Source organism: Carassius gibelio, chromosome B18 (assembly GCF_023724105.1).
Source record: "Carassius gibelio isolate Cgi1373 ecotype wild population from Czech Republic chromosome B18, carGib1.2-hapl.c, whole genome shotgun sequence".
In the NCBI taxonomy this organism is placed as follows: domain Eukaryota; kingdom Metazoa; phylum Chordata; class Actinopteri; order Cypriniformes; family Cyprinidae; genus Carassius; species Carassius gibelio.
In genome coordinates this window covers 27970930-28043018 of record NC_068413.1, presented here as the reverse complement: position 1 = coordinate 28043018, position 72089 = coordinate 27970930, and the positions used below count along the sequence as shown (strand labels likewise).

General features: G+C 40.2%; 3 protein-coding genes across 3 annotated transcripts; 2 read left to right on the top strand and 1 right to left on the bottom strand.

Moving 5' to 3' along the window:
- The first annotated feature begins 27920 nt into the window (after positions 1 to 27920).
- Positions 27921 to 31569, top strand: LOC127977349 (extracellular calcium-sensing receptor-like). Its single transcript, XM_052582224.1, has 6 exons — positions 27921 to 28167; positions 28394 to 28679; positions 28772 to 29590; positions 29760 to 29981; positions 30132 to 30255; positions 30444 to 31569. The coding sequence occupies exons 1-6, from the start codon at positions 27947 to 27949 to the stop codon at positions 31358 to 31360; spliced, it is 2589 nt and encodes an 862-aa protein (XP_052438184.1). The 5' UTR covers positions 27921 to 27946; the 3' UTR covers positions 31361 to 31569.
- Positions 31570 to 36120: 4551 nt separating this feature from the next.
- Positions 36121 to 40212, top strand: LOC127977384 (extracellular calcium-sensing receptor). The gene is made up of 6 exons (XM_052582263.1): positions 36121 to 36212; positions 36355 to 36643; positions 36767 to 37606; positions 37807 to 38037; positions 38448 to 38571; positions 39314 to 40212. The coding sequence occupies exons 1-6, from the start codon at positions 36136 to 36138 to the stop codon at positions 40210 to 40212; spliced, it is 2460 nt and encodes an 819-aa protein (XP_052438223.1). The 5' UTR covers positions 36121 to 36135.
- A 7635-nt stretch (positions 40213 to 47847) lies between these two features.
- Positions 47848 to 52494, bottom strand: LOC127977353 (extracellular calcium-sensing receptor-like). The gene is made up of 6 exons (XM_052582226.1): positions 52277 to 52494; positions 51721 to 52012; positions 50173 to 50991; positions 49782 to 50012; positions 48856 to 48979; positions 47848 to 48746 (listed from the first exon to the last, which is right to left on the bottom strand). Exons 1-6 carry the CDS (start codon positions 52492 to 52494, stop codon positions 47848 to 47850), a joined length of 2583 nt encoding a protein of 860 aa, XP_052438186.1.
- Between the last annotated feature and the right edge of the window lie 19595 nt (positions 52495 to 72089).

Sequence of the window (72089 nt, the reverse complement as noted above, 5' to 3'; positions counted from 1 at the left end):
TTTTTTCTCCATTCTGTCACCGATGGAGTTTCGGTTTCTTGCCGCTGTCGCCTCTTGCTTGCTTAGTTGGGGTCACTTCATCTACAGCGATATCATTGACTTGATTGCAAATAAATGCACAGACACTATTTAAACTGAACAGAGATGACATCACTGAATTCAACGATGAACTGCCTTTAACTGTCATTTTACATTATTGACACACTGTTTTCCTAATGAATGTTGTTCAGTTGCTTTGACGCAATGTATTTTGTTTAAATCACTATATAAATAAAGGTGACTTGACTTGACTTGATTCCAGTTCTAAGTGAAATTATATGTTCCATACAAAGTGCATTGAAGTGTGCGAGATCTGAATTAAAATTATATTTATTTATAGCGGCAGTGGTGGACGAAGTACACAAATCAAGTACTTGAGTAAAAGTACAGATAAATATAATAAAGTATTACTCCAGTAAGAGTAAAAGTACTCCTTTTTCAATTTTACTCAAGAGAAAGTACAAAAGTACTTGATTTTTTATGTACTTAAATAAAAAAGTACTGAAAGATAGATGTTTGCAATTTTATATAGGCTACTTCATTTAATTTTATATTAGCACATATATTTTTATAATCCTACTGCTCAAAATACCTGGGATTTTTTTCCAAAATAACCACTATATGGAGTCAAGATATATTTTTGTTGTTGATATGGACTACGCTGATGAGAGTGATGTTAACTGTGATGCTTACACTGTGATGTACCTGAGAGAAAACAGAGATGACCATCTGATTTTCACCAGTAAGAACAAAGTATTTTAAAGTTTGTGGTTTTACAGAACATCACAGTTATATATGACCTGATAATAAGGCCTGAAGTTAGGAATTTATGTACTTAAGTAAAAAAGTACTGAAAGATAGATGTTTGCAATTTTATATAGGCTACTTCATTTAATTTTATATTAGCACATATTTTTTTATAATCCTACTGCTCAAAATACCTGGGATTTTTTTTACAAAATAACCACTATATGGAGTCAAGATATATTTTTGTTGTTGATATGGACTACGCTGATGAGAGTGATGTTAACTGTGATGCTTACACTGTGATGTACCTGAGAGAAAACAGAGATGACCATCTGATTTTCACCAGTAAGAACAAATTATTTTAAAGTTTGTGGTTTTACAGAACATCACAGTTATATATGACCTGATAATAAGGCCTGAAGTTAGGAAGAACATTTTAAGGAAAATATAATTCTATAATATATATATATATTAAGTAAATCACTAACCTAACCCTAACCCTAATCCAAAATTTCAACATTAATAACTTACTTTTAGCAACATCAGACGCACGCGTGCTCATAAGATCTCCCAATTCTTACTTCTGGAGACTCGCACTAAACAGTTCATTTGAATCAGTGAGTGGTCGACTCCAGAACAGCTACAATCCATAAACAGTAGGCTGCAATCGCATAATTCTAATTCGTAACCGAATCGTTTGGTGCGATTTGCGATCCGATTTAAAAGTATATTTTGAAAAGACTCAGTTCGTTCATGATGAATCAGACACCCCTTCTGCGTCTCGGAGCACGTGATATATTATAGGGAGTAACGATATGTTTTATGAAATGTAGTGAAGTTAAAAGTACAATTTTATGCTTTGGAATGTAGTGAAGTAAAAGTAAAAGTTACTCAAAATAAAACTACTCCAGTAAAATACAGATACTTGAAAAATGTACTTAAGTACAGTAACGAAGTAAAGCTACACCTTTACTGTCCACCACTATACAGACTATGATGTCACATTTGTTCTCCCATGAAGACGCTGCGCAGTGCAAATCCATGAATGAATGTTCTGAAGTGAGGTAAACTTCAAAAGATTTCCCCTACTCAGAGAGTAAGAAGCAATGAACACTGTGTAGAGACCATGACAATCGGAACACATTTCATGCACGCAGCTCACTTCTAACAAGCTGATTATCTTAAAGGGGGGGGGGGGGGGGTGAAATGAGGAAAAAAACATCATCCAAAGCAAACCATGGCTAACAGTCAGATTCAGCGTATATCTATGATCCAGAATCAGATCCAGAGGCTGAAATTTAACAAGAGCAGCATCAGCAACGACATCTCTATGTGGTATGTATTGAAACTGTATATATTTGCTTAGCGGTTTTGGAAAATGACTAAGTTCCACTTTATGTCGTCTTTTTTTTTTTTTTTTTTTTTTTAAGCTGTACATGTGGAAAGTGCAGTTTGATGACAACATCGCATGTTGTTTACTTTATGTGCTTACGCGCGATTGCTAAGTTAACAACACAGAGATACTTGAAGCAGTTTTACTCACCGCCTGCAGTTCCAACACACGATCATGACCCTTTTTCGTTGGGACTGCATTATCCTTAAGAAATAAAAGATATGCAAATCAGGCGTCAAACTGGGCCTTGTTTGTAAAACAAGCATCTCCGAAATGCAGGGAACAAACAAAAACACTTGCACAACTCCATTGATGCTCTGTAAAAATAAACTCCATCCACTTGTTCCTTAATGCTGTTTTTTTTTTTTTTTTTTTGGTAATCTTTGCAGGGTTGTCTTGCCCTGGCAACCAAAAACACACTTCTTTTGTGACAATTCGCTCTCGCTCTGATCAGTGAATGTCTCTCGCTCTGATCAGTGAATGTCTCTGCTGTGCTCTGCTATATGGGAGCGCGCGCTCTTCCGGGAGAAGTGCCCTTTGGACCCATATAAGGAAATTCCGCTCCAACTAACGTCACACAGACCCATACTCAATAAAAACTTTCCGAAACTTGTGACAAACCGGAAGAGGTATTTTTGGAACAAAAATACTCCTTCAAACGTACAACTTAATTTTTGAAACTTTGTCCATGTTTAGCATGGGAATCCAACTCTTTAACAGTGTAAAAACTCAGTATGCATGAAATAGCATTTCACCCCCCCCCCCCCCCTTTAATCAGGTGTGTTAACAAAGAGAGACATGCAAAATATACAGAGCTGGGGGGTGCGAGGATTGGAATTGAGAACTGCTGGGCTAGGTGTAGATATATTTTTGTTGTTGATATGGACTACGCTGATGAGAGTGATGTTAACTGTGATGCTTACACTGTGATGTACCTGAGATTAGGTGTACATATTAAAGGGGGGGGGGGGGGTGAAATGCTCGTTTTCACTCAATATCCTGTTAACCCTTTAGGGTTACCTTTTCCTAAAACCTTTGATTTTGACATCTTAATTTCAAAAGGCTATATCTTAAAATTTATAAAAGATAGAGACTTTCTGTCAATTATAAAAATATTAAGGATGACCCAATGTTTATGTAGGGATTTTACTTTCCCATCTAATTTGCATATTATGACGTCATATGGGGGTGGCCATCTTGAATTATAGAATTTTCAATAATAAAATAAAAAGCAGCACTTCTTTCCCCAAAAAAATGTCCCTCACCTTCTGTGTGCTATATTGCACAATACTGAATGCTTAGGTAAATAGTAAGTAGTAAACAAATTGTGTAAATCATTACTAATATATGGTAGAAACAAACCGAATGCATGTAGCAGTTGGGATTTTCAATTTACTACATACAGAAGGCACTCTGATTCCATGTATGGGACACATATATTTTATTCATATGACACACAAACACAAGTAGACAAGAACTGTTTAGTTCAAAAGCTTTGCCCCGTGTCACATCGCCTCTGCTTCTGCTATGAGCAGCGCGGCCAGATCTGCCTCGCGCACGCGCCGAGTGTGCACAGCTCGGACTACTGTCAGTGTCATTGCTACTCCCCACCTTGCCTCCTAACTGTCCAATGAATACTTCGACCTCGTCTAACATACCCAGTGGCTTTAGACAAAGTCTCCACTACAATACTGTCATCGCGATTGCGGAGAGGTGCGGTCAGAAGATAAGTATACATGTCTAGTGCGGTAAAAATCTCCTGCCTCGTCCCCGCAACAATAACACGCCTGCTAATTTCGCGATGAACACTCTGACCCAAGCAAACATTGTTCACACCTCTGACATTTGGCAAAGGACCATTTACATTGGGCACAGGATTCACCGTTTGTGCTTGGTGTAGGGCTATACTTTCACTTTCAGTATCACCGTCATCTTCTGAATGCAGATATTCCCCTTCAGAATCAGTGTCCGCGAATAGAAGTCCCAACACCTCATTGCAGCTTTATTGAAGCTTTATTGATGCCATTAGATAATAATAATAATGATAATAATAATAATCTAATGCCAATACTTGCTGACGTTGACAATATTGGTCAGATAAAATGGCTCACTCTCACACTAGCTCCGCTTTTTTTCCGCACTGATTCAATGCGCTCTAGCTCGAAGATTTTGTATAGAAGCATGACGTTTTTTTGAGTCAGAGATTAAGTATTACATGTCTGCTATCTGGTGCAGGGGAGGCTGCATGAAATTTGACACCCTATTTGACAAAATCGGCCGTTTTATTCAGTGCCGTATCTTGTTGAGTAAACTTGACCGTGGTGCCAAGAGGGTTAATCTTGAGTACCTATAGAGTAGTACTGCATCCTTCATAACTCCAAAAAGTCTTTAGTTTTATTATATTCATAAGAGAAAGATAGTCTGTACCGATTTTTCCCGGAAAAACACGACTGGCTGGAGGCGTGACGTGTGGGCGGAGCTAAAGAATCACGAGCGCGAGTAAGCTTTTGCGTTGAGAGCGCTAGAAACTGTGACATTACCGTGAGAAAAAAAAACCATCATCCAAAACAAACCATGGCTAACAGTCAGATTCAGCCATTTATTTATGATCCAGAATCAGATCCCGAGGCTGAAACTGAACGAGAGCAGAGGGGGGCTCGAACCCGGGTTTCCGGCATGGGAGGCGGATGCACTAACAAGGAGTCAGAGATATTTTAAGCAGTATTACTCACCGCCTGCGGTTCCAACACACGATCGTGAAACTTTTTCGTTGGGATTGCATCATCCTTAAGAAATAAACGATACGCAAATCCGTCGTCAAACTGGGCCTTGTTTGTAAAACAAGCATCTTCGAAATGCAGGGAACAAACAAAAACACTTGCACAACTCCGTTGATGCTCTGTAAAAATAAACTCCATCCACTAGTCCCTTAATGCTGTTTTTTTTTTTTGTAATCTTTGCAGGGTTGTCTTGCCCTGGCAACCAAAAACACACTTCTTTTGTGACTTTTCGCGACGCTCTCGCTCTGATCAGTGAATGAATGTCTGTGCTCAGCCTCTCAGTGCTCTGCTATACGGGAGCGCGCGCTCTTCCGGCAGACGTGCCCTTAGGACCCATATAAGGAAATTCCGCTCCATACTCGAAAAAAAACTTTCCGAAACTTGTGACAAACCGAAAGGAGTATTTTGGGAACAAAAATACTCCTTCAAACATACAACTTAATTTTTGAAACTCTGTCCATGTTTAGCATGGGAATCCAACACTTTAACAGTATAAAAAACTCAGTATGCATGAAATAGCATTTCACCCCCCCTTTAATAAACTGAAACTGAACTGAAAGGACATTGCTTATGAAGACAGGATAATGTGGGAACTAAGGAGACACACCTGGGAACTAATCAAAAATCAAGGAGACAGAAACACACACAGACAAATCCAATGTCCTGACATTGCCCCCTCCCGGAAGGTGCGTCCTCGCACCGTAGGCAACAACAGGAAGAGGCGTGAGTGGGAACTTGGGAGGAGGCTCCAGTGGAGAATGGACACCCAGGATGGGGCCGGAAGACAGAGACCATGGAGGGAGGAACCAGGGAGGAGACAGGAGGAGCTTGGAGAAGGAGGAGTCCAGCTGGACCCAGGCTACAGCAATAATGATGGCCAAAGGTGGAGCCGATGGTGGGAGGAGCCATGAAGGAGGAATGGCTGCCAACTCCAGGGGGCCGTACAACGGCGGTGGAGCAGGTGGAGGAGGGGCCTGAGACGGAGACGGAGAACAAATGAGCCAGGGGGATGCTGAGGATACGGGGGGCCAGGGTGGAGCCAAGGGCTCTGGCAACCAAGGCGGAGAACCAGAGATCTGCAGCGGAGCCAGAGTGACTGAGGACCAAGACGGAGCCGAGGGGATGAAGGAGACTGACGGAGGATGATTGATGCCAGACCAAGGTGGAGCCGGAGGGACGAGGGAGCCAAGCACAGCTGATGGATCGATGGTTGATGGTGGAAGCAAGGGAGCTAGGAGCCGAGGTGGAGCCATTGGGACCACGGGCCAAGGCAGAGTCCGGGCCTCGGAGGCTGGAGGCGAAGGTGATTGAAACTCTGACCACAATGACGGTGGAGGATGGCAGTCCTACGGGGTTCACAATGCATACTCACACGCACACTGTCCGCAGCTCTCTCCTTTGCGGTGGGCCCTGTAGCTAGCTCTCACACCTGGTCTGACGTGTTGGGCTCTGGCTCTCCATCATCGGTGGGCTCGGGCTTATACTCCGTACCGTGGGGAGATGGTGGGCTGGGCTCTGGGTCGGGAGTGACAATGGTGATTAATCCCACTCCCACTCCCACTCCATCAATGTCCACTCCACAAATGCGGCAAATTCTGATAGAGGGCCATCTTCATATGATGGAGCTCTGCATGCGGTGTTGAGACTGGCGTCATAGAACGTGTCATCCAGATAGGTGGTGAGATGGGCCACTTAATGTAAATTTGAATATTTGGGTTGAACTGTTTTAGAACAGTGTTTTAAATACAACTTAACCACTAATTTCTAGTTGTATCCTCTTCTGGAAGGCCAAACTAAGTATTTTCACTTTTGCAAGGGAACACACAACCTCTCCACAACATCGTGGTGGTGGAAGCAACAATAAAGTTACACCTTCTTTCTTCGTATGAACATTCAGGCAGCTTTATGAAAATCTTCCCAGATTGTGACACAGACTTTTTGGGGCGTTTAGAAGGTTAGAAGGTATGTTATCTAAAATTATACATAAAGCTCAGGGACGGTATCTTTAAAGGGTTCATATAATGCTACTTGCACTTTTACAAGTTGTTTGGACTGAAATGTGTGTTGGCAGTGTGTGTACACAACCACCCTATAATGATAAAAAAAGTGTTTTATTTTTAATCTCGTTAAATGTTTTCCCCTTTCTCAAATCGTGCCGTTTGACCATGTGAAGTCACACGGTCGGAGGCCCCTCCCATGATTGTTTGATTTACAGCAGTGTTTCAGCACAGACTGGACTGGTGAGCCATCATCAGTCCGAGATGCAGACAAGCATGACTCCTAAATGATAGAGGTGTTTTGTTGTTGGATGTAATAATGAACATAGCAGTAGTCATTTACTCCCGACATCTGCAGATTTGTAGAGTTTTTGGCCAGGCTCAGGTGGACCTGTTCGTGACTCGAGAGACATTGCACTGTCCCCTCTGGATCTCTCTGACTCATCCAGTTCCACTGGGACTGGACGCCATGGTACAGATATGGCCAAGGTTTCGTCTGTGCACTTTTCCCCTGATTGCTATGCTCCCGGGAGTTCTGGAGAGAGTGCCCTGGGACTGAGTCCAGATGCTGTTTGTAGCCCCATTCTGGCTGGGCCGAGTATGGTTCTCAGACATGATTTCCCTCCTAGATGGCTCTCCCTTGAAGGTCTATGTGGCAGCCATTGAGGCTGAACACCCCCTTGTTACATGTTTCCTCTGCAGTGCGCTGAGGCTGAGGCCTCCGGTACATTCTCGTGTCCCCACATGAGACCTGGCTGTGGTGTTAGATGCTCTCTGTAGGCCTCCTTTCAAGCCTATCAAGGAGATCTCCGATTGCCTTCTCCCTATAAAGACTGTTTTCCTCTTGGCAATATCTTCTCTAAAGAAAGTTGGGGACCTACTCTCCGTGGCTCTGTTCTATTTAGATTCTGCGCCCGCTCTGGCCACAGATTTCCTCTATGTTCTATGTCCCTAAGGTCCCCCCTTCTACACCATGGCCTATTGTACTCCAGGCCTTCAGTCCTCCTCCCTTCAGGGAGCCAGACCAGAATAAGCTTAATTGTATGTATCCAGTGTGAGCACTGGACACATATGTCCACAGAGCTGCCCGGTGGAGAAGGGCAGACCAGTTATTCATTTGTTTTGGTCCCCCTAAGAGAGGTCTCCCTGCTACCAAACCGACCCTCAGACGGTGGATAGTAGATGCCATGTCATTAGCTTATGACTCCTCTGGCCTACCCTCTCCCCTGAGGGTCAATGCTAACTCCACTAGAGGTGTGGTGGCCTCAAAGGCCTTCCTAGCAGGTGTCTCTATGCCTAACATCTGTGATGCTGTGGGGTGGTCCATGCCCTTGACCTTTGTGAGATTTTACGGTCTAGATTTATGAGCCACTCCAGGCTACTCTGTTCTCTCGCCCTAAGTGTGCAGTTTCCCACACTAGGCAGAAATTTGTAATTCTGGCGGCGTGGGCATTCTCATTGCCCAAAGCGTTCTCCGACGCAGCTCGAGTTCCATAAGAAGAACGTCTCAAGTTACATTTAGATTGTGCAGAAGAATCATCTATTTTTTGTAGTCTTGTCCCGGTGTTCATCTGAGACAAGGTCTTTACAGGGGATTTGTATCTTGGGCTCTAGTTGTCCTGGTCTCTGCTGTCTTTCTTTAGAGGTTCTGTAGAGGTCCTATCTAGGTGCTTATCCACCATCTGATCTGGATACGTACTGGATCCGGGTGACTGTAGTGACCCTCTGAGCTGGATAAAGACTGGATATGGTTGCTGCTGTCACGGAGACGTCACCTGAATACTGACACGCATCCACTCATTCATCTACACTGACTACACTACATTTCCCACAAGCCCCGTCCTTGGACTCTGATCACCGTCACAGGTGCTCATCATCAGGACTTGTATTTAAGCTGGACTATCACTATAGCTCAACGCGAAGTCTTGATTTGCTGTGTCTGTCATTTCTGAGCATTATTACCCATGTTTGATTTCCTGTTACAGATCCTGTTTGATATCCTTTACATACCTTTGCTGTCTACCTACCGACCCTTGCTTGTTACTGGATTTTGATTCTCTGTTCTTCCCACGTTGCTGATATTGCTGGTATTGACCATTGCCTGTATGACTACGAGTCTCTGCAATAAAGCCTGCATATGGATCCCATGTCGAGTTCTGGTTCATTACAGAAGACTTCGCCAACACGAGATCCAGTGGCTTATGAAGGTCTTCATACCACCATGGCGGCCCAAGCCAGTCAGATAGCTGCTAACCAGTTTCAGCTGAATCGACTGACGTCTATCACGGAGGAACTCGTCAAGGCCATTCAGAGTCTCCATACAGTTCCCACGTCCACACCAACGCCAGAAGCGTCCGCCATTGCCTACGTGGCAGGGACGCCGTCCCAGGCTAATTCCCGTCTCGCTTTCCTGGAGAAATACAACGATGACGCCAGCAAGTGTAAAGGATTTCTAATACAATGCTCTCTGTTTGTCGAACAGCAACCTACGCTGTATACTACTGATACTGGGAAGATCGCCTTTGTTTGTTCACTGCTGACTGAGAAAGCATTGGAATGGATTACTGCTGTATGGTGCTCCGATGGATCTGCATTCACCTCCTTTCAGGATTTCCTACAACAGTTCAGGGCAGTATTCGATCATCCTAAGGAGGGAAAGGGAGCTGGAGATCGCTTATTGGAGTTATCGCAAGGCAGAATGACGGCGGTTGATTATGCCCTAAGATTTCGCACTCTGGCAGCACAAACTAATGGGATGAGCGACACGTTAAAGGTACTCTTTCGCAAGAATCTGAATTATGATCTTCAAGCTGAGCTAGCATGCAGAGACGAGGGCAGAGATCTTAACAGCTTCATCTCCATTGACAATCTACAACGTGCCCGACGATCCAGCTCTCGTCGCAGTGATCACCCAGTCTTCTTGCCGTCTCATAAACCTACTGAGCCCATGCAGATCAACACGTACCACCTGTCTATGGAGGAGAGAGATCGACGTATCTCTAACAGGCTATGCATGTATTGTGGATTACCTGGCCATCAACGTAACAACTGCCCCACTCGTGCATCTACCTCCTCACAACGCTCGGTGAGTACTCCTCTCACTTCCATGTGTGATACCCAGTGTGTAAGCATTTCCATTGAGTTATGGATAAACGACAAACAAGTTACTACCTCTGCTTTTCTAGACACTCAAAGCGCTTACATAGTCAGGGGGTATCTCCTCATCCACCACCAGTGTGCAGCATCCACCTGGATGATGCGACGGCAGCCATATTGCGCCAGAACGCCCACCACACACCAGCTTACTGGTGGAGAGGAGACAGAGTGATGAAGCCGATCAGCAGATATGGGGATTGTTAGGAGGCCATGATGGTCAGAGGCCACTGGGAGAATTTAGCCAGGATGCCGAGGTCACATCTTTACTCTTTTCGAAACACATCCTGGGATTTTTAATGACCACAGAGAGTCAGGACCTCGGTTTAATGTCTCATCCGAAGGACTGACATTCATATATTCATATTATAACATTCAACTGATTCCATGCTCTACCTCTCTCTCAGTGGAGATAATAGATGGTCGACCACTGGGTTCTGGATCCATTACTAACCTCACTCGCAAAATCTTGATGGCAGCTGGTTTACTTCACAAGGAGAGGATTCAATTCTACATTCTCCCCACGTCTCAGACACCCGTGATTCTTGTATTACCCTGGCTACGTCTGCATAACCCCCAGATTTCCTGGAGAGAGGGTCAAGTTGTGAAGTGGAGCAACTATTGTCAACAGAACTGTCTTTCGCTGGTCAAACCCATTCCTGTCTGTTCCGTGTCATTCGCTCCAGCACAAGAGTCCATTCCCGATCTGCCAGAGGAATATGCTGATCTTGTGGAAGCCTTCAGTAAGGAACAAGCCAACACCTTACCTCCTCACCGTAAATATGACTGTGCCATCAATCTTTTGCCAGGGCATTCTCCCCCAAAGGGTCGCATCTTACCATTGTCTCAACCTGAGTCCGAAGCCATGAAGGATTATATCAAGGAAGAACTCCAGAAGGGTTTCATCAGACCATCCACATCCCCTACTTCGTCCGGGTTCTTCTTCGTGAAAAAGAAGGATGGTGGTCTTCGTCCTTGCATTGATTATCGTGGACTAAACGAGATGACGGTGAAATTCTGATACCCACTTCAGTTGGTTCCTTCAACCCTCGAACAGCTTCGCACTGCCCAGTACTACACCAAACTGGATCTGAGGTGCGCATACAATCTCATTCGCATTCGGGAGGGAGATGAATGGAAGACCGCCTTCTCCACCACCACTGGACACTATGAATATCTGGTGATGCCGTTTGGACTGGTCAATAGCCCATCTGTGTTTCAGTCATTTATTAACGAGGTCTTCAGAGAAATGCTGAACAAATCTGTGATCGTGTACATTGATGATATCCTGATCTACTCAAACACACTTCCTGAACATGTACAACACGTCCGAGCAGTTCTTCAATGCCTCATTAAGTACCAGTTATATGCCAAGGTGGAGAAATGCGAATTCCACACAACCTCCACCACATACCTAAGATACATAATCAGTCCCGGAGGGGTGGCCATGGACGAGAAGAAGGTCAACGCAGTTCTGAACTGGCCGGAACCCTCAAGGAATTACAGCGATTTCTAGGATTCGCTAACTTCTACAGGAGATTCATTAGGAACTTCAGTACGGTTGTCACCCCACTTACCTCAATGGTCAAGAAAGGAACTCACCGACTACAATGGTCAGAAGCCACTCACCAAGCATTTCAGACCCTGAAGCAGCGATTCAGCAACGAGCCCATCCTCTGCCACCCTGACCCTTCATTACCCTTCATTGTCGAGGTTGACGCATCTAACACAGGTATCGGCGCTATCCTGTCCCAACGTCCAGATCCCGCCACTAAACTTCATCCTTGTGCCTTTTATTCTAGGAAGATCAACTCAGCAGAACGCAACTACAGTGTCGGGGACCGGGAACTCCTTGCCATGAAGGCAGCATTCGAGGAGTGGAGGCACTGGCTAGAGGGAGCCACACACCCGTTTACAGTACTAACAGATCACAAGAACCTGGAATACTTACGCACCGCCAAACGCCTTAATCCTCGTCAAGCTAGATGGTCTCTGTTCTTCACTCGATTCGACTTCTCAGTAACTTATCGACCCGGCTCCAAGAACATCAAGGCTTTCACGCCAATTTGAGCTGGAGGATATTCCAGTAGACCCAGTGGCCTGCCCAGACGACAGAATCTTCGTCCCTGAACATCTTTGTGATCAGGTCATCAGTCAAGTTCACTGCCATCCATCTTCCGGTCACCCAGGTATCACAGCCACCATTAATCAGCTGGAGAACCGCTTCTGGTGGGAATCACTGCACAAGGACACAGCCAACTACATACAGCAATGCAATAACTGTATCATTAACAAATCATCCAAACAATCTCCTGCCGGTCTCCTTCAACCACTTCCCATTCCACAACGACCATGGTCTCACATTGCAATAGACTTTATTATGGCCACACTACCATACTTACCATCATAGATCGATTCTCCAAGGCTTGTAGACTCATTCCACTACCCAAACTACCCACAGCTCCTCAGACTGCAGAACACCTCTGCAATTGGGTCTTTCGATTGTATGGCTTACCCGAAGACATTGTGTCAGACCGAGGACCTCAATTCACCTCTCAATTATGGTCAGCCTTATTCAAAGCTCTGAACGTCAATGTCAGCTTCACCTCTGGTTATCATCCCCAGGCAAACGGACAAGTAGAGAGGCTCAAACAAGAACTGAATCGCTTCCTCAGGACATACTGTAACCAGAATCAGGACGATTGGGCTCGATACTTACTATGTGCAGAATATGCGCGAAACTCCCTTCTCAAACCCTCAACTGGTCTGACTCCCTTTAAGTGTGTACTGGGGTTCCAACCACCTATGTTCCCATGGTCAGGGGATCCAACGGACGTACCGGCTGTGAACGATTGGATGGCACACAGTGAAGAGGTTTGGAATCGGGCTCATGTTCACCTTCAACACGCTGTTCAAAGGCAAAAGGAGCAAGCGGACCGCAGAAGGCGCCCCGGTCCCAGATACCAGCTGGGTCAATGGGTGTGGCTATCAACACCGGATCTCCATCTCCGGCTTCCTTGCCACAAACTGAGTCCAAGGTACTTGGGTTCATTCCAAATCACTAGACAGATAACCCTAGTTTCCTTCCATTTGGCACTTCCTAACACATACCGTATTTCTCCCACCTTTCATGTATCCCTGCTCAAGCCTGCTGCTGGTCCCAAAGACGAGGGAGAGGGGAGGTCCTGTGCACAGGCCCCTCAACCCATCACCATAGAGGGCGAGGAGGCTTACCAAGTCCAGGAATTACTCGATTCCAGACGTCGGGGAAGAATCTTACAGTATCTAGTCGACAGGGAGGGGTACGGTCCAGAGGAACGCTCTTGGGTAAATTCTGAGGATATTCTAGACCCCAACCTCATCGAAGAATTTCATCGCTTACATCCTGAAAGACCGGCCCCTCAACCCCGTGGTAGACCCCGACGTCGTTTGCCTCCTCGCGCCAGGAGTCACTCACAGGGAGGGGGGGGTGGCTCTGTCACAGAGTTTTGAGTTTTGAGAACACAGCGGACCAAGGTTGTTATAATTTAACAAAAGCTCATTCAAATCCTGAGGTGCTAAACCATTCAGGGCTTTAAAGTAATAAGCAATATTTGAAAATCTATACGATGTTTGATAGGGAGCCAGTGAAGTGTTTACAAGACCGGGCTAATATGGTCACACTTCCAGCATCTCTGCTGGCACTTGAACATTTGAGGCTAAATGCTGGATTTGCCGCTCGTGCTTTTAAGGTTCCTGGTCTCTGATGTCACCCGCCTATGACGTCTCACCCATCCATGGGACTGATTACACACATGATTCAGAGCTGTCACGCTGGAGGCATTCCCCAAATGGTTCTCCAACGCAGGCTCTCATTCCCTTGAGGAAATATGGTTACATACCTAACCTGAGAGTTTTTTTTATTTTTTTATTAGGACTGGTTTTGTATTTAATTTTGATACTGACTGATTGTAGGCCTTATTGATCTTAGCTTTATTGGTCAAACATTACCATCCATTGAAAATGAATGGGAGAGACTGGAAATCTGAGAAATATTTAGTTTCCATAAGCATGTTGATAATGTTCATGTTCACATATGTATTTGTGCCTGCAAATACACTGTTAAAAAAATAAGGGAACAGATTGGATTGGCAAATGCCAATCAAGAAGCATGGTGCCGAGCTGTGAGCACAGTCTATGTCACCCTAAAAAAGTCTGATTCTGATAGTTTGGTCCTGAACATGCACACCTATAGCCTGCTGGAGTTCATTTTGTAGAGCTCTGCCAGTGCTCCTCATATTTCTCACCGTACAAAGAAGCAGAAATGGTCCTGCTGTTGGGTTGTTGCCCTTCTACATCCCTGTCCAGCTGTCCTCGTGTAATGTGCCATCCTACAGGAGCTGGACTTCCTATGCAACATGACTGGGTTACAGGTACTGCCTAATGCTACAGACAGGGAGAAGAACCCCTAACCCTAGGCTGAGATCAATGAGGCCTACAAATGAATCAGTTCCAAAAATAAATACAAAAATGGTCCTAATTGAAAGAAAACAATCTGACAAAAATATTGATACCAATATTTGGTGATAATATTGCATAACAAGAGATTTTATTTTGTGTAGACCAGATTTTGACACAAAGTAACAGAGAGCTGTTGGCAGTCAAGCTCGCTTTGGAAGAGTGGCGTCATTGGTTGGAAGGTTCAGGGGTTCCTTTTATTGTTTGGACCGATCACAAAAAATCTTAAATACAACAAGTCTGCTAATAGATTTAAACTCTAGGCAGGCTCGGTGGGCTCTATTTTCGGTTGTTTTGATTTTTTCAATTTCTTATCATCCAATTCTATTTCTTTATTATCAAACCAGACGCATTATCACGTATTTTTGATGTTTCGGATCACCCATCTTTTTCCAAACCCATTGTACTGCAGAAAGTCTTTATTTCTGCATTCACGTGGGACATTGAGTCGAAGGTTTGCACAGCCACGCAAGGGGTAACTCCCACGCCCGGATGCCCACTGGGTCGGTTGTTTGTGCCAGAGGTTTTAAGGTCCGAAGTCATCAGACGGGATCATTATTTCAAGCTAGCTTGCCATCTTGAGGTTAATCATACCATGTTTCCCGTTAAACAGCGGTTTTGGTGGCCAGCCATGGCTTGTGACATTCATCTTTTTGTTTTGGCTTGCTCTGTCTGTGCTGTTTCGAAGTCTTCCAATCGACACACTGCTGGACTCCTTCAGCCGTTGTTAGTTCCTTCGAGACCCTGGTCCCACATTTTGCTAGATTTCGTTTTGGGTTCCCTCCCTCACAGGGAAACACGTTGGTTTTGACCGTGGTGGACCGGTTCTCAAAGGCAACTCATTTCATTCCTTTGCCTTAATTACCTTCAGCCAGAGAAACAGCGGTTGCTGTCATAGATCACATTTATCGCTTAAATGGCCTCCTGATGGACGTGGTCTCTGACAGGTGGCCTCAGTTTGTTTCCAAATTTTGGAGAGAATTTTGTAAATTATTGGGGGCGACTGTTAGTCTTTCTTCTGGATTTCATCCTCAAAGTAATGGTCAGATGGAGAGGGCCAATCAAGTGTTGCGATGTTTGGTTTCTCAGAACCCCTCCTCTTGGAGCCAGCAGCTCTCATGGGTTGAGTATGCACATAACTCGTTACCAGTTTCAGCTACGGGCCTATCGCCTTTTCAGTGTAGTTTAGGGTACCAGCCACCACTTTTTCCAGAATTGGAATCCGAAGTCACGGTTCTCTCTGCCCACACATTTATCCAATGGTGCCGATGCACCTGGACCAGGGCCAGATTGACTCTGCTCCGGGTGGGGCGTGCACCATGGTTCAGGCCGATCGCCACCGGTCGAAACCTCCCGTCTACGTCGTTGGTCAAAAAGTGTGGTTTTCATCAAAGAATATTCCTCTCCGATCCGTCAGTAATAAGCTTGCGCCCAAATTTATTGGCCCATTTACTGTCACCATGATTATTAGTCCGGTGGCAGTCCGCCTCAAACTCCCTCCGGCGTTTAGGAGAATTAATCCGGTATTTCATGTATCTAAATTGAAGCCCGTTTTTCATTCACCCATTAATCCGCCAGTTCTGGTCCCTCAAAACTAGCCCAATCGAATTTCCAGGAAGTTCCCCGATGTAGAATTGCGTCCCGGGATTAAAATACATGTTTTTTGGCAGGGTTGCCTTGGTAAAGTTTTAGGGGCTAAACATCACATTATTGGTATTGGGGTTGCTTCGACCTGCGGACATGAAAAACAACAGCGGACTTGGCAACAATGATTAGGTGGAAACCTCTCGCATAGCAGTCTCCTATGCAAGACCTATAATGTTTTTATGGTTCTATGTTCATAGCAACCACCTGACTGATAGTCCTGACTAAAAGCGGGGCTCCATCGCAGGAGGGTGGGTGTGTAAATGTAACCCTCTCTGTATATACTTACAGTATGTGTATTTAATTGCTGGTGGTTACGTGTCTACTAATAAACTCTGTGAGTTTCCTTTGCAGAGCTCAGTTACAGTGTTTACTAAACACTCGCTAGCACCGGCCATCCGGCTTCATGTTCCAGTATTAGGCGGCTGAGATCACAGGATTCTGAGGGAGCCTCCTTGATCATCAGGCCTGTCACAGCATTGCAGGGAATTTCATGGATGTCCAGCCAGGTCACCCCGAGGGGTCTCCTGGCCACTTAGGGGTGCTGTCACATCTAGCGGGAAGTGGAGGTGGCAGTTACAGAAGTCTTCTTGTATATGTTGCCTCAGGTGATGCTCCCCTCACCCCAGGTTTGTAAAATTGAGCTTGCCTAGGAACCTTTAAGTACACACGCTAAGCTTTGTGTACTTTCTCAAAACCACATGGTGGTCAGTGTGCACGTGAACACTTTGCACACTTTCTAAAAATCCACAAGTGATAAGTTTGCATGCAAGACTCTGCAAACTTTCTGAAATCTTGTACGATAAGGGTTACGCGCTCTGCTTCGTTTCCTTTCTTGAGATGATTAGACCTTGGTTCCTTGGGCTCCATTCAGCCAGTGTGCATTTGTTTACACACCTCAAGCAACGCTTCCCTCAATATGAGGGGCTATTTGGGTGATTCTCGTGGTAACTTTTTCCAAAAAATAAAAAGGGTCTCCTATGAGCGCGCTACTTTGAGCTCGGAGTTCTCCTTTCATATGAGACTGAGTTCTCAGTTTTTTCCCCAGAGTGCTCCAGTATTGTTTCCATAGATCGAGTTGATGACTCTCAATCAGTTTTGAGATGCAATATTCCATATATGAGTAAGTAAGTAAAATTTATTTTTATAGTACATTTATCACAGCAAAGCTGACCAAAGCGCTGAACATAGTCAAAGATAAACATAAAATAAACAGAACAAAACAGATTATACAGTAAAACAATGGAACATAGATAAAATTCAGTTTAAAAATGCCTGGGAATGAAGATATGTTTTCAACTTCATTTTAAAAGTTGTGATAGATGGTGCAAGGCGAATGTCCAGTGGAAGTTGGTTCCAGAGACAAGGGGCCGCAATAGAAAAAGCCCTATCACCCCCTTCATTTTTAAGCGTGATCGAGGGACAACTAAAAGAGCTCTATCAGAAGATCTTAGAGATCTGGAGGATGAAACAACAATAAGATGATCTGAAAGATAAGATGGGGCTTGACCATTAAGAGCTTTAAAAACAAACAACAAAATTTTAAATTGAATTCTAAAATAGACAGGAAGCCATTGAAGAGAGGCTAAAACTGGTATAATGTGATCTGTTTTCTTTGCCCCGGTCAACAGCCTTGCAGCAGCATTGTGTACCATCTGCAAGCGTGCAATGGAACACTGAGGAAGACCCAAATATAATGAATTACAGTAGTGTTTTTCAAATGTTTGATTCAGATAGGTCACGATGAGCTGTTCCCCCAAAGCGCCCCCTAGAGGACGCAGTGTCTCATTCCCTACTCAGGAAACTATGGTTACATACATAACCTGAGACAGTTTTTCATGTCTGCGGGTCGAAGCGACCCCAATACAAATGACGTGATGTTTAGCCCCTAAAATGCAAATTTTATCAAGGGAACCCCACCAATTTTTTTTCTTTTATAACCCGGAAGGAAATGCGATTGAGCTAGTTTTGAGAAGTAATTGGGCAGGTTTTGTTTTGAAAAACTGGCAATCCTGATCTGAACGCACATGCTGGAGATATACTACTAATCACCTTTACTAACAAGATGTGCATGAAAATCGCATTTGATTTTTTGCACAGCCCTAAAAACAAACATACATATATACAATCACCCATATAGGGGAAAGGGCAAGTGAGATTTGATGGATAACATCATCAGGAAAACCAGAGAATGAATCCATGAAAAAAGTAAATGAACCACCTGAGTAAACCCATCAGTGCCATTTACAGTTGCAATCAAAATTACTCAACCCCCTAGAGACTGCAGTACAAATACAAGCTTTTCTGAAGATCCAGGATAAAATAAAAATTGTATCTATAACAGTTCACTGGCATATTAAAAGTGATATTGCCAATTTATAATTTAATACTTTTGAGTTATAAGATTTTTTAATAATACTGCTATGTCATAAATATTCAACCCCTATTCAACATTACTGTTTTTAAATCACTTATTTGCATGGTGGGGAATAAAACAGTCTCAAAACACAATTAAGCTTTTAGAAACTCTATTAAAAACAGAATTAGCTTGAGCCGTTACACATACAGTTAGCCCAAGCATGTGTTGAAGTTGAGTAGCAAAAATGTCAACAGAGATCTCACAAAAGCTAAAGAGAATAAATATCGTAGTACTTTAGAAAAGCTAAGACTATATGAAGATTTCCAAGACATTGAAAGTTCCTAGAGACAAAGCTCTCAGCCTTATTCCTTAGCTTAAAGTGTGTTTTACCAGAAAATATTTTAGGTTGTGGAAGAAAAAGCACAATATCATAAAATGTTTAATCAGAGCAACGGAGAAAAATCTGCAATGTTAAGCCAAAGACTTGAAGATCACTAGACAAGTGTTGCCTTTATTTTGAGACATCTGGTAGAATACCACTCTTGATCAAGAAGAACAAAGGACAACTTGAACTTGATCAAATTCAATTGTGTAGACTTGTGGAGCTCTGGAGGAATGTTATATGGAGTGATGTGAACAAACTGGGACTTTTTGGACCCATGGATCAGCGGTATGTCTGCTGCAAAAAAGGCAAAGCTCATGAGCAGAACAACACCATCTCCATCCTCAAACTTGGTGGTGGATCAGTCCTGTTATGGGGTTTCTTTACTGTAGAAGGAAGTGGAAATCATGACTGTAAGAAGGACATCATGGATTCTTTAAAGTGTCAGGCCATTTTGACAAGAATTGTGATGCCTTTAGTGCAAAAACTGAAGCTGATCATCAATGGACTTTCCTGCAGGCCAGTCATACCAAAGTACACATTCAAATCTACTTCTGCTTGGTTCAGGGATCAGTCAGAGAATGTACTTGAGTGACCTGTTCAGTCTCCAGGCTTAATTCTCATTTCAAATATCTGGTTGAATTTGAAGAAAGCAGTGGCAATGTGAAAACCAAAGATTATCAGTGATCTGGAATCTTTTTCATGCGAGGAATGGGTCAAGACTGTAGTAGAGAGGTGACAGAAGCTTCTAAACACTTACAGACAGCGTTTATTGGATATTTTAAAGAATAAAAGATTCTGCACAATAATTTTGAACATGAATGTTTAGAGCCAATTCGAATTTTGTCATGATTCATCAATGTTCCATTCTCAGAATCACTCAAAAGTGTACTAACAAACTTTCCCTAATACTGTACTGATGCCTTTGTTAAATTGATTTCATAAAATGTTATCCTTCACAGCAAATTGTCTTGCAAGTCAAGGGGGTTGAATAATTTTGATTGCAACTGTATAACAGGGTTTATAGCTTATACTAAACCTCTGTTTCGTCTAGTTTAATGTATGATACATTTCCTTGGCTTTGGCCTTGGTTTTGAAGAGTGATGAATTCCAAAGATGTCCGGACTTGATGGTGATTGGGAGTTTCTTTCCAGTGAAAAATGTGAAAAGAGCTAAGAGAGACATCAGCTGAGATCCTAAGATCTTTGGTGAATGGAAAGTCAAGGCACAAGGCCTGGCGCAGACTTAGGGGTCTAAGAGTTCTAGCTCACATACTCTTAGCAGAAGAAAGGAAAGGTAGGGTGGAACTCTGTGTGAGCCTTTTTAAAATCTGAGATGGTTCACGCCTCTTAGGAAGGGCTTGTCCAATGAGAAAGGATGAAATTCCAAGTGGGAGTTTGGAAATACTGGGGAGTTTCACAACCCTTTTTTTGAAAGCCTGGTAATTTGCATATGTAACTGGATCAGAAGTTGATATGCAAACTAGTGGGGATTCTTAGAATACTAATATGTTGGCTAGGTATCAACATATACACTATCGTTTGGATCATCAGAAGACAAATTCATAGATACTAAACATAGTAAGATTACATATAGGTAAAATTACATGAATGAGTGGTTCATATCATAAGCATGCATAAAACTATATACAAGACAAAAAGACAATATACAAGAACAGTAACAACATACACAATGACCTGAAGTATATGTGTTTTCATTAAAAGAAAGGTTTTCTATTAATTAATTAGAGGTAAATTTTTATAGCAGTATGTGTCAGAGAGAACTTAGTAGGAGGACGATTCTCTCCACATACTCTTAGGTCATAAAAGTTATCTGGTCTGGCTGAGGATCAAGGTTGACATGGTAACCAGGGGTTTGGAGTCGTTTGCAGACATCCTGGCATCTACTATGTTTAGAGGGGTCTGTGATCATTTGATAATCTAATGAATAATCGATATGTTAAATCAAATAAAAAATTGTGTGTTTGATTGGTTCAAATGCTACAAAGCCTATTATGGTTCTTAGGTTCAAGTGTCATGTTCTCATTGCTTGATTCTTATGTGACCCTTGTTGTTTGATATAAATAGCCCTCATGTTGCCATTGTCTCCTGTTGAGTATTGATGTTGTATCCTGCTGTAGGTGAGTCAGGGTCTTAGAGATCCCAGTTGTAGAACATGATAAAATGCAATAGAGGTGTGACTTGCATTAAATTTCTGTCTAGTTTTGAGGATATTCATCTAAAGTATTCTGATGAATCCCAAATAAATGTGCACTCACAAACAAGTCGATGTAGCATTTGGATCAATCAGAAACACAACTATTTGTTATATTTAACAAATAATATCTAACGCTACCTCACCTAACCAAAGGGTCTATGGACCTCTCCCCCTCAAAAAAAGGCAGACCAGGCCTCTGGTTCCATAGCAACCATAGGCACAATATCTGATAACACTAGGTTTACGAGCAACTCTGAATTCAAGTCTCTCAAAAACAGGCACATAAGCACTCTCCTCAGCACTCCTCAGCACATAGGCACTCTCCACTCCTCGCTAATTAATTAATAGAAAATTAATTGTTTATTTGCTTTAATTCACATATACTTTAGGGTATTGTGTATGCTGTTACTGTCATTGTATATTGTGTTTTGTGTATTATATATGTTTTATACATGCTTATGATGCCCAGTTGGTACAGTTCTGGAGTTTCTGCAAGCCAGGTTTCTCTGCAGGGTTGCCCCTCTCCACGCTGAAGGCTTACGTGGCGGCCATTCCGGCCTACCATGTCCCTCTCGATGGTCAGTCTATGGGAAGACACCCCCTAGTTAAACGTTTCCTCCACGGTGCACTGAGGCTTAGGCCCCCCCGGGACTTGGTTGTGGACTTGGAGATATTCAGTTCCTCTTAGTGGCCCCTTTGTGGCTGGCATGGCCAAAGCACTTCTGTACCCTCAACATGGGCTCGGAAAAAAGGCACATCACATACAGTGTGTGAACCTGGAGTTAGGCATATACTCAGTCTGTTCTGTTCTTGTGCTAGGCGCTGCATTCTGATTGGATTGGATAGCATAATGTGGGAGGTCAGGGCCACGGAAAAATCGTGCTATAAAGCGATTTAGAAATCACGCAGGCTCAAATCGTTATTTTATGTCGATTTATATTAATCGCACAGCCCTAGAATGAACTGGCAATTAACAGAAAATAACTTGGACTGGCACCGCTCAGCAAAATGGGAAGACCAGATCCAGGCAGAGCTCGGCAGCGGGCAGACAGTCAGTGGAGCAAGCAGTCAGGAAGGAACATGTTGCCAGCATTTATGCATGTTTGAATTTGTTGTTCTGTAGCATATGCAGCAAAAATATCTAAGATAAATTGGCAGTTTATTCTTAAACCAATCACCAAGCTCGAATAGTGAAAGCATAGTTACAGTTTAATATGTATTTTTTGTTATTTAACCCTTGTGCGTTGTTGGGGACGTTTTCGTCCACTAGGGGGTAAAGTTGAGTCTTATTTTGGCCACAACTTTCTCTGTGTTTGAGCTAATGGAATGATTTTTGGTGACAAATCTTATTTTGACCCATATTTTGAATTTTTTCAAAAACTAAACGGTACACTCTGGGCAAATTCACTACCCTTTCGAGTTGTTCGTGGATGAAAACATCCACTAATTTAAACTGCTGTAAAACTGTACCAGATAAATATTTTTTTCTAATTTTTTTGCATAAATCTATTAATCAACCTCAGTCCTGATCAAAACTACCAAATGTTTGAAAAAAATTTGGTAGTTTTAATCAGGACTGAAGTTGATTAACAGATTTATGCAAAAAAAATTGAAAAAAATATGAATCTGATACATTTTTACAGCAGTTTAATTGAGTTTAATTGAATTGTTTTCATCCACGAACAACTCGATCGAAAGGGTAGTGAATTTGAACAATCAACAAGGGTTAATTATATATAAAAATATATTATTATTTATTTTATTAGTAATTGGCGGCCCACCTGCAATACCATCGCGACCCACAAGGGGGGAGTTGCCCACAGGTTGAAAACCACTGAACTAGAGAATGGGCTTTTTGTCAAGGCCGAAAAATGCGTATTCCATGCACAGTCTGTTCCCTTCCTAGGGTACATTGTCTCATCTGAGGGAATACGTATGGATCCTGACAAGGTTAAGGCTGTGATAGATTGGCCAAATCCAGATTCCCGTAAGGCCCTACAGCGGTTTCTGGGGTTCACCAATTTTTATCTGTGTTTTTTTCACAATTTCAGCCAACTAGTCTCACCTCTGACCGCCTTGACCTCCCCCAGTATTGCGTTCAGGTGGTCTAACACAGCCGAAACTGTATTTTCCAACCTCAAGGGCCGCTTCGTTTCGGTTCCCATCTTAGTAGCCCCTGATCCCACATGTCAGTTCGTGGTCGTTGACGCATCAGAGGTGGGAGTAGTTGCAGTTCTTTCTCAACGTGCTGCCTCAGATGACAAGATGCATCCGTGCAAGTTTTTGGACCTTTGGAGGGGCAGGTGCTCAAAGTATAAAAGGGGCACATGGAACAAGGTTTAAATAGCGCGGTTCAAAATATCAATACAGCAATATATTGTGATGCATTCCTTGTCGATTCACGTGTCGATATGGATGATTATGTATTGATACGGCAGCAAATGCTGTGATGCACTTTTGAAAAAGAAACATATTAGAAGAGACAATTTTAAGTTTAAAAGTAAAAAAAAAAATAATAATAATTATTTCCACCTAATAATAACTCTGGGATTAGAAACTGAAATGTCTTAAATTGTCCCAACCTGATGCCTTTTTCTTCTCTGTTCCACAGAATAATTAAGAACAGCTGTTATAGTAAAACCTATAGAAAACACTTGTGCCTCTACATTTTCCTCTTTCTCACCAGCCTCTGTCTTCTGGCTTGCTGTTCCCTGTTCTCTTTCTGTGACTTACATTTTCCTCTTTTATTCCTCTATCTCCATCTCCTCATCTGATCTATTACTTTCCACTCTCTGTCCATCTAGGAACAAGGCTCAATTTACTATTTCTGCATTAATCTATTATTTTAACCATCAGTACTACTCTTGCACCTAATCAATAAGTCCACCTTAAATGTTGATACAAAACATGAAACAACTGATACACTGGAATATAGTGATTAATATTATTATTACTGTAGTAGTTCTTGTTGTCTAAAATTGAACACCTTTGCAATGTTAACAAATGACAGGCTACATGTGTTATTCATCTCCTTGACACTGCACTTTGATGGCAGGTCAGGTATATTATTCATTTTATATTGACATTGATATTTGTAAATTTATTTCCAGAGAGATATTATTGAGTTTACAGGCTAAAGAGGTCTTGCTGTCGTAAACACTTTTGCTATTGTAGAAAAAAATATATATTTGTGTCACATTTAAAATATAATTATATTTTAATTCCTTTCTGAATTGTTTTTATTTTCATAATGATAATTCAGACAATGAGAAAATCTGAATAAACCTTACCAGTGTTATGATAATTATTTTTAAGGCACTCTGCGTGTTAAAAAATAAATAAATACTATAATATAATAAAAGTTTAGTCAAATAACATAAAAAGACCAGACCCCTCGATCAGGGGCATCATGCATTCATGGTTTTTGAGGGGGCACATTGGGGGGTATAAGTCATGCTACGAAAGCACTGTATAACTGATATAGGATTATGTTTTATTTATTTTTCCTTTAATTCAAAACAATTCTAAACATGCTTAATATATCAGGAAATATCTCGATTCTCAAACGTGAAAGTAAATGCGTTTTGCACCTTTATAGATTGTTATTTGATCAATATATGGAAAAGTAGTATAATCTATTAACTAACGTTACACATAATACCCAGACTTTTTACTTAAGTGCCATATAATATTTTCAATATGACTGAATTTGCATTTAATGTAAATTTTAATAACAGTATTGTAAGTTACTTATTTTAACACTTTCATTTTACAGAGAGTAAAGAAAATTTACATTATCAAAGAACATTTTCATTCAGTCTAGCCAGAGTTCAGGCACTCTCAAAAACTCCCATTAAAATCACTGAAGCACTTTACATTACATTATGCACATCTGCACTTTTGTTGTTTCTGATGAGAGAATTCGCTAAATAATTCAGTCAGCTAGCAAGTGAACAAAACACCGCGTTTTAGTGACGACTCTTCTGCACGTTTGCATTTATAAGCGCAACAGAATCGTTTCTGATTGGTTATCATGAAGCGTTATACGAACGCGCCGTCTCTGGCTCAGCTCCATCCAGCGAACACAGATTTGAATTTAGCGTTGAATTTGGAAGCTGCATTTAAAATCCACTTTGCCCAGAACTCTTTGAATGGGCATGACACTTCTGCCCTCGATGCCTGTGAAACGATTCTCCCTCAAAGAGCACGCTAACGTTACTTCTACACTACAGCTACACACTGCAACATATCTGCATGTTCTCACATCACGTCGTTCTTGTAAAATAATAATAAGTAAATAAAAATAAAAATCACTTCGCTGAGAATGAAACACCACTTACCAGCTTCCGTGGTGTTGAAAATATCCTCTAGCAATTAAAAAATGCACGCGCGGCGTGACGAATCTTCCCAGTCGTCGTCAGGTGAAAGGTCATCATGTGGGACATCTTATTGACGGCTAAATTATTATTCAGAAATTTTACTAAAATTTAGATTGGGCATGGGCAGGCATTCACAAAAGGGTGCGTTATGACAAAAAAAAAAAAAAAAAATATGAGAAAATTTTGCTTTGACAAAAGGGCACTTTGGGCACCAAGGGGCAAAGGGGCAGGTGCTCAAGTACACAGTGAAGACAGTGAAGCATGGAGGTGCAAGCATCATGATATGGGCATGTTTCTCCTACTATGGTGTTGGGCCTATTTATCGCATACCAGGGATCATGGATCAGTTTGCATATGTTAAAATACTTGAAGAGGTCATGTTGCTCTATGCTGAAGAGGACATGCCCTTGAAATGGTTGTTTCAACAAGACAATGACCCAAAACACACTAGTAAACGGGCAAAGTCTTGGTTCCAAACCAACAAAATTAATGTTATGGAGTGGCCAGCCCAATCTCCAGACCTTAATCCAATTGAGAACTTGTGGGGTGATATCAAAAATGCTGTTTCTGAAGCAAAACCAAGAAATGTGAATGAATTGTGGAATGTTGTTAAAGAATCATGGAGTGGAATAACAGCTGAGAGGTGCCACAAGTTGGTTGACTCCATGCCACACAGATGTCAAGCAGTTTTAAAAAACTGTGGTCATACAACTAAATATTAGTTTAGTGATTCACAGGATTGCTAAATCCCAGAAAAAAAAAATGTTTGTACAAAATAGTTTTGAGTTTGTACAGTCAAAGGTAGACACTGCTATTTTTTTGAACACACCCCTTTCAACTAATTGCCCAATTGCACAGCCTTAAGAGCGTGCATATCATGAATGCTGGGTCTTGTTTGTTTTCTGACAATCTACTGAACCTACTGGTAACTTGTTTGCCACGTAGCAATAAAAAATATACTAAAAACCTTGATTATTCTGGTTAGTCACATTGTACTGCTATTATTTTGAACAATACTATATATATATATATATATATATATATATATATATATATATATATACATTGCTTACTGCTGTGTATAATAATTTATGTTGCTTAAATAACATTATTTTCTGTAAATGCATTTTCTGCTGGCTTATTTTGCTACTTTTCAGTATGCGTCATGGTATTGGACTTTTAGTATAGAATTTGGTTACAGTAAAACATGGTAATCCTGTATATTGAAACACAACAGGGTGGATGTACATTACACCCTAACACCAATTGTATTTTATTTTTATTTTTTTTACAAAGCAGATCATAGATCATATATTTTTTTTCTCTATAGAGATTTGTAAATAGGAAGATTTCAGTACATGAGGATAATGATGGGGATGACATGAGGGGATTTTTTTTAGTGAGCCATTAAATGACTTGAGACTCGACTCGTGACCAAAGATTTCAGACTTGACTCAGTCTCCAGGTTAAAGACTTGTGAATATTAAAATTAATTGGACAATATATGAAATGATGCTTTTACAAAACCCTCTCCAAACATTCAACTCTATAGCATTTTACAGTAGCCTCTTACATACCATGCTGTAATCTAACACTAAGAATACTGGGAGAGCTCATCATGGGTGCTCTTAGCATACAGCAGTAGCAGTCTCCTGGTAATATTAATGTGAAGACAACGAAAACTATAGCCTGGAGCTACAATTTAGAATACCCCAGTTCCCTCTGTGTGTATGTATTTAAACATAGCTTGTCGCAGTTATTGTGACAACTGATATGTTTTGTAATGTATTCTGTTGTGCTATAACTTTGTCTATTCTGTAATTTGGTCTTTCATTCCAAAGCAAAAACATATTTATGAGATAAATTAATTAGTTTACTAGCCACGTAATCTTGCAGGGGGCAAAAATTAAAATTCTAAAGAACATTTATTTCATATTATTTATATTCTGGTTAAGTGTGTGTGTGTGGGTGGGTGTGTGTGTGTGTTTATATATATATATATATATATATATATATATATATATATATATATATATATATATATATATATGTGTGTGTGTGAAGGACAGTGCAAAAATAATGAGTCTATTGTTCTGAGAGAACTTTTCTTTCCATTGAGTAATTCCCGCAGGGAATGTGTCTGGTTAATGTAAGTTTATCTGTGGTTGCTTCTTGGTTCAGTATAAAAGTGGGCTTAGGTTATTCCTGTGTGCACTGTTGGCAAGGGTGAGCTATAATGTGTGTTCGTTCAAGTGTAAATACTGGCATCATATCATTTTGGGAATCCATCTGTATGTACAATGAAGTTTTAAAGTGGTGTATATAGTCTGGTTCAAGCAGTGAAGTCTACAGAGGAAGGATGGCATTTCAGAGTGTGTATGTGTGTTTGACATTGTTGCTCAGCACTTTGATCTCTTCACAGCTCCTTCAGAATTGTCGACTCATCCGCAGCACCTCAGATCTTCCTGTGCTGATCAAAGAAGGAGATATCATGATCGGTGCCCTCTTCTCTTTGCACAACAGTGTACTGGAATCTCCCTCATCTTTTACTGCTGAGTCAAATCCAACGCGATGCTCAGGGTCAGTATGTCAATAGAGTCTTATCACAAAATATTACAATGTTGCATTTTTTTTTTTTACATTTTATGGTGTTTTCTATTTGCTTCTGTGCTTCTTAATGAAATTTTAGACTGTCATTCTCTCTCTTATATCGCAGCACTTTGAACAGTACACAACCCTAACCATTTACTGAAGAAATGTGTTGAACATTAAAACTTAATTGATTAATTTACTTTCTCCTGAAAAGGTTTAATTTCCGAACCTTTAGATGGATGCAGACCATGATTTTTGCCATAGAGGAGATCAACAGAGATAGACAGCTACTAGTCAACTTAACTTTGGGTTATAAGATTTATGATTCATGCAGTACCCATTTCCATGCCCTCCGCACAGCTTTGGCCCTGATGAATGGGAATATAGAGGGCACAGGCATTTCAGAGTGCTGGGGCAGGGTGCCTGTTGTCATTGGTGATGGAGGATCGACATTATCCCTAGTGGTTGCACGCTTTCTGGGTGTTTTTCATGTTCCACAGGTGAGTTGTGAATTTTAAATGCATCCCTGGAGATGCATTCATGTTTTTGAGTCATATATGCTATGCTCTCTCCTCTCTTCCCCTCTTCCTAGGTAAGCTATTTCTCCAGCTGTGCATGTCTCAGTAATAAATTTGAGTTTCCTGCATTTCTAAGGACTATGCCTAGCGACTTTTTCCAAGTGGATGCTCTTGCACAGCTGGTGCGACACTTTGGTTGGAGTTGGTTAGGCATATTCACAGGGGATGATGCTTATGGCCGTGGTGGTGCTCAAATTTTTATTGATGAGGTGACCAAACTAGGTGCATGTATTGCTTTTTATGAAATTATCCCAAAAAACCATGACCAAAAAGAGATTTCCAGGATTGTACAGAGGATCCGTGAATCAGGAACAAGTGTGGTGCTGGTTTTTGCTTTAGAGCAAGATGCAAGAGCTCTCTTTTGGGAGGCCCTTCGGCAAAACCTCACTGATATTCAATGGTTGGCCAGCGAGGCCTGGATAACAGCAGCTGTCCTCTCCACTCCTGAATTCCATTCCATCCTACAGGGCTCTATGGGCTATGCAATTCGCAGGGCTGACATCCCTGGCCTGAAGCCTTTCCTGCTACGGCTACATCCCTCCAAATACCCACAGGATCCATTTGTTCAGCAGTTCTGGGAGGAGATGTTTAAGTGTTCTCTAGGAACAAGTAATAAGGACTCCTCTCATAGACCCCCCTGTAATGGCTCGGAAATACTGGCCAAAACAGGTAACATCTACTCAGATGTATCTCAGCTCAGAATCTCCTATAATGTTTATAAGGCAATGTACGCCATTGCTAATGCTCTGGATTCAATGCTTCGCTGTGAACCAGGCAAAGGGCCTTTCCCTGGTGGATTGTGCCCCAACACCAGCAGCATACAGCCATGGCAGGTAAAATTCACAGTTTATCCCTTAATTTCACTTTTATATCTGTAAGCTTTGTGTTTTAAAATTAATGTTTTCTAGATAAGATAATAGAATTAAATGTTACCACTGTTCCCATATAACATTTTATGTTTATTTTTCTCCTTTTAACTTTCTGTATCTCATACACATGAAGCTCCTGAATTATTTAAAGCATGTCCGCTTTACTAATGTCTTTGGTGAGGAGACTAAGTTTGATGGCAATGGAGATCCTGTGGCCATGTATGATCTCATTAACTGGCAGCTCAGTGGCAATGGGGAGGTGCGGTACGCCACTGTGGGGAGATTTGATGAAACGATGCAGCCCAAACTAGTAATTGAAGAGAAAAACATAATCTGGAATGGAAACCAGAAACAAGTACTGCTCCACTATAATAACATTATTTATCTGTGAGAGGTTTTGGTATTCAGTGTGGATATTTGTATCCATTTTCTCCCTGTAGCTCTTGTGTTTGCACAACAATTAATAAGGTATATCTTTGTAGTTGATCTTCTCTCTGAATTGCAGGTCCCTATGTCTGTCTGCAGCAACAGCTGTCCTCCAGGCACTAGAAAGGCCACTAGGCCAAACTTTCCTCTCTGCTGCTTTGACTGCATTGTCTGTGCAGCTGGGGAGGTTAGCAATCAGACAGGTGTGTCCTAAATCACCTATGTCCTGCAGATGTTTAATTGTATAAGAAAATTATAATTTTGAAGGTTTGATTTAGATAAGTTGAAAATATATTTTGCTACAGTGCACAATACATCTTTATAGTGGAGGACATCTTTTATATTCTTTCTTTAAAAAAAATCATTATATATATATAATGCTTTATTTCAGATGCCTTAGAGTGTGAAAAGTGCCTGCCTGAGTTCTGGTCCAATACAAGAAGAGATACCTGTGTCCCCAAACTGGTGGATTTCCTTTCCTACAGTGATACAATGGGCATCACTTTGCTGGCTGTGGCTCTGCTGGGATCCTGTTTCACACTCGCAGTTGCTTTTATATTTGCCATTAAACGGCACACACCCCTAGTCAGAGCTAACAACTCTGAGCTAAGTTTCCTAATCCTTAGTTCACTGTGGCTTTGTTTTCTGTGTGCACTAGCTTTTATTGGGCAGCCCACATCCTGGTCTTGCGGGCTTCGCCACACTGCATTTGGCATTGCATTCTCTCTCTGTCTGTCTTGCATCCTGGGGAAGACTATGGTTGTACTCATGGCTTTCAGAGCCACCCTACCTGGCACTAATGTAATGAAATGTTTTGGCCCTCTACAACAGCGTGGCATTATCTTCTTGTGCACAGCTGTGCAAGTTGTGATTTGCTGCACATGGCTGAGTGTGGCACCTCCTGTCCCATGTAAGCTCATGACTCATGAAACTGCGCAGATTATTCTTTTATGTGATGTGGGTTCTCCGCTGGCCTTCTCCCTAGTGCTGGGATACATCGGCCTGCTTGCAGCTGTCTGCTTCGTGCTGGCGTTCTTTGCTCGAAAGCTCCCAGATAATTTCAATGAGGCTAAATTTATTACTTTCAGCATGCTGATTTTCAGTGCTGTCTGGATTGCATTTGTGCCAGCATACGTAAGTTCACCAGGAAAGTACACCGTGGCTGTGGAGATTTTTGCCATTCTTGCCTCCAGTTATGGCCTGTTGCTATGTATCTTCATTCCAAAGTGTTACATTATTCTGCTTAAACCTGAGAAAAATACAAAGAGATATTTGATGTCTAAATCCAACTCAGAAAGAAAATATTGAATGCTGACTCAACTGAAAATGAATAATTTTCACTGTTTATATAACAGTATTTTTTTTTCCTTTATTTCCAACTAAACCCCTTAATAAACTGTTTTGAGATGGCTTTTTGTACTTTTATAACTCCATCAGCATAAATGGGTAAATAAATAAGTATTTTGTTCTGCAAATATAAAAGAATATGAATTCTATAAAACGTGATTAAGACAACATTAGTATTTTTAACAGGTCAAATTATTTCCAACATTTTATTTGAAATACCTCATCCTCTCTTTTTTCTTTCAGTGCTTATTCTATACTTTGATTAAATGAAAGATGACTGTTTTATATCCCCTGAGCATAAAAAGCCCATGTGTCATAAAAAAGTGAACAGCTAAACATGTAAACATCCATCCTCTTTCACTCATTGAACACTGCAATAACGACTAAACATTTGTTTATTTTTCCTCACTTCAAACCCACATTTTTGCAATCAAGTTCAAATCATATCTGCCTTTTCATCAGAAGAGAAATAAACTCTGTATTCTCTAAAGACAAATAATGTGACAACACAGGAAATTATATGAATGTTACTGGGTCATTATCAGGAAGAGACTATTATTTTTATTATTATTATTATTTGAAAAGGACACTGCTGTAATTGTAAGGTAACAGGTGAATGTGGCCTCTCCCATAGTCAAAGTAGCTGTCAACAAAAATCTAATAAGTTCTGTAATTTAAACAATTGTATGTTGCTGAAACTTATGTACTTATGTATGTATTGATTAAAAAAAATTCTGTACCCGAACAGTGTAAATTTTGACAGCCATATTTGATTTAATCTTAGTCTTTATCCTAAACGAAAATTTTAATAGTCTTTGTCACATTTCAGTCATTTGATTCTTTCATACTTTTATTACAGTTTTAGTCAATGAAAAATCATAGCATTACTTTTTGTCAAGCTAAAGTTACCAACAGTTCTTTTAACTATTTTATAGCTATTTTATATGTAGTCTACAAAATTAGTCATTAATTCTTCTCTCTTTGATTTACCAAATGAATTAAGCTTATGAGAAATTGCAATTAAGGATTTAATTTGTAAAAACTTGAATAAATGATGACAATTTTCATTTTTTGGTGAACTATCCCTTTAACAGTAGTGAAAAGGGAGCAACTTATAAAGATTATAGTTGTTTATAAATAATGTATTTAATATATTTGAGAGAATTTGAAAAAGAAGCAGAATAAGACAAATACGAAAGGGATACAAATAAAATTTGTTTTTCAGATACAGTAGATTTACTTGAAATATTTATTTAACATCTTTTGTTTGGTTAACATTAATAACACGGATAGCTACTTAATTGGGAATGCTGTTCCTTTAAGACATAAGGGATGCATTTAATACTGACTCATTCAGTTTTCACCCACCTGTTCACGTTCACTTAAAGGAACACTCCACTTAAAAAAAAAAAAAGGCACATTTTCCAACTCAGCTAGAGTTAAAAAGTTGAGTTTTACCACTTTTGAATCCATTTAGCCGTTTTGTGGGTCTGGCGGTAGCACTTTTAGCTTAGCTTATCATAGACCATTGATAGATCATACAGCATCAAACATGACAAGTTTTCTGGTACGCAAAACAAGTATTTTCAAGGAATTCCTTAGATTATTGCCATTACTGTGGCAGCCAACAACAGCACAGCTTAACCCTCTGCACATTTATATTCAGCTATAATGAAAAAGTTTCAATTCAGTCAGTCTTTTTTAAACATGGTTTAAACATGGTTTTCAATGGAGACTGGCCATATGTGTCGGCCAGATAGGAGTGGCGGCACATACTATTCTGTGTTCTGATTGGTCAGATCACCTGTCAATCAAGCTCTTTGCAAACGGTCAGTTGATGGACAACTAGGCTATAACCAATAAAAGACATCAGCAATCAAGAGCTGAAAAAAAGAAAAAAAGATTAGGCCCGTGCATCACTTTCAGGAAACTAACATTCATAATCCTGTGAATTTTTTTTTGGATGTTGATGTTGATGTTAATAACGTGTCTTAATAATAATTTCACCACCACCACATCTGCCTTAATAATCTAGTTTCCACAACTTAAAATGCATTATATAAAAACAATGACGTAATACCCACCTGCAAAAAATAAATGTATAGTAAATACTGTAGAGTTTTTGAAACATAATATATTACTTTAATAATATAATATAATTTGTTGTGGTAATTTTATAGTTGCTATGGTAAGATAACAACTGTAGCAATATAAAAAATGACTTGACTCAATAAAGTTACAACCATAGGGTATAATATACTATACACTACAGTTTACTGTAGTAAAAACTAAAGTATACAACAGAATGCATTACAGTTTCACTATATTTAATGCTACTGTATGCTATAGCATCCTTTTACAAAGTGTTGTAAATACTATACACTTTACTATAATATGGTTCAAAAACACTGTATTTTTTACTATAAATAACTATAGTATTAATTATTAATAATCATATGGTTTCATTGAATAACACTGTTAAAATACATAATACAAAATACAAAATGTATGTACAATAAATAATTACAAATGCCTGCAAAGGAAGCCAAAGGCCTGATAATTGCTGCTGTTACAATTACGTTCAAATCCTTGTTTAATAATGACCAAACATTTAATTCAAATATCCACTTAATCTTTCATTTTTTTGGCCACCTTTTTTGTGATAGAAATTCTACAGCCTCTTTAATTTCTTCAACAAAAACATGTGGACATCACAAATTTTACCAAAATTTTACCAAAGTTGGTTTTATCATAGTAAAACTGCTTGTGTGAGTGTGTGTGTGTGTGTGTGTGTGTATGTGTGTATGTATGTCTGTGTGTGTGTGAGAGAGAAATTATTGAGAAATTACATCAATATGACAACAGTGTTAATACAATTATAGCCATAGGTACATAGCTCCAATTGTAATTTATAAAGAATACAATTTAATTACAATTTATTTACTTCTATATTTTATTAAAGTTGTGTCTCAATCCCTTATAGTAGGTGTTTTGATTTGTTTTTTTACTTCCGTGATATTTGAGGGAGGGGGACAACATTACAGTTCTGCTTAGGGCACCCATTTGGCCAGCAGCGGCCCTGCTTTGGGGACTGTTGCCAAAAGGACTGATGTCTGTGATGTCATGGGCTGGCACTTAGAAGTATAAAAGTGTGCCTATTGAACAATCTCACTCCCACTTATTTGTGAAACAGGTAGGCCAAAGAATTGGCGAAATGTTCCCCCTTCAAGCCATCCCTTTAGTAGACACTTTGGAGAACTAAATTCCAGCTGCAGCACATGCTTGTCCACATGGTGGGAGAGCACTAAGGAAGTGACAGACTTACCTAAATTGCCACTAGCCACTGACACCCCAGGATGCTCACAAAGTTTGACAGAAATGGAAAACTCATTTTCAGATGAAAGAGGGACATCCGAACCAAGTTAGGAGCACAGCTATTCTTATAAAGCTATGCTATGCATCTGACTATACCTTCCCACAAAACTGCAAAGACCACAGAAGGTGAGCAGTCTGCTGACAATCCTAACAGGTGAGATAGGACAGTCTAGGCAAATGCTTGATGTCATCAGTACCTTCTGCTATAAAATAAAACAATTAAAAATAATTATTATTTACAAAGGTGCACAAAACTTATATTTGTGTGCAAAAGAGGAATAGAATAATATTCCATGTTCAAATGTAAGTTCATTCAACAGTATTTGAAGAAATATTATTTTACAAAATAATAATACTAACAACAAGTGAGTGTAAGTGAACTGGATCAAATTTTGGAAGCCTTAGGCCATCAAACACTCAACTGATCCAAAAAGCAACACAAAGAAGTCTAAGAAACCATTACTGCTTAAGTAGAAAAAAAAAAAAAATCTGAATCCTCTTTTAGAAACAGGGACTGTGTGAACACAAAGAAAACTGGATCCTATTTGACTTGGTCAACATTTTGGTCCACTTAAAGGGGTCTGGGTTTGGTTCTTTAAAAAAAAAAAAGAAAACACTCAAGTGCCTTGGTGTAGTTTACTGTAAATACTGCTCACAGACTCGATCTCTGCACTTATAGTGTGCCTTTGAAAATGCACCACATGCCAAACAAACTTCTCAAGTTTTATAAATATAACAAACGAGTTCCATTTACAAAGTGCGGTTTCCCTGTTGTTGTTTTTTTTTTTTCTGTCAGAATGAAAAAAAGTGATTTTACTGTTAATATTTTTAATAATAATAAATACAGTACAGGGAAAATGTTTTAGACCTTAAAATCAGTTATTGAGTTGACATAGCTTGTTCTATTGAGTGCAGTAAACTTTTTAATAATATTCAAGTAAAATTAACCATTTTAATTACTAGATTTAACTGTCAGGCCTTACATTGATGTGTATTATCTGCTGTCATGTATGTGCACTTGTGGTGCTTGTATATTGTGTATGTGTAAATATGACTAGTGTGCGTGTGTGTGTGTGTGTGTGGGTGTGTGGGTGTGTGTGTGTGTGTGTCCTTTCAGGTCCCTGCAGAGAGCAGCTTCAGTACAATACCTCTATAAAGTCCTTCACCCAGATCCCCAGTTTCCAGTTGGCTTAGCAGAACTCCATGCAGGGGTCGAGATGAAGATGCCAGTTCTCCAGGCTGTACATTTGGTATTTTCTTTTCTCTACCCCATTCAAAGCAATTCAGAGACAGATTGTAAACTCTGGAAGGACCTAGACTCAACTGTGGTCTATAAGGAGGGCCATGTTGTGCTGGCTGGGATGTTTCCCATCCATTCCAAAGGCATTGACCAGGAGATAACCTTCAGAAGTCAGCCAGACCAGAGGAAATGTAGGGGGTAAAAAAAAAAAGATTTATTTCAGACTACAAAATAGATTATTTTTATTCTGCAGTTTATGGTGTCAAATATGAATATTTATACATATGCTTAATCCATTTTGTTTCATTTGTGTAATACATCTGTCTGATCTTACATCAAGGTTTAACATGCGAGTGTTCCGCTGGTCTCAGGCAATGATCTTCTTCATTGAGGAGATCAACAGAAATCCTACCCTTCTGCCAAACATCACACTGGGCTATCAGCTATATGACACATGTGGGCTGACTGCTCTGTCTCTGAGGACAGCATTGTCTGTAGTTTCTCAGCCTATGAAGAGGAGCAATTCAGGGCAGTGCTTCTCCCCGAGCATCCCCATCATTATTGGAGACTCTGGATCTACCCTGTCAATGGCCATTTCCAGACTACTCAACCTGTTCCGTATCCCACTGGTGAGGGCATTTCAGCTAAACAAAATTACTTGAAATAAAGGAATTGTGTATTTGTATACTCTTTGCCACCGGAAAGCTCTCTGAGTTTACTATTTTCATTCTCTTTCCACACCTCTGCTTCAGGTGAGTTATTTTGCTTCATGTTCTTGCCTGAGTGACAAGCACCAGTTCCCTTATTTCTTTCGCACAATTCCCAGTGATGTTAATCAGGCCAGTGCTCTTGCTCGTCTGGTCAAGCACTTCGGATGGACCTGGGTAGGCACAATCGGAGCTGACGATGCTTATGGGCGCACAGGCATAGATTTATTCACCACTGCAGTGATGCGTTTGGGTGTATGTGTGGCTTATCGAGTAATCATACCCAAGCTGCCAACTCATCAACAGCTGCAAGATATTGTCAGGACTATTCGAGATTCTACAGCACATGTTTTGGTGGTTTTTGCCATTGAGGAGGACATCAAACCGGTAGTGGATGAAATAGTCCGGCAGAATGTCACCGGGAAGCAGTGGGTGGCTAGTGAAGCCTGGGTGACCTCCACTCTCATCTCTAAAAATAAAGAAAACTACCCCTCCCTTAGTGGTACCATTGGCTTTGCCATCCGCCGAGCTGAGATACCTGGCTTAAAACACTTCCTCGAAAGCATACAGCCCCTGGCTGAGCCTTACAATGCCTTTGCAAGGGAGTTATGGGAAACACAGTTCCAATGCTCAGTAAACACAAGTCTTCCCACTCCCTCCACAACTGATCCAGTGCTCTACAGCCACAGCTGTACTGGCATGGAGAGGATTCAGGACACTCACAGTATCTATAACGATGTTTCTGAGCTTAGGGTGACATATAACATGCACAAGGCAATTTACACAGTGGCACATGCATTGCATAACCTGCTTCGGTGTCAAAGAGAGAACGGGTCTGCTTTGACACAGCAGTGCTCTGCTATCCATAATCTACAACCATGGCAGGTACAGCAAGACCTTGCTTACATGTGTCAATGTAACCTTTAAAAGAAGCATTTATGTCTCAAAGTATTTTTTGATGTTTATCAATGTGTTTTGTTATTATTATTCATTTGAGTATTGTGACATTATTCTTGACACATTATGCCATGTTTGTGTGTGTGTGTGTGTGTGTGTGTGTGTGTGTGTGAATTAATCCTCTCCAGGTTGTTGAGGTCCTGAAGAAAGTCAACTACACAAACAAATTTGGAGATTTGATCTACTTTGATAGAAATGGAGACCCTGTTGGGTCATATGACATAGTAAACTGGCAGAGAGAGGCAGATGAGGGTCCAGTAAAATATGTTACAGTAGGTCGCTTTGACTCCTCTCTTTTGACAGCACAGCAGTTAATGCTTAACCAGGACAAAATCATCTGGCATGGGGGAGCTAACCAGGTAAAATTATGTAGTCTCATACTCAAAGTAATCACTGTATAGTTTTCTATTCTACATGTATATCACATTTTATTGATGGAATGATTTTAAATGTAACTTTTTTTCTGTCATTAACCTTTTTTGGGGGGGGGGGTATCTAGTGTCTAACTAACACAATTTCACTTATTGTATATGGTGTTTGATAATAATTGTTTTCATTTTTAAATATATTATTTTAGCAGATATTTTATTAAATATATGCACATTGTATTTGATAGTAATATTTTAAATTTTATTTGGGGGGGTGGGGTTGAGGCTATCTAGTGTCTAATCACTATATATATATATATATATATATATATATATATATATATATATATATATATATATATACATACATATGTATATAATGTCTCATATCTCTCTTACAGGTACCAGTGTCTGTGTGCTCTGCCAGCTGTCCACAGGGATACAGAAAGGTTACACGAGAGGGTCAGCCTGTGTGCTGCTATGACTGTGTGCTTTGTGCAGAGGGTAGCATCAGCAATACTACTGGTATTATACTGACTAACACACAAACTGTGACAGTTATTAGTGTCTGTTTACATCAGTTAACATTTTTAAACCATTAACCCTTGTGTGGTGTTCATATTTTTGTTACTCAGCCAGTGTTCATGGATCTGGTGGACCCAATCCATTTTTGTGTTTTTAATTCAACACAGTTAAAAAAATTGTGTGTGTGTGTGTGTGTGTGTGTGAGAGTGTGTGTGTGTGTGTGTGTGTTAAAATACTCAACAGATGTTTACTTCATCCTGATTACAAGCAATATAAACCGCATATATGGTTGATATTTGCCCTTTACCTTTGTTAGATCACCTTTATGAATTGCTACAGCCTTGTGTGGGAATGGCAGGGGCAGAAACACAAAACTCACACTTACACTCACACTCTCACACACTCGCACATACATGCACATAAACACATACCCATATTAATAGCAGTCCCAGACAGTATGAGGACAGAGTGAAGGTACACAGGACCTAAAATTTCCACTCTTTTATTATCCCCGGGTCCATGTTTAGTTGGGTGCACAGTGTGGTCATTGAAAATTTGTTCTGATATGTTCTTCATTGAAAATGAGCCAAGGCAAATGAGTATGAGTTTGAAAAGTGACAAAAAGTGAAAATGGGTCCCAAAGACCCGAAAACCATACAACAGTTAAATGCAAAGTACCCACCATTAAAACTCTTTCCCTTGAATGAAATTGAGGTGAATATGTCTCTATCTGTCTGTTTAGATCAAGTTGAATGCATTCTTTGCCCTGAAGACTTCTGGACGAATCAGCATCGCAACCATTGTGTTCCCAAGCAGATTGAGTTCCTGTCCTACTCTGAGCCTTTTGGCATGGCCTTAGCAGCTATAGCCATTCTGGGTGCAATTGCTGCGATGACAGTTGCTGCAATCTTCTTTCGCCATCACGACACACCCCTAGTTCGTGCTAATAACTCAGAACTGAGCTTTCTGTTGCTGATGTCTCTCACTCTTTGCTTCATATGTGCACTAACCTTCTTGGGTCAGCCATCACGTTGGGCATGCCCTCTTAGACGGACTGCTTTTGGCTTGACCTTTGCCCTCTGCCTCTCCTGTCTCCTCAGTAAGACCTTAGTGGTGCTTATGGCTTTTAAAGCTACATTGCCTGGTAATAACACAGCTCGTTGGTTTCACCCACCTCAGCAGAGACTGGGAGTGTTCTTATGTTCGTTCCTGCAGGGTGGGGTTTGTGTAGCTTGGCTTACAACAGCACCTCCATATCCAGTAAAGAACACCTGGCTGTACCGCGACCGGATCATTTTAGAATGTCACCTGGGTTCAGTCGCCCTTTTCTGTTGTGTGTTGGGTTACATTGGCTGCTTAGCTGTCTTCTGCTTCATCCTAGCTTTTTTAGCTCGTAAATTGCCTGATAATTTTAATGAAGCAAAATTCATCACATTCAGTATGCTCATATTTTGTGCTGTTTGGATCACATTTATCCCAGCTTATGTCAGTTCACCTGGAAAATTTACCGTAGCTGTGGAGATATTTGCCATTTTAGCTTCCAGTTATGGGGTACTTTTGTGTATTTTTGCACCTAAATGTTACATAATAATTTTCCTGCCTGAAAGAAATTCTAAAAAGTATCTCATGTCCCAAAAATGATTTATTATTCTCAATCATGTCTTTTAATGATTGTTTACTTTATCTCTGAACTTACTTTTGTGGATGAATAAAGTAATAATAATAAAAACTACATGTGCTGAATCTCTTTGTGAGGCCTGTGATAATAACTCCAAGTAAATTATTTTATTATGGTCAGCCACCCTTGCAATTATTTTGTTCTGCCACTAGAGGGTAGTAGTGTTTTACTAAAACTCTTTGATATGCTATCAAGAGGCAATGACACTTGCACCATACTTATTGGGGTCTGACATGTTGAGTTAAATTTAACACACCCACACACAAGAAAAAGAAGAAAAAAAACTCAGAAAATGTTCATCTTAGGGAGGGTGGACTGTGTGTATAAATCCCCTTCCACCATTTCACATAAATGAGAAACTGAAATTTTACATTTGCCCTTAGATAGTTTGATTGAAATCTATGCACAAGACATAACAAAGTCTTCATTTATTTCCAATGTTGTCTTCTTTATGAAATAATGAAATCACAGTTGCTAGACTTCATTTGATAACATAGTAGACGTATCCCTTACATCATAGTTTGTATAATAATAATGTGTCAGTAAATGTGCACATTACATGCACATGCAGAGGGTATTATAACTTAAATCTTTTAATTTTATATGCAGTTCCATTACTTACAAGGAGTAAAAAAAAATATGTTAGACTTCACGTTTAAGCATACAAATTTTGTTGACCTGATTTTCTGTCAACTTAACAACCTGTACATTTATAATGATGTACTTATTATCCCTCAAGCTGATCAACACAACATCACAGAGATGTCCTACATGATGCTGTCTCTTGCATATTCAAGCATACACAGCAGGCAGAGAACAGCATCAATTTCCACACATCTCTCATGTGCTGGAAAATTACTGTAAATAGCCTGAGGGCTATGCTCAGCCCTGTGCCGCTAATGGCTGGTAATAACTAATTTCTACTTCAGTCATACTGATCCCTGATCCACTTTGCATCATTTGTATTTTATCACTCTCATCTTTTGAAAAAAGGGAAATCATTATGCTTCTGGATTGTTAATATATTGTTTACGGCATTGGTGTTTGGAGTCTCCATATGGCTGGAAATGTGAAGCATATCTGAGTTGGCCAGTCTCTGCTAGCATTGTGTGAAAAGCTTTGCTTATGGATCCTAAAATGGTGAAATGAATAATTCATTCATTCATTCATTCATTCATTCATTCATTCATTCATTCATTCACTCATTCATTCATTCATTCATTCGTTTATTCATTCGAAAGAAATTAAATAAATAAATAAATGCATACATTAATTACTCAATCTAATGTCAATTTCATATGTGTACTCTGTGTGAGGGATGCTTCTCTTTAAAATGTTTTGTTTATTTGAGATTGTTCCTGTCACTTAGTATACCCTTAGTATAAGTACTAATATATAAGTACTCATCATAAGTTCTGATCGCAATGAAGTGAAGCATTACCAAACATTGTCTTGCTCATCATTTGAGGATTGTAAGTTTGTATTTGAGATGACATCACTGAATTCAATGATGAACTGCCTTTAACTGTCATTTTGCATTACTGACACACTGTTTCCCTAATTAATGTTGATCAGTTGCTTTGACGCAATGGATTTTGTTTAAAGCACTATATAAATAAAGGTGACTTGACTTGAATTGACTTGTATTCAAAGTTTAAATCATTTTAACACCTTGTTACATTCCTGAATAAATCAGCATTTTTTTTAAGTGAATTGGTTACTACCTACTTACTACCTACTAAACTACCTACTAGTGCACTTAAAGGGTTAGTTCACCCAATAATCAAAATTATGTCATTAATAGCTCACCCTCATGACGTTCCAAACCCGTGAGACCTTCGTTTATCTTTGGAACACAGTTTAAGATATTTTAGATTTAGTCTGAGAGCTCTCAGTCCCTCCATTGAAACTGTGTGAAAAAAACTATGACTTTATTCATCATTGTCTTCTCTTCCGTGTCTGTTGCGAGATAATTCAAAACTCTGCAGTGTAGTGATATCCGGTTCGTGAACTAATCATCTTATGTAACCGGATCTTCTTGAACCAGTTCACCAAATCGAACTGAATCGTTTAAAAAGGTTCACGTCTCCAATAAGCATTAATCCGCTAATGACTTAAGCTGTTAACTTTTTTAATGTGGCTGACACTCCCTCTGGGTTAAAACAAACCAATATCCCAGAGTAATTCATGCACTCAAACAGTACACTGACTGAACTGCTGTGAAGAGAGAACTGAAGATGAACAACGAGCCGAGCCAGATAACGAACAAAAGAATAAATACATTTTTGTATTTCTCTAAACTAGAGATGGATCTCTTTATTCCCTCACACAAGCCATGTCAATATGGGTATATGTTGTTGTAACTAGTGTATTGTTGTTCGGTCTTGTCCATTTCTTTCATTAAGCTCACCGGCAAATATAGTTGAAGCAGTTCATTGTTGTCATTTTCCTTTTGTAAGTATTTCTCTAGATTTTATCAACGATTTATTTCTTAATTACATTCAAGCAAACAACCAAATAAAGGATTTCAAGAAAAAACAAAAACCATGGCATGTATGTGTGTGTATGTATATATATATATATATATATATATATATATATATATATATATATATATATATATATATATATATATATATATATATACAGTATTGTTCAAAATAATAGCAGTACAATGTGACTAACCAGAATAATCAAGGTTTTTCGTATATTTTTTTATTGCTACGTGGCAAACAAGTTACCAGTAGGTTCAGTAGATTCTCAGAAAACAAATGAGACCCAGCATTCATGATATGCACGCTCTTAAGGCTGTGCAATTGGGCAATTAGTTGAATTAGTTGAAAGGGGTGTGTTCAAAAAAATAGCAGTGTGGCATTCAATCACTGAGGTCATCAATTTTGTGAAGAAACAGGTGTGAATCAGGTGGCCCCTATTTAAGGATGAAGCCAACACTTGTTGAACATGCATTTGAAAGCTGAGGAAAATGGGTCGTTCAAGACATTGTTCAGAAGAACAGCGTACTTTGATTAAAAAGTTGATTAGAGAGGGGAAAACCTATAAAGAGGTGCAAAAAATGATAGGCTGTTCAGCTAAAATGATCTCCAATGCCTTAAAATGGAGAGCAAAACCAGAGAGACGTGGAAGAAAATGGAAGACAACCATCAAAATGGATAGAAGAATAACCAGAATGGCAAAGGCTCAGCCAATGATCACCTCCAGGATGATCAAAGACAGTCTGGAGTTACCTGTAAGTACTGTGACAGTTAGAAGACGTCTGTGTGAAGCTAATCTATTTTCAAGAATCCCCCGCAAAGTCCCTCTGTTAAAAAAAAGGCATGTGCAGAAGAGGTTACAATTTGCCAAAGAACACGTCATTTGGCCTAAAGAGAAATGGAGGAACATTTTGTGGACTGATGAGAGTAAAATTGTTCTTTTTGGGTCCAAGGGCCACAGGCAGTTTGTGAGACGACCCCCAAACTCTGAATTCAAGCCACAGTACACAGTGAAGACAGTGAAGCATGGAGGTGCAAGCATCATGATATGGGCATGTTTCTCCTACTATGGTGTTGGGCCTATTTATCGCATACCAGGGATCATGGATCAGTTTGCATATGTTAAAATACTTGAAGAGGTCATGTTGCCCTATGCTGAAGAGGACATGCCCTTGAAATGGTTGTTTCAACAAGACAATGACCCAAAACACACTAGTAAACGGGCAAAGTCTTGGTTCCAAACCAACAAAATTAATGTTATGGAGTGGCCAGCCCAATCTCCAGACCTTAATCCAATTGAGAACTTGTGGGGTGATATCAAAAATGCTGTTTCTGAAGCAAAACCAAGAAATGTGAATGAATTGTGGAATGTTGTTAAAGAATCATGGAGTGGAATAACAGCTGAGAGGTGCCACAAGTTGGTTGACTCCATGCCACCCAGATGTCAAGCAGTTTTAAAAAACTGTGGTCATACAACTAAATATTAGTTTAGTGATTCACAGAATTGCTAAATCCCAGAAAAAAAAAATGTTTGTACAAAATAGTTTTGAGTTTGTACAGTCAAAGGTAGACACTGCTATTTTTTTGAACACACCCCTTTCAACTAATTGCCCAATTGCACAGCCTTAAGAGCGTGCATATCATGAATGCTGGGTCTTTTTTGTTTTCTGACAATCTACTGAACCTACTGGTAACTTGTTTGCCACGTAGCAATAAAAAATATACTAAAAACCTTGATTATTCTGGTTAGTCACATTGTACTGCTATTATTTTGAACAATACTGTATATACAAATTTAATTAAAATTTAATTTAATATTAGGGCTGTCAAATGATTAAAATTTTTAATCAAATTAATCAGAATTTTCAGTGGATTAATCATGATTAATCACTATTTGCAACTACACCTGAATCCTAACCATTTTTTTTCTGAAATGCATACCAAAAGATAACTAACAGGACACAGATACATCATTTTCATGTATTGTTTCATCATGTGGTTCTTTTTTTCTGAATTTCAAAAGTTTAACATTTACTTAGATCAAATTTACCTGAGCACTATATCAAACCATGCCATTTAACTACAGATAGTGTAAGAGTTTTAGGTGAACCAGTGATTAAATATAGCCACATATCTATGAAATTATGCATAGAGAAATTTGAAGAATGCACTCTGGGCACTCTTGTTTTTGGGAGGTGTTCATTAGCTCTGCCACAATACTTTAAGATTGATATTTTCACGTTCTGAAGGCTTCAAGTGCCAGTAAAACCAAGTAAAAATGCATATGCTTTTCCAAACAGCTGTAATTTTCGCTGCATTGCATGTAGGCGTTCTGCGCATGCGCAGTGTGAAACACAGGACGCTATAACACAGTGATCCTCAAATCTGGCTCGCGAGATCCACTTTCCTGCGAAGTTTAGCTCTAACCCTAATCAAACATGCATGAGTTTGCTAATCAGTGTCTTTAGGATCATTAGTAAATCACAGGCAGGTGTGTTTAATTGGAGTCTGAGCTAAACTCTGCAAGAAACTGGATCTCGCGAGCCAGATTTGAGGATCACTGCTATAACAGGAAGAAGAAGCTCCAGCGTATCAACTACCAAAGTCGTCTCTGTTTATCGAGCTTGGCATGAATGTATTTGAGAGTAACTGGGGTAAAACCTTAAGCTTCTTCGGTGTTTTCGTTGCGGCGCTCGCCGCTGTTTTTTACTATCTTGAGAATTCAGAGATCGACGAGACTTTCCTGACCTGCATAATTTGTCACACTGCGCATGCGTGAAATGCGTTAAAAAAAATTACGTAATTAACGACAAACAACTAATTAACGTCGTTAACGCGCTATTTTTGACAGCCCTATTTAATATATATCTCAATGTTTCAAGGAACCTGCAAAGCTACAGAACTGTAAACTGAGGATGGCATCAAAAATAATGCGTCAATAAATAAATAGATTTCATTAATTAACTTCTAATTAAAACAACATTTAGTGTGACCACACTATGCATAAAAAAAATAAAAAAAATAAAAACTTTTGTCCTAGGTGCACTTGCGCATTGTTTTTCAGGTAGCTTTGGCAGGTAGGTTTCTTGAAGCATCTTGGAGACATTGCCACAGTTCTTCTGGATTTAGTCTGTCTCAGTTTGTTCTGTTTCTTCACACAGACTGGATGATGATGAGATCAGATCTATGTGTGGAGCAATGGCTGTTGTCAGACTCCTTGTGCAAAAATCTCACTGGATTATTACAATTAATGGCAAAAAACTATGTTTGGAAATGTAAACTGATGTTTCCTACTGACACACTACAGCAAAATATATAAATAACTGACTTAAAACCATATTTTTTTGTTTGTGAAAATACTACTGGCCTAAGACTTTTGGACAGTACTGTGTGTGTATGTGTGTGTGTGTGTGTGTGTGTGTGTGTGCGTGTGTGTGTGTGTATATATATATAATCATGAATGTCTCTATAATCATTCAAACAAAACAAATCTTACAGGAGATGTACTTAATCCAAAGTCCAAGTGGCAACTAGTTTACTAATAGTACATATCATGGGGGAATGGACTATACTGTGTTAATAGTATAATAAATCAATATTATGGTCTTGTTAAGTGCTTTTTGCATATATAAAACTAACACCTCTAAGACTGAAAATACCTACATGTTCAATAATAAGTAATTAAATAAACAAACAATCATGGGTGAAGCCTACACATGATAATTATTTTAAAAATCATGTTTTAAAAAAGAACATAATTAATTTCATGAATATCAAGGACTTTTGTCAGGGTTAATCCATTTGATCTAATCAATATGTGCATATTCTTAAAATATGTGATATTTCATATATTTTCATCTCAAAATCTAGTATGCAAATGTTTTATGTAAATGTATAAATCTACTTGTACCTTCACTGCAGTACTCTTTGTTGGCTACTTTATACTAAAACTGCTTACGTAAAGGAAATATCACCCAAAAATGAAAATTTGGAATCTGAAAATTATGGGTTGCACTTTATTTTACAGTACGTGTACTTCCATGTCCTTATAGTGTACCTACAGTGTATTTATCTAAGAAAGTTCTGGTAATACAAGGTAACTACATGGGGTAGGGTTAGGTTTAGGAGTAGGTTCAGGGTTAGTACCTAGTTATTACATAGTTATTGTAATTACTATAATAAGTCCATAGTATGTACATGAGGAACAGGACTGTAAAATAAAGTGCTACCAAATTATGTCTCCCTCAAGTTGCAAACCTATGAGATTCTTTCTTCTGTTGAGCACAAAAGAAGATATTTTGAAGAATATTGGTAACCAAACTGTTAAATGTGTAATTGTCTTTCAGGTGTACTTTTATTATTATTAATATTATTATTATTATATAGATGACATATTTTTGGCAAACCTCTTATTCAAATTTGACATTGAAGGGGTGCATACAACATATTTGCCATACATTAAATAAATGCAGAACATGTTCCCATAGAACACTATCAACATGACTATATGCATGAAAGCATCCAGAACATTTTGGGCATAAATGGGTTAACTGTGAAGCAACAACCCAGGGCAAGGGTGCAACCATGTGGACAGACTAATGAATGCAAAAAAAAAAAAAAAAAGGTAAGATGCATGTGCGAGCTACGTGTACAGAGTCGCTGTGTTCTGTTCCGAAGGTTTTGTCCTCTATTGTTAGATCTTTGGTGGAATGAAGGACTTGGTGGACTACAAAAACTGTTCTTTGGATTGCACTTCAGTGCCATTTTGCCGGGACCATAATCACACATTACACCTGTACAAAAATGTATGGACATGAAGTGTCCATCAGTTTGTACCCTTTGAAATCACAATTTGAGAAATCAAAATGTATTTTTAAAATTGTATTTATTTCATGTTGATGCAGTACATAAATATAATAATAAAAAACACATAAATATAAAGAAATTAAAAATAAATAAACACACACACACATTTAGAAGCAACCCAGAACCTAAGTCTGCGCTTGGATCATCACAAACTGATTAATACAGTTTGTTTGTACATATCTATTGGTACTGCCCTTTTGAAAATGCTGTCTCATTACAGAAGCCTTTTATTTGTACACATTATCTGGCCATCATGTTCTTTTTTGTATTTTTCTCAGGTTTAAGTAGAATAATATAACATTTTGGGGTGAATATACACAGCAACAGGCCATAACTGGAAGCCAAAATGGCGAAAATCTCCACAGCTACTGTGTACTTCCCTGGGGAGCTGACGTACGCTGGCACAAATGCAATCCACACAGCACAGAAGATCAGCATGCTGAAAGTAATGAATTTAGCTTCATTGAAATTGTCTGGGAGTTTTCGGGCAAAAAAGGCCAGCAAGAAGCAGACCACTGCTAACAGACCGATGTACCCAAGTACTAGTACAAACCCCACAACAGATCCCATCGTGCACTGCAGGATCACTCGAGCACCAAGCTCACCTCCTGCACTCTCTGTGGGCAGAGGGGGAGCCAGCAGCAGCCACAATAAACATATGACAATCTGAACCAGCGTGCAAATGAAGATGCCTGCCCTCTGCTGGATGGGCCCAAAGTACTGCATCAAGTTAGATCCAGGCAGAGTGGCCCGAAAAGCCACTAAAACCACCACAGTCTTACTGAGGACACAGGCAATGCAGATCACGAAGCTGACTCCAAACAAGGTGTGACGTAGCATGCAGTTCCATGGTGCAGGGCGGCCAATAAAAACTAGTGCACACAGGAAGCAAAGGGTGAGCGATACCAATAGCAGAAAGCTCAGCTCTGAGTTGTTGGCCCGTACGAGGGGTGTGTCACGATGAAGGAAAAAAGCTCCCAGAATAGTAGTGGTCAGTGTCGCCCCTGTGACAGATAAGACTGTCAGGACAATTCCCATGGTATCTTGCAAAGACAGAAACTCCACAACCTTTGGTATGCACCTTGTTCTTTCAGTGTTTGACCAGAACCTCTCAGGACATCTCATGCACTCTGTAGAGTCTAAAGAATGGTATGGCTCATAGTTAAGGTTGTTTTTACATTGTGTAGATCTTGTAATGTTACTTGCACCTCTTGTGTAATGTCTGTGGTAAGGTTAAAAAGTTAATACCTGTCATGTTACTGACTTCCCCTGCTGCACAAGGGAGACAGTCAAAACAGCAGACAGGTTTTCCTTTTTGTGCAGCCTTTCTAGTGCCTGGAAGACAGCTTGCACTGCACACAGATACAGGAACCTAAATATTACAAGAAGAAATTCCATCAGACTCAGAGAAATCTTCTAACAACCTTGTTTTCAGCACAAGCACTTACATAAATGTATTTCTCTTTTTCTTTCATAAAAACACTCTCATGCACACATTCATAGTTATTCCTATGTCACATTTCATCCCTATGAGCAGGGTCTGTCCATTAAAAGATTGGATCTGCACCATTGTATTTGAGATGTTAGATAATGGATGCATTCACTTGCACACTTACTCATACCTTTTGAATGCACTTGATAACAAACATTTACACACAAACTCATACATTCATATTTGCATGTGCTGTACAGAAAAAAAGAAAAAAGAAAAGAAAAATGTAAATCCAATGCAAGTAACACCACAAACAGACATACAAGATAAAATTGTTTCTCGCCTACTGATTTATTTCTCAGTAATACAATAATAATAATAATATAAAATATAAAAGTAAAACAATAATAGAATATGTGTAGCTTATATATCTATAACTAGCTAACTACTGTAGCTCTCTGAGGAAACAGCTATTTTGCTTGTTTTTTGAACAGGAGAACTGATTTGTAACAGTATGTGAGGCGTCTGGTGTAATTTGCTTCCAGTTATTATTATTTATTTTTTAGCATATTATTTTAATTTATTTCTGTAAACATGAACATGCTGGTTAGGAATGCAAATAAGTTTACTTTTTACTGCACTTTGTACTTTTATCCATATAAACTGTAGGTATTTCATTTTTGACTGCTGTATTTCAAGTTGAACTGTTAAAATAAAGCATTAGAATTCTCTGGACTCTTACCTGGTCCACCCAGCCCCCTCCCCAGACCACTTTCTCAAGGTTGATGTACAGCTCCTGGCCTTGTCCTTTGGCTGCATCAAATTGCCCTACCTGGATGAAACTGACTGCTCCACTTTCCTCGACATGCCAGTTTATAATGTCATAAGAGGCAGATGGTTCGCCATTATCTTCAAAATAAACCAACTCACCCACTGGTGTTGTGAAGTTTACTGCATTTAAGTAATGCAGAAGCTGTAAAAGGAAAACATAGGATCACACACACACACACACACACACACACACACACACACACACACACACACACACACACACACATATATATATATATATATATATATATATATAATTTGTATTTATTTATTTATTTTTCCAAGACAGAGGAGGTCTGTACCTGCCTGGGCTTTATTTGAATCACATCAGGACATTCTCCATTTTCAAATGGCCCTCTACCAGGCTGACAGGTCATCATGTTGTGAATAGCATTGGCAATAGCATACACAGCCTTATACACATTGTAAGTGACTCTCAGCTGTGAAACATCTGTGTAGACGCTGCCATATTTCTCCACATTCTCTGTGCCTGTGCACTTTGGAATTTTAGATGAAGGCTGCCAGTCCTGTGCCAGTGAGCACCCAAAAATTTCTTCCCAAACATCTTTAACAAATGGTTCATTTGGCTGCTTCACAGGGTTCAGCTGGGCAAGAAAAGCACCAAGACCCTGAATATCAGCCCGACGCAGTGCACAGCCAATGGTACCAGCTAGGAGAGAACTGCTTGCTGGGTCAAAGAAAAGAATAGAGGTGCTCCAGGCCTCTGTGGCTATCCATTGCCTGTCGGTAACATTCTGCACCACCACTTCTTTGAACAGGACTTCTATGTCAGGGGCAATGGCAAATGTTACCACAACACGAGCTGTGGAACTCTGGATCCTCTCCACAATCCGCCTGATCCTGCTTTGTGAGTGTGATTTTGGAATGAATTCCAGGTAGTCCAAACAGACCCCTGTATTTTCCAGTTCTTTCAAAAGGATCTGCACGCCACTTTTACCATATTCATCATCCCCTGCAACCACCCCCACCCAGGTCCATCCCACCAGGCGCAGCAGACGGGCCATAGCCTTGGCCTGGAAAGCATCACTGGGAACAGTGCGCAGGAAAGTGTGAAATCTGTGACTGTCACTGAGACAAGCACAGGACGCAAAATAACTCACCTGTAGAGATACAACACAGATCAAAAATAGATTTCCCAAAATTTCACTGTAAAAAAAAAAAAAAAAAAAAAAAAAAAAAAAAAATTATATATATATATATATATATATATATATATATATATATATATATATATATATATATATATATATATATATATATAATAAATCATGATGTTTCTGTAGTTATGATGTTTAAAAATAGTTTATGCTTAGAAATGTTATGTTTGTTACAATTATTTGTTTATTTACTTACAAATATAAACGTATTACTTACTACAAATAGTTTTCAATAAATATGGGTAAAATTAACTGTTGCTTGTCAAAGTCAGAGGTGGATGAAGTACACAAATCAAATAGAGGAGTAAAAGTACAGATGCTCTAAAAAATATTACTCCTTTAAGTCTTAAGCAACCCTTTTCTATTGTACTTTGACAAAAATAAAAATTCAGGACAGTAATGTAATGTATGGGGACATAGAAAATGTACTTGCAAATGTAAAGTGAATACTATGAAAGCGTTCATATATGTTGATGGAATATTTTGATATTTTATCTTATAATCTTTGCACACTTTTACAATAACAAGTTACAATAAATAATTTTTATATGTAAACAAATAATAAATAAATAAATAAATAAATAAATAAATAAAATAATAATAATAATAATAATAATAATAATAATAATAATAATAATAATAATAATAATAATAAATAAATACATAAACTACCATGGGGACATCAAACACTCCCAGTGTGTCAGCCACCACTATTGAGGCAGATGAACGAGCGTCACCGACAATGACAGGCACCATTGGTGTTCTGCTGCACTCTGCTCCCAACACTCTCTCCTCCTGCCCTGTAACCAGAGCTAAAGCAGCACTCAGTGTTGTGCCCTCAGCTAGGCAGGTGTCAGCTACCAGGTACCCCAGAGTAATGTTTGGAAGCAGTACAGGGTCCCGATTAATCTCCTCCAATGTAAAGATCATAGTTCTGAGCCAGCGGTATGAACGAAGATCAACACTGAAAGACAATGTAAAAATGTAAAGATTGTTAATTTTAGAAATAACTGAATGACTACATAGTAGGAAAACAAATATTATTTGTATGTGATAATCCCAATATGTTGACAAAAATACAAGATTTTATTATTTTAGGATGAATAGAAAGTCAGGGTAAGGCTGTACTGAATAAGAGTTAACAAAAACCCTCCAGAGAGACCATTTTGGCATTTTGAACCTAAACAGTTTTTTGCCTTTTAGTTAATTTTACAGAGACTACACTCACCCCTGGCAGCGAGAAAGATGCTGTAATTGAGTAAAAGCATGATAAGGCTCTGGTGCTTCAACATGAACTGGAAACAGACCACCAATTATCACATCTCCCTCTTTATAGATACTTTCTGAAATCAATCTGCCCTGCAGACTGCAGGAGAGACATGCACCAAAAACACTGACCATCTCTACAATAAATCCAACCACCCACAACCACATAATCAAGCCCATCAGTTTAAAAACAGTGAAAGAAAGAGAGAAAGCAGGAAAATGAATGTATACTGAGTGCTGTGATTGTAGACTCACACTTTCTCAGCAAAGAAAGAAGGGTTGGATGATAACTACCCTTTTGTAGACTATAATTTGCCTGGGGCAAAAGTGCATGCAAGAAGAAAACAAGTGAGTGGGGGATAACTGTAGAAAGCTCTGGTGGATAGCACAAAAACAAAGAAAAACTACTTTAATATGATTTTGTCATATTATACAGCTGCAAGCACAGATAAAAAAATAAAAATAAATAAAACTCAGCATGCATCACACCTACTGTATAAAAATAAATTGAAATATTATTACTTATTTTTCAAGTAAGGGCAGGTCCAACACAAGGTGAAGTGCTCCTAGTCACTTGCCACACAATGGCTAAGTTTATATGCACAATGTTTGGTTCAGTCGGGCTGAATACATTCTGATTGATGAATATTATTTTAGTGTTTACATGAACGCTAAATAAAGTGACCAGGTTGAGTGCACGTTCATATGTCACAAGCTTCAAATCAGATTTTTTTTTTACGTGCACACTGTACAAATAAAGTCAAGTCAAGTCACCTTTATTTATATAGAGCTTTAAACAAAATACATTGCATCAAAGCAACTGAACAACATTCATTAGGAAAACAGTGTGTCAATAATGCAAAATGACAGTTAAAGGCAGTTCATCATTGAATTCAGTGATGTCATTTCAGTTCAGTTTAAATAGTGTCTGTGCAATCATTTGCCATCAAGTCAACGATATTCCTGTAAATGAAGTGACCCCAACTAAGCAAGCCAGAGGCGACAGAGGCAAGGAACCAAAACTCCATCAGTGACAGAATGGAGAAAAAACCTTGGGAGTAACCCGGCTCAGTTGGGGGGCCAGTCCTCTTCTGACCAGACGAAACCAGCAGTTCAATTCCTGGCTGCAGCTAGTCAGATTGTGCAGAAGAGTCATTTGTTTCCTGTGGTCTTGTCCCGGTGGTCGTCTGAGACCAGGTCTTTAGAGATGATCTGTATCTGGGGCTCTAGTTGTCCTGGTCTCCGCTGTCTTTCAGGGCTATAGAGGTCCTTTCTAGGTGCTGATCCACCATCTGGTCTGGATACGTACTGGATCAGGGTGACTGCAGTAACCCTCTGATCTGGATACAGGTTCTGGATCTGGTGGCTACAGTGACCTCGGAATAAGAGAGAAACAGACTAATATTAGCATAGATGCCATTCTTCTAATGATGTACAGTAGCAAGTACATCGGGTGTTATTGGAATTAGGGTGTTAGTAAGAATTATTTTGCTGCATTTTGGACTAACTGTAGTTTATTTACTAAGCATGCAGAACAACCACCCAATAAAGCATTACAATAATATAACCTTGAGGTCATAAATGCATGGATTAACATTTCTGCATTTTACATTGAGAGCATAGGCCATAATTTGGATATATTTTTGAGATGCAGTTTTACAAATGCTAGAAACGTGGCTTTCTAAGGAAAGATTGCTATCCTAACTGATGACGAAGAATTGACAGAGCAGCCATCAAGTCTTAGACATTGTTCTAGGTTGTTACATGCAGAGTTTGTAGGTCCTATAATTAACACCTCTGTTTTTTTCTGAATTTAGCAGTAAGAAATTACTCATCATCCAGTTTTTTATATCGATTTTATGCATTCCATTCGTTTTTCAAATTGTTGTGTTTCACCCGGCCGCAAAGAAATATAGAGCTGAGTATCATCAGCATAACAATGAAAGCTAACACCATGTTTCTTGATAATATCTCCCAAGGGTAACATGTAAAGAGTGAAGAGTAGCGGCCCTAGTACTGAGCCTTGAGGTACTCCATACTGCACTTTTTATCGATATGATACCTCTTCATTCACTGCTACGAATAAAGAATTCCCTTTCAAGGGAACTTTGAACTGCGTCCTCTAGGGGCCGCTATGGGGAACACCTCGTCGTGACCCATGTCTGAAGCATACATTGAAAAAACACCAACAAGTTGGCTGGCAACAGCCCCTGACATAGGCATGACTATGGATAAATATGCGTCAGGAGAACACGTCATTCTGTTCTGTTTGAAGCGTGCATCTAAAAGAACTGTTAAGAGTGATCTTTCTTTGTCTATCATGGCTACTACTAGCAAGCGTTCAGACAGTGTGTTCATCTGAGTCTGCATTATTTGACACCCGAAGACACACACAATCTTTGCGTCATTTGTTTGGGTGAAGAGCACACACGCAATGTGTTTGAGAAGACAATCTGCATGCACTGTGAGTGTTTTTTTTTTCAATGAAAAAGATCCGCTCTCGTTCGTCTCTCTTTCCGAGGAAAAAAGGGGAGCCATCTTTTTCCCATGGTTCAGGACCCACCGCTGCTGAGGCACGGAGGAGAATGAGCTCATGGAAATCACAGCGACGGGCACAGAAGGCTAGTGTCGTGACACTATATGTGTAGTCACGCTCCACCCCACCTGCGGGAAGGGGTAAATGGAATTGTGGGTCACAAGGAGGTAGGCAAGACCTAATGCTGTGTTCACAGAAAACACGAATAGAGCGTCTGGCTTGAATGATTTCAATGTTAAGTCAATGTAAAGACACGTTTCCACGCGTCTGGAGGCCTTGTGGCGCGAATGAGGCATTTGCACGTGGACGTGCACTTGGTAGAAGCAAATTCGCCTCATTCGTGTGTCTAGTTCGCGTGAATGACGTGAATTGAGCGTCTGGTGCGTTACGCACGAATGGTGCTTTTGTTTATTTATGTGTTTAATGTGAATTCACGTCTGCCGTCCGAGTTAAAAATGTTTAAATTTGGTATCAATTCGCGCCGCGTTAACCAGTCAGGAGCCTCCTCAGGAGTCACTCATTCAACATGGAGGAACGACTGATGTTGTCAGTGAGCAGTCAACTGGAGCTTTATGACACAAGTATCACACACAAGTTCATATTTCAGGAATTAAAAGGACCTCGCTTGGAAGAGTGTGCTGTAAATACACATTTACCTTTTGAGTCATGTTCACGTTTATCGACCTGCGCCCTTCCTGATGTTTTTTAACTATTTCCCCCCTAATATAGCCTACAGCTACTTTTCGCTAACAAGTTAATGTGTTTATTCAGAGGACATGCGCAGGAAAAAGTGGAAAAGCCCTGAATGCTCGATCAACATCAGCAATCTTGCAAACAGACAACCGCCTAGCACTTGCCCCTCCCACAAGAAGAGGATTTCGCCTCAGACGTGCATCAATTCGCTCATGTGTGTACTAATCTTCTTCGAGTTTACTTGCAGAGCTCAATTACAGTGTTTACTAAACACTCGTCGGCATAATGTCCAGCCGTTATGATAGCCCTGATTCCGGATTCATGTTTCTAGTATCAGGCAGCCAGATCACAGGTTTCTCCGGGAGCCTTCTTGATCATCCGGCCCGGCACGGCACTGCAAGGAATTTCATGGATGTCAGGCCAGTTCACCCTGAGGGGCTTCCTGGCCGCTTGGTTTTTGCTGACGCATCAAGTGGGAAGTGGAGGTGGTAGTTGCGGAAGTCATCTTGTATATGCTGCCTCAGGTGATGCTCCCCTCACCAGAGGCTTCTAAATTTGAGCTTGCCTCTCCTGTGCAGTTCGGCACCTCTGCGATGCTTAGGAACCTTTATGTACAAACGCTAAACTATGTGTACTTTCTGAAAACCACATGGTGGTGAGTTTACACGTTGAACACTTTGCGCACTTTCTAAAATCCACATAAGTGTTAAGTGTGCACGCAAGACACTGCACACTTTTGGAAATCCTGTACGGTCAGGATTCTCTCTAAAATCCTATATGGTTAGGGCTTCGCACGGTTGCTTCTTCATCTCGGGCATCACTCCACCTATGTATCATCGGATACCTAATTAAACAGGGTGTTGCTACTAGGGATCTGTTGAGACAGCTCCTTCAGCAAGCTTATGCAAGAGCAAGTGGTAGCTCTTGTGTGACAGGCAATAGGCTAATGACAATGCTCCTGAATTTTTGAGTTACCCCTACCGGAAGTAGAACTAAACACAACAATGTTTTTCCTCATCTCTAAGGTCTCCCATATATGAAATGGATTCTTGGCTAAAAATATTTTAATGCTAAGATTGTTAAATTAACTGATATTGTTATACACCCCAAAACCAATAAAGGACTAAAATATACAGGTAGCCTGTCCATATGGGAGGTAAGGCATATAAACTAATGCAGATCAATCACACAAGCTCTGAGAGCTTTGAAACTTGACGTGTTTGTAGTCAGGAAGTTGATTCAACTACTAGAAAAGACTGGATGTAAATATATTTATGTATGGAATAAATAGAGACATGTAAACACATGCCTAAAATAAGCGGACATGCTCAAATTTAATATATACGGTATGCAGAATGTTTTCATTTACTTTGTGCTTGCTTTGCCGGGGATTATTATAGAAACACATATGATGGCTTGTTGGAAAGTTGGGGTTGTGCTGAATCCAGCAATGCCAAATATGTAAATATAGCATGACAAATAGGAGTGTTCTGTCACTCAATGTATGAGGTGTCCAAAATGAATGAAAATGGAACACTGACATAATTTAGTCTAAAGCCCATTATCAGTGGTCAGAAGAATGTTGACAAATTCAAATATAAGATACATCTAATAATGAAATATTTCATATGGCACCTTTTTAATAAAACTATAACTTAACTTCACACAATACAAATTAAATTTCTCTTAAATAAAACAAATGGCAATCTAACTAAACAAACAAACACTCTTTGGGGTAATGAGCCCTGTCTTCTCAGGCTGTTTAGTTTGTTTTCTAGCAGCAACCATTTGGAACATGAACTGCTTTTGGTCACCATTCGAGAAGGGTCTGGCTGCAGACTTGCACTTGCACTCTCAGACTTGCAATCCCAGACACTTGCACTTCCGCTAGTGACATCAAATGCAGTCTTTATTTTTTTATTTTGTTGAATTTTTTTATTACTTTTTGTTTGAATCTCTCAACATTTTACAACAGTAGCCAGGTCGCGAAGACAAGAAAAAAGAAACTAAATTACAATGTCACTTACGCTTGCAATCTACACAAATCGTGCATGTTGCCAATGGAGACAAAACGCTGTGGTGGTGATTAAATGATTAAAACTAAATTAGTAGGCCTACTACTATAATGTACAGGGTCCTGCAAGAAAAAGACAAGACCGGCAAATCCATGGCCACAGAACAGCAGAATATGAACGCAATGCACAAAGTCTTCCATTAAGTGTTTTCCTACTGTAGAAAAAACAAACACTTAATATGGCATAATGTATTAAGGTACATTAAGTTCAATTAAAAGACCAAATATGACATATAGTTATTATTTAAAGTACTACAAGGTAAGAAGATGGCTATGAACACAATGCGCAAACTTTGTCCTCCCATGCAACAAAACGCTTAAAGGGATAGTTCACCCAAAAATCATAATTATGTTATTAACAACTCAGCCTCATGTTGTTCCAAACCAGTAAGACCTCCATTTATCTTCAGAACACAGTTTAATATATTTTAGATTTAGTCTGAGAGCTCTCAGTCCCTCCATTGAAGCTGTGTGTACGGTATACTGTCCATGTCCAGAAAGGTAAGAAAAACATCATCAAAGTAGTCCATGTGACATCAGAGGGTAAGTTAGAATTTTTTGAAGCATCAAAAATACATTTTGGTCCATAAATAGCAAACATTATGACTTTATTCATCATTGTCTTCTCTTCCGTGTCTGTTGTGAGAGAGTTCAAAACAAAGCAGCTTGACATATCCGGTTCGTGAACGAATCATTCGATGTAAGCAGATCTTTTTGAACCAGTTCACCAAATTGAACTGAATCATTTTAAACTGTTCGAGTATCCAATACGCATTAATCCACAAATGACTTAAGCTGTTAACTTTATTAATGTGGCTGACACTCCCTCTGAGCTCAAACAAACCAATATCACGGAGTAATTCATTTACTCAAACAGTACACTGACTGAACTGCTGTGATGAGAGAACTGAAGATGAACACCGAGCCGGGCCAGATAACGAACAACAGACTGACTCGTTCACGAGTCAAGAACCGTTTCTGTCAGAGGCGTCCGATTCGAGAACCGAGGAGCTGATGATACTGCGCATGTGTGATTCAGCGTGAAGCAGACTGACACACAGAGCGTCTGAACCGAACTGATTATTTTGGTGATTGATTCTGAACTGATTCTGTGCTAATGTTATGAGCCCGGGTAAACCGAAGGCTTTGCAATCATCGCCAATGATGTCATTGCGTCGAGTGCAAAAGAACCGGTGAACCGTTTTCTTCAACCGGTTTATTGAATCTAACTGTCCGAAAGAACTACTGGTGATCCGAAAACCGATGCAACCGGTTCTTGACTCGTGAACGAGTCATTAACTGGCTCCGCTCGGTGTTCATCTCTCTCTTCACATCACTTCAGTCAGTGTACTGTTTAAGTACATGAATTACTCCGGGATATTGGTTTGTTTGAGCTCAGAGGGAGTGTCAGCCACATTAAAAAAGTTAACCGCTCAAGTCATTTGTGGATTAAAACAATTCAGTTCGATTTGGAGAACTGGTTAAAAAAGATCTGGTTACATCGAATGATTAGTTCATGAACCAGATATCACAAACTGCTTTGATTTGAACTCTCTCACAACAGACACGGAATAGAAGATAATGCTGAATAAAGTCGTAGTTTTTGCAATTTCTGGACCAAAATGTATTTTTGATGCTTCAAAATATTCTAACTGACCCTCTGATGTCACATGGACTACTTTGATGATGTTTTTCTTACCTTTCTGGACATGGACAGTATACCATACACACAGCTTCAGTGGAGGGACTAAGAGCTCTCAGACAAAATCTAAAATATCTTAAACTGTGTTCTGAAGATAAATTGAGATCTTACTGTTTTGGAACGATATGAGGGTGAGTTATTAATAACATAATTATGATTTTTGGGTGAACTATGCCTTTAATGTGGCCTAATAACAGACTAAGATGATAAAGACAATTCAGTAGGCCTATCCTATATGTCTTTCGTTGTTGACTCAATGTATACAGACCAGAAAATATGTACGTGCATTATGAAATGTATTAAGTGATTTTAAAAGGATCAACTCCGTACAGGCAAGCATACAGATACAGTGATATAAACGAGTTGTAGACAGTTTATTCTATATGGAAAAATGCTTAACGTGAAACGTGCATGTTGTGTTTATTCTGGGCTCATGTGCTTGCCTGTACCTATTAGTTATGTATTTTAATAAAATTTATCATCTTAGTCCATTATGCCACATTTTGCGGTATATGAGGAAAATACTATATACATATTCATTATATTAATGAACTGTATATTTAATTTGATAATTTAATAGCATCTTAATATATTAAGCCATGTTAAGTGTTTTTTTTTCTACACTTAGCGAGAGACTTTGCGCAAATGTTCATATTCTGCTGTTCTGGCCACAGATTTGCCGGTCTTGTCTTTTTCTTGCAGGACCCTGTACATTATAGTTCTAAATTAGTTTTAATCATTTAATCACCACCACAGCATCTTGTCTCCATTGGCAACATTCACGATTTGTGTCGATTGCAAGTGACGTCACAGGTAGCAGAGAGTGCAAGTAGCGATTGCAAGTGACATTGTTATTTAGTTTCTTTTTTCTTGTCTTCGCCACCTGGCTACTGTTATAAGATGTTGGGAAATTAAAACAAAAAGTAATAAAAAATTAGACAAAATAAAAAATAAAGACTGCAAGTGATGTCACTAGCAGAAGTGCAAGTGTCTGAGAGTGCAAGTCTGAGAATGCAAGTCTGAGAGAGCAAGTGCAAGCCTGCAGCCAGACCCTCTTGGACCATTCTGGGGTCAACCCCCATTGTCATCATTGACAAAGTGGGTCATATATGGACAGTCTGGGAAAGGGCAAGAGCAAAACTCTGTGCAGGTCAAGCCCACTGAAAGAAACTGACATTTGGTGGCATTGTTGCAGTTTCCGTCTTTACAGTAGAGGTGGGTGAGGTCTCTAACTCCTTTAGGTGCTGGTGCCTTCTGGAACATCACAGATTTAATGCACCCATCTTCTCTGAGCCTCCATCCTCTAAGAAAACTGGGTTCCAGAGAAGAGGTTTGGCCAGGTAGCTGTGACGCCACACTGCTGTTTGGTACATGGCTCTCAGCACATGTTGCTGGAAAGCCATCTTCTGTTGGAGGTAGATTTGCTGCTGACAAATCTGTGGTAGATGCTAGTGTGTACCTCAGCTCATCCAGGTTTGTGCAAGGATGCCCATCTTGGTGCCTCTTCTTTGTCTTTCAAGATCTTTGATTGAGTGTTAGTGGACATATCTATCAGACACTATAACGACACAGCTGTTACCTTCCTTCCCCATTAAAGTTGCGATCCTTTTCAAGACGCACTCACCCAGGTCATTTTTTTGAACGTTTGAAAAGCTGAATCATTGAGACTTTGAAGAAGATCCAAGAAGATCAATGATACTGTAACAGCAAAGAGTTTTACATAGTAATTAACTCAAATGATATATAGGGAATTTGAATAATTAATCAGGAATATGATTAATATATATCTCAGATGGCAGTTACATTTAATTTTATTGATTATGAAAAATAGCTCAATTGTCTATACCAATAACTAATTACAGGGCACTGTAACTTACTCATTAATATGTCAATATTCCATTCTTCATATCAATTAGTGTGATATCTCTTACTTTAAATTACTGCAAATCAAACAGTGGTTTGTCCAGCAAACCAGATTGACCTATCAATTTTCAATAAAGTTATCACTCCTTATAATTCAAGGAAAAATATTCTCTGGCCATGAAAACATTATCCTATCCTTATGATAAATTTAGTTTCTAAATTTAAAGCTTGTAGCTAAAGATCAGACCTTTCAGTGACTCGTAATGTGAGTGGGGTGGAGTCCAAGCCAATCATGTTATATATGGGTTTTTCATAATTCGACTAGTGATACATCAAACTACAAATCACACAGAGTAAATATGCGTACGACAATACAGACAGTAACCTTTATACAAGACATAACGGAATCCAAATAAAAGAGAGAGAGAGAGAGAGAGAGAGAGAAAGAGAGCGAGCGAGAGAGAGAGAAAATGGAGAAAGCGAGAGAGATCACAGAATGAGCTCAGGTATGAAAATCAGTCAGTAACCTTTTTGGAAGCCAACAACAATCAGATCATAGCAACACTTTAAAGCAGCATTTAAATCTCCATAGAAAAGTGATACTTGCTGCGCTGGATCTTGGCGTGAGCGTGGAGCCACGTGGTCCTTTGTTCTGTCTTCGCGCGGTATTTGAAAGGTTCAACAAACAATGTTCCAGAATTCGTCTTCCTTGTGTGGAAAGGCGAATAGTTGAATAAACTTAGTAAAGAAAAGAAAACAAAACAACGAAAACGAAAGCTTCCGAAGGAGCCGTGATAATGGCTTCCCCCTCTCAGTCCCTGTGCCACGGGTGGCGGTGTCATGCTGGTCGTAGGTCAGCGTAGCTGCGCACACAGGAGTGTTGACGAGCCATCTGTTACCCACAATCTCTGCTTGCGTTTCTGTGACTTGTGTACGAGACTTGGCTTCGGCAGGGCAGCGCGTATCGCTGACCCAGGGTTGCAGCTCGCAGATTCCCTCAGAGTTGTGTCTGAGGAAGGGTTTGCTAAGGCAGAGATAATGAATGTCTTTGGACAAAGTACACATGTGCATGTTTGGGGCCAGGTACAGCTGTGTGTTGCTGTCGTGGTAGGCCACCACATTTGGAATGTGTGTTTTGGTGTGGGTGTTGCTTTTCCACATCCTGACACTGACAATGTCTTTAGGTCTGTAGACTGCTGATGGGTTGGTTCAGGAGCACGTTCACTTCTCTCTGTTTGGGATTGACGTGCCGTAGGGAGGCGCTATCCAGAGAGTTGGCCAGGTGTATTTGTAGCAGGTCAGCTGGCATGGTGATGGCATAAGACAGCACAGTTGACACAAGGCTTAAGGGTATCATGTATGGTGGGGTTTTACTCGTGGTTAGGCTGTCATTGGAGGAGCTAACCTCCCACAGCATGTCTGTTGTTAATGCTGTAAACAGCTGAGTCTGGGTAAAGTTCTTCTGGAAGACAGTAAACAGAGGTTTCAAGGAGTTTACGGTCTGGTTCGCTGCATTGACACTGGACATAACAATGTTAAACATTATGGCGGCAGCAGCGGCTCTGAGCAAAGCTCCCGGGAACTGTTTGGAGCGGTGGTGGTGTCCACTTAACTCTATTTGTGTAACAGTCAATTTCTCATGTTGGCTGAACATGTGTTTGACATCGGTCTCAGTGTGAGTGAGGGAGTCCTCTCTCCATCGGATCCCCGTACAGCTGTACAGCTGTTCGGTTACAGTGCTGGGGTAGTGTGCCCTGTCGTCGGTGATCAGGAGTCTCAGCGGTTTTCTCGGTGGCAGCTGTCTTCTCTTTGGCTGACAGCATGGCACGGCAAACCACAGCAGCATCCTGGTACAGATAATAGGGAGAGAGAGAGAGAAAGGGGAGAAAGAAACAAACGAGGGCTGTCTTTGGTTGGACAGGGCAGCCTCTTTGCTTAGTGGGCGGCGACTGGGTTTAGCTCGCCCTCGCCCATGCAGTGGTCTGGGACTTTGGTTGTCAGTGACTGTAGACTGGTTGCCAGGGTGGATGGAGGGGTCTGAGAGGTGGTAAAGCAAAGTCATTATCGAAGTTTCAGAAGCACGCATGTCCGCTATGTTGGTCTGTGTAGACAACGGAGCCAGCGTAAGCGATTGTGAGGTAGGCTGTTTAGCTAGTAAAGTTCTTATGCTGTGTGTAATCACTTCAACCTTGAATGTGGGTGGGTGAGTGGGTTGGGAGTGACCACAGAATGTTGTTTAGTGTGCCAGTTTTGGCAAGGGTGTCAGTGTGATCTTTAAAGTCCTTGTCTAGACTTGGTAGCTTCGAGTGTCCTTTTACCTTCTTCCAGTACACGATCACATTGTGTGTTTTTGTGATGTTATCACCTTGCTGGAACAGGTGTTGGTGTTTGACATGCTTGTTGTTTGCAAGTGTGAGTCCGAGTTCCACACATTCAGGTGAGGGTTGGAAGAAACCCAGCGTGTGGTGTAAGGTTTGACCACATTGCAGGTTGAGCCGAACAGCGACCCCTTTGGTGTAAGCTGGTACCACCGTACCCTGTTTGTTGACTAAGGTACAGAGGCTTGAACTTGAGCCTGTCGTTAGGGCGTTGTACTCATGGCTGGCTGCTGGGGTTCCCATGACCTCTGTGACCTGACAGTCTGGCTCTAGCAACCTGTGTGGCTGGAGAGAAAGAGGTTCTCGCACTTGAGCAAAGTCTTTTAGCTGTTTGAAGTTCAGAAAAGGGTCAAAGTGTTCTAGCAGGTCTTTGTCGATGAGAGATGTATGAGTGTTCATTGGTGGGACATACATGGGATGTATTAGACTCATCGAAACGATTGTCAGGTGAATGGAAATAAACTGTTCAAACCGGATGTCATTCTGTCTGTACGCCTGTACATTCAGTTCATAGGTTTGAGGTGTAAGAGTTCGATCTTGTCTCTTAGCTTCAAATTGGAGTCTTTTGAAAAGGTGAGATGAGATCACCGCCAGGTTTAATCCTGTGTCGATCAGGTCTTCCATGCTGGCTCCTTTTCAGCCCACCCCCTTTTTGACAAGGCTGCCCAGGAATGTTGGCATCAGGGCAGGTGTGACGATCGGTGGGTGGTGAGGACCGGTCTTGTGTAGCTCGCTGCAAAGGCAGGTAGTCAAAACAGCATTTTCTGGTACCTTGTGTTTGTGGTACCTGGTGTGAGGGCCTGTGCTGTCTCGTTCAGGGTGTGCAGCTGTCGGCTGTGGAGCTTGGGTGTTGTTGTCACTTTGAGCTGTGACAGTTAGCTCTGTGGTCTGTGGATGACGGGCAGTGTTCCGGGTGCTTGGCTCATCTTCCTTGCGAGTTTTCATGTGAAGAAGATCTTTCAGCACCCTCAGGATCTCTGCTGTCTCAGACGGGCTGCACTGTGTTTTTCTGACGTAGGCTCAGGATTGAGCTTACCAGTGTCGTGTCGAGAGTGGTTCCACTGCCGGCTGTTGGGGCTTTGTGTCCTGGATGGTGGGAATCGCTCGCTCTGGTGCGTTGGATGAGCACCACCACGATTGTGTTGCCCTCTGCTGGCTTGGAACGGTATTGACTCTCTGTAAAAATGTCTGTGACTGTGGTGTTGTAGGGCGCCATCTAGGGTTAACTCCAAGCAGTGCTCAGAGACAGAGACTTTGGGGTTTTTCACAGTCTTTTCACAAATAGTCTTTTGCTTGCTGCAAGCTTTGTGGGCTAAATTCCGTAACTCTTGTGTAGTCCTGTTACGTGGACACGCTGGGACTCTGAGATGAAAACTCCAACTGGCATGTAGGTTTAGGAGGAACAGAGTTTTTAAGTTGACATCCTGTTCCATACCTGGTTCGTTGCATGCTCCGAAGTAGGCTTTTCGTAGCTGACTACAGAAAGTCTGTGGGTTTTCAAATCGGCCCTGTTTGAGGTCCATAGCAATAAGGAGCCCATGGTCTGAGTTTGGATCAGAGAATTCAAGAATCAAAGCCTGTAGCAGTTGCTGGTAGTACACTTTGACAGTCTCTGGTTGACGATCCAGAAAACACTGCACATCACGGCTGGACGTGATTTTTAACAGGTACAATGTGTTCACATCTGTCACGTTAGCGACAGTTTGCAAATGAAAGTCAATGGCTTGTAAAGAAGCATGAACGTCATGTCCTCCTGCAGGATCTGGATTGAATGTAGAGATGCTTCTGGCTAGCTTGTGAAGTTCTCTGTGAGCAGTGCAGGGTTTAGTGACATGCGTTCTCTGGAAGGGTTCTCTCCCCTCCGTTGTTGACAGGTGTTCTTGTAAGCTGGCTGGTGATTTCTTGAGCCGTGAGCTTACACCCCCTTTTCCAGCTCTGGGTTCTTGGCTGAAAGGGTTGGAGTGGCGGGCCGGGAGAAACTTTGTGGTGTGCATTTCTCCAATCCAGCCACTCTGTAATCTGTGAGATTGTCTCAGTTCTGTGTGAACAGTGTCAAGTTCATCTTGGAGCTTGTCTCTCTGCAGAATAAGCTTGTTGAATTTAGCTCGGGCCGCTTGCAAGTGTGTTTTGCAGGCCCAGGTTTTATAGTCTCTTTCTTTCAGTTCAGTCTCTGCTCTTTTTAGGAGAGCGTCACCTTGCTGGAGTTTTTTGTTGAGTTCTATTCTGGCTTCTCTCTCCAGCTGTTCTTTTTGGTCTGTGTCGAGGCGAAGATCTTGCAGGGCATTGTGAAGTCTTTCAACTCCTTTCTGTAGCCCTGGATCTGTGTCGTCCTCTTTCTCGCGCTGGTTCTGGGTCTCGAGGAGGAGCTGATCAAGACGACTCTGGGTTGGGGCCTGGTCCTTCCAGGCCTCCTCCGCGATGTTGCTCCGTTCACTGAGTCGTGCCTGGGCGACAAGAATGTGAACTAGGCTTCCGAAGATCCTGGCGAGTTCTTTGTAGTAGTCGCTTTAGTAGTCGCCATCAGTTCCTCTAGCTCGGTGTCTAGTTGCTCTGGGTGCTGCAGGTTACTGGCGTCCTTGGGCAGGAAGGGGGTCGTCACTGCTTTCAACCATGTCGAGAGGTGGCCCACTTGGACTGCTGGACTGGATGCCTGGGACATCCTGACTCTCTGTCGGCGAGAGAAACACAGCACACACACACAAAAAGACCAATGCAAGTTCGTTCTACGTTTAACGAGCTATATTCATATTCATACTTAGCCAATTAACTTGGGTCAACGAAGGACCTGAAATGGAGATTTGACAGGCAGTAGCCTAGCGGGTCGTGTGATGACAACGGCTGCTGGTTGGCTCTACGATTTAACTTTGTGTTGGTGGCTCACATGTTACTGTCTCTATGTGAAATGAAAGAAACAAATCACAACAGAACAGAGAAAAAGATCAAAGTGAAACAACACTTGAAATGAGATAAAAACAATAGAAACACAATGTGTTAGTGAGAATAAGGAGGCCTAAGCCTACTGCTAGGTTTTAAGATAGGGCCAACAGGTGAGTGGGCTATCTGGGTAGGAAACCTAGAAATATGGTGTGGCTTAAAGAAGCAAAAGGGTCAAACACTTAAAATATATCCGGGGGAATATCTAATATTCTGTGGCTTATAATAAGTGGATGGGTTTTATCACATTTGGTTCACCTGGGTGAATTGAAGTCATTCAGGGGGAAACCAGTGGCTGGGTCAACCTCTCCGGCGCTCCCCAAACACTCAACCGCAGTGTCCCCGGTCCTCCGTTACTCTGGCAATGAACAGCTTGTGACTTTTAGCACAACCTCTGGAGTGCCAAATTGCTGATGTCTCCACTGCGTGCCACTAACGGACAGAGACAAGAGGAACCGAGTTTCACTCGCAGTCAGTGGTCAGGCACCGGTCGGGCAGCCTTGCTCACTGGAATCCTGAGATGGCTGTCCAATTACCAAAAGAGTTCTACAATCAAATACACAAAGGATGAACAAAGGAAACTTAAAGTTAATTAAGGTTTGGTTTGTTTAACATCAATTGAGTAACTATATATGTAGAAAGGAAAGGTAACAGCTTTACCTAATAATGATAAAACAAAACAAAGGAATTATGATAATAATGGTAATTATCAAAATAACCTAAGTGAAAAGAGCAAAGAAAAAATAATAAAAAACAAAATAAAAGACAGGAATGAAACAAGGGAGAAGGAGTAGCTGGTTTTCACCACAAGGGGGGGAAGTACTGCTTCTCTGTCTTTAACCTGCTGAGCAGAAAACTTAATTCAAATTAAAAAATCAAAACTGGTTTAAATCAAAATTTAAAATAATCATGTAAGAATTAAAAGGAAAGTCTGAATAATATCCTATAATAACCCATGATAGCTTGTAAGTTATCATTAATAATTATGAAATTAATCAAACAGGGTGAGATTAATCAAAAAGGGTAAAAGTGGACATGCAATTCAAAACAGAATAGAAAAGACAGAGGTCTGTTAGTCGATTTAACAGGAGACTGCCACTAGATGGCTTACCTTCTAAGTGGGTCAATCAGTAGTTGACCTGAAACATCTAGATTTCCACTATTAAACAATTACATTTTAATTCAAATCATGTTTGAACCAAACTCAAAGTAAATGTAAACAGTCAAAGGCAGGGAAAATTTTTCATTTCCCTGTAATAATATTCGCACGAGCAAAGCTGTAAATGCAAATAATTATCGAGAATCTAAACATCTAATTCAATACCTCAAGGGGAACTGGATTAGCAATTAGAGCGCATTATCTGAAACGGCCACGGGATGGCGAATTTGCACTCATGCAAGCTGGAATCAGAAAGCAGGGCGTAACCTGAAATTTCTAAACCACGCGTTCCCTCTGGTGTTTAGATAGCGGAATTACAATTTCAATATGACTTAGAAATTATCTGATCGTTTGTCAGGCTGATTTTCTGCAAAAATCACAAGTAACAAACAGAAAGTTTTGATTCTGTGGTGCTATATTAAACATAGGGTGAAGGACGGATCCGTTCACTTCCAAAACACAAATGTAACAAAACAGGAATTTTCCATCTGTTGACTCCAATAGACATTTATCAAAATAGCACTTATGATTTAAATGTTTTAGGTTTAAAAATCGGGTAGCTAAGCCAATTTTAGACCAGGAGTTTTTATCGTTTATTTTTTATTTTTTGAATATCATGTGGTTCACCACAAATTCAATAACGATATTTAATAAGCAAGGCCTTTTTAACTGAATCAGAGGAACATCGCTCATGTTCAGATTTACATGTTGCAACTAATAAAAGATTTCTTTATCTTTTAATCCTTCATATTAAAATGTTCTCACTGTAAAAAGATTTTGGTCTTTCTTAACAGGATATTTTTAACATTATACTGCAGTTTACTTTCATTAAAAATAACAGTGACTATACTGTTAAGTTTCTATAAATACCTAACGTGCTGACTGACCAGCTTTTTGCCTCAGTCAGTTAGGAGTTCGCGTCTTGCGACTTATCTCACAAGTAACGTTATATAATTTCATAGCGCACGTGCAGAAATTATTAAAAACCATATACACAGATTGATTGCTCACAAAACGATGTTTGAAATGCCCGCGTTATCTCCACCAAAATGTAACAACAATGAGTTTTACATAGTAATTAACTCAAATGATATATAGGGAATTTGAATAATTAATCAGGAATATGATTAATATATATCTCAGATGACAGTTACATTTAATTTTATTGATTATGAAAAATAGCTCAATTGTCTATACCAATAACTAATTACAGGGCACTGTAACTTACTCATTGATATGTCAATATTCCATTCTTCCATTAGTGTGATATCTCTTACTGTAAATTACTGCAAATCAAACAGTGATTTGTCCAGCAAACCAGATTGACCTATCAATTTTCAATAAAGTTATCACTCCTTATAATTCAAGGAAAAATATTCTCTGGCCATAAAAACATTATCCTATCCTTATGATAAATTTAGTTTCTAAATTTAAAGCTTGTAGCTAAAGATCAGACCTTTCAGTGACTCGTAATGTGAGTGGGGTGGAGTCCAAGCCAATCATGTTATATATGGGTTTTTAATAATTCGACTAGTGATACATCAAACTACAAATCACACAGAGTAAATATGCGTACGACAATACAGACAGTAACCTTTATACAAGACATAACGGAATCCAAATAAAAGAGAGAGAGAGAGACAGAAAGAGAGCGAGCGAGTGAGAGAGAGAGAAAATGGAGAAAGCGAGAGAGATCACAGAATGAGCTCAGGTATGAAAATCAGTCAGTAACCTTTTTGGAAGCCAACAACAATCAGATCATAGCAACACTTTAAAGCAGCATTTAAATCTCCATAGAAAAGTGATACTTGCTGCGCTGGATCTTGGCGTGAGCGTGGAGCCACGTGGTCCTTTGTTCTGTCTTCGTGCTGTATTTGAAAGGTTCAACAAACAATGTTCCAGAATTCGTCTTCCTTGTGTGGAGAGGCGAATAGTTGAATAAACTTAGTAAAGAAAAGAAAAGAAAACAACGAAAACGAAAGCTTCCGAAGGAGCCGTGATAATGGCTTCCCCCTCTCAGTCCCTGTGCTGAGGGGGACGGCATTATGAGCACGGCCCAAGGCCACGCCGAGGGTCGCACAGGAGAGCAGTGTGTCCGAGAACCAAGAACGAGAAGAAGAGAAGAGCGGGCGGATCTTGTTCGGCCGGTTCTTATGGCTTGGGATGGTTCACGCCACTTTTCGCGTGAACAGCCAATGAACGTCCGCGATCTGAAGCGGAGGGAAAAGTTCCTTTGTCTCTGTGGAGACAACCCCCTGATGATTTAGGGCTTGTCGGATTTCATCAGGGATATTCTAGCAAGTTCGTAATTCCAGATTAAATACATTTTTCATTACTTTGCTCTAGATAAATGGGTCTGTCAAAGCATGACGATCACACAGATACTAAAAACAATATATATAAATGATCAAAACATGAAGTTACATTCAAATGCAGAATTACACACATTTAAAGATTTGATTTACACATGATAACACTGCAGATAGTCCCGATTTATATGGGAAACCTCTAATGTACCGCAAAAACAATACTATCCATTAAGACTACATTTGAGTACATTTTACCCTTCTTTTGTAAGGATTAGATTTCCTGTCCTGTGGTCCTGTGTGGTCGTAAAATTTTACGAGCTGCCAAGGAGTGTGGGGGTTGCAGAACATGGCTCTCTTTGAGAAAGTTAAAATGATTCTTCTGAGAAACAATTCCAATTTATACGCTAGAAAAATTATAATCCTCGCATAACAAGGATTAACCATGGTACACACAAAACATACTCAAAATACATATTATTATTAAAATGATGAAAGTAAGGAACTTCTACGAAAGGTTTCCTTTGTGTTCAGGAATTTGGTTGGGGGTTTTCATTTCTCCTTTGAGGCTCGCACGGGTATCATAAAATAATTTAAGTCCAGCCAGGCTGGCACCAGGCTGAATTTAACCCATGAATCGATGACCTGCATATGTGTTACAATACTGTATATGCTGATGGTTCTTTAACATTTGGCAGCTGCTGTGTCTCTTCAACAACAGCATCGAGTTTCTTGGCCAGGTCAGCTTTTGTTGTCTTCTTCATGCTTCCATCATCAAAAAACAAAAAGGGTGGGACAGCTGCGAGTTCGTGAGACATCACAGTCTCCATGGACACCTCTCTTTGTTTGGAGACAGCCAGTAATCTTCGAAAGAGCACGTCTGAGTCCATGTGGACCTTTCTAGATATGCTGACTCCAACTGATGTTTTCATGTCCTTGAAGGTTGCACACTGGTTTATTTTCTCTGGCTCCCAGAAGCTCTTTGTTCTTTTTTTATTTTGCCAGACGTCGTTCCATAAAGATGGCATTGTGCTTCGCACCATCTTGGAGGAAGCTTGAGAGCTCTTTTGCAACTTTCTCAGATGCAACCTAACCACTTGCAGCTTGATATCAAGATCAAAGGGATTCTGCCTCTGCTCCACAGTTTCCATTATCTTCTGTATTAAACATTGTAACATAGAAGTTGGTATTATACCTTATATTGCTATCATATACTGTTGTATACCAACATTAACACACCATTTCCCCCAAATCATGTTTAATCAGACATACGAGATTTATGACTTGGGAGCGGGGAGATACGAGGTTACGCTCTCATTGATAAGAATGATATTGACACAGACTTCGCTGCTGCCAGCAGTGTTCATCAAGTCTGCGGTAGCGTCAAGCCTTTTGACAAGAGATAAGGCTTTAAAGGGTAGCTAAACCCCTGGTCAGAGCCTGACTCCACCCACTGGCAATATTTGGAAAATGCTGAAAAGTGGGCAGAGCACAGCGGAGATAGAGGGGACGAACCTAGAGGGAGGGTGACCGGGTGGGGCGTGAACCTGAGACCCGCAGTGACGGATTAATTGACAGCTGCTGTCAGAGTCGCTAAAATGGAGAGTGACTCTAGTGACGCAAGTAGCTTTGCAACAGAGCATTCATTTGAAGTAGAGGACTTTTCTCCCCCACCTTCACCTGAAGTGGAGGATGTCGAGGTGTCTTTGGACACATGGCCAGGGCCTGAGCCATATCAATTCAAGCCGCTGGCTCAAACTTCTGTCTTAACTCCCGCATTGCGATCGGCATCTGACGATGCTAGCGAAGCAGCCGCGTAAGAGAGAATGGGGCCAGTCTCCGAGTAAGGCACTGCATCGCTTTTCATCATGAGCTGTGTGGAGAAGCCCATTTCCACCTCCATTGCGTTGGAGAAGAAATCCCGCGTAAAATGCAGTTTGCACACTCCAGCTCTAGGTGGGAACTCGCAGTCTTTCAGGCCAAGTACATGCAACCACTGGCGCCTAATTTTTAAGTGTGCTGGAAAATTATACAGTCCGTGCTGTTGCAACCAGCAACCAGCATGTACCATCCTGACCACTGTAAATAAATCTATGCTAACTTGATGCTATCCTATCTGATGCAATACTA

Coding starts and splice junctions, on each gene's coding strand:
- LOC127977349 (XM_052582224.1), top strand. CDS start 27,947: ATGGCATTTCAGAGTGTGTATGTGTGTTTGACATTGTTGCTCAGCACT. Junction 29,982..30,131: donor GGAATGGAAACCAGAAACAA/GTACTGCTCCAC, acceptor TCTGAATTGCAG/GTCCCTATGTCTGTCTGCAG. Junction 30,256..30,443: donor GGAGGTTAGCAATCAGACAG/GTGTGTCCTAAA, acceptor GCTTTATTTCAG/ATGCCTTAGAGTGTGAAAAG.
- LOC127977384 (XM_052582263.1), top strand. CDS start 36,136: ATGTTTCCCATCCATTCCAAAGGCATTGACCAGGAGATAACCTTCAGA. Junction 36,213..36,354: donor GACCAGAGGAAATGTAGGGG/GTAAAAAAAAAA, acceptor TCTTACATCAAG/GTTTAACATGCGAGTGTTCC. Junction 38,038..38,447: donor GGCATGGGGGAGCTAACCAG/GTAAAATTATGT, acceptor TCTCTCTTACAG/GTACCAGTGTCTGTGTGCTC.
- LOC127977353 (XM_052582226.1), bottom strand. CDS start 52,494: ATGGGCTTGATTATGTGGTTGTGGGTGGTTGGATTTATTGTAGAGATG. Junction 50,992..51,720: donor GAGTGTTTGATGTCCCCATG/GTAGTTTATGTA, acceptor GTATCTCTACAG/GTGAGTTATTTTGCGTCCTG. Junction 48,747..48,855: donor GGAAGTCAGTAACATGACAG/GTATTAACTTTT, acceptor ACCATTCTTTAG/ACTCTACAGAGTGCATGAGA.